General features: G+C 33.4%; 4 protein-coding genes and 1 non-coding gene across 7 annotated transcripts; 4 read left to right on the top strand and 1 right to left on the bottom strand.

Moving 5' to 3' along the window:
- The first annotated feature begins 930 nt into the window (after positions 1-930).
- Positions 931-3,482, top strand: LOC108474831 (short-chain dehydrogenase TIC 32, chloroplastic-like). 2 transcript variants are annotated; one of them, XM_053018174.1, is made up of 6 exons: positions 931-1,115; positions 1,356-1,587; positions 2,017-2,095; positions 2,440-2,524; positions 3,032-3,078; positions 3,172-3,290. In XM_053018174.1, the coding sequence occupies exons 2-6, from the start codon at positions 1,421-1,423 to the stop codon at positions 3,244-3,246; spliced, it is 453 nt and encodes a 150-aa protein (XP_052874134.1). In that variant the 5' UTR covers positions 931-1,115; positions 1,356-1,420; the 3' UTR covers positions 3,247-3,290. The 2 variants fall into 2 exon arrangements, with proteins under 2 accessions (XP_052874134.1, XP_017632344.1); XM_017776855.2 differs by having other exon boundaries at positions 932-1,115; positions 3,165-3,482.
- A 9,427-nt stretch (positions 3,483-12,909) lies between these two features.
- Positions 12,910-15,345, bottom strand: LOC108476297 (BAHD acyltransferase DCR-like). Its single transcript, XM_017778469.2, has 2 exons — positions 14,635-15,345; positions 12,910-14,005 (listed from the first exon to the last, which is right to left on the bottom strand). The coding sequence occupies exons 1-2, from the start codon at positions 15,082-15,084 to the stop codon at positions 13,130-13,132; spliced, it is 1,326 nt and encodes a 441-aa protein (XP_017633958.1). The 5' UTR covers positions 15,085-15,345; the 3' UTR covers positions 12,910-13,129.
- A 13,300-nt stretch (positions 15,346-28,645) lies between these two features.
- Positions 28,646-31,551, top strand: LOC108476162 (rRNA 2'-O-methyltransferase fibrillarin 1-like). Of its 2 annotated transcripts, XM_017778280.2 has the most exons (7): positions 28,646-28,836; positions 28,975-29,279; positions 29,472-29,567; positions 29,689-29,766; positions 29,861-30,037; positions 30,950-31,018; positions 31,110-31,551. In XM_017778280.2, exons 1-7 carry the CDS (start codon positions 28,821-28,823, stop codon positions 31,287-31,289), a joined length of 921 nt encoding a protein of 306 aa, XP_017633769.1. In that variant the 5' UTR covers positions 28,646-28,820; the 3' UTR covers positions 31,290-31,551. The 2 variants fall into 2 exon arrangements, with proteins under 2 accessions (XP_017633769.1, XP_017633770.1); XM_017778281.2 differs by lacking the exon at positions 29,689-29,766 and having other exon boundaries at positions 28,647-28,836.
- Positions 30,312-30,384, top strand: LOC128279875 (small nucleolar RNA snoR60). Its single transcript, XR_008270067.1, has one exon. It is a non-coding gene; the product is annotated as a small nucleolar RNA snoR60 (small nucleolar RNA).
- Positions 31,552-32,809: 1,258 nt separating the features above from the next.
- On the top strand, positions 32,810-36,636 carry LOC108476164 (uncharacterized). Its single transcript, XM_017778282.2, has 4 exons — positions 32,810-33,454; positions 34,606-34,867; positions 35,462-35,529; positions 35,982-36,636. The coding sequence occupies exons 1-4, from the start codon at positions 33,320-33,322 to the stop codon at positions 36,324-36,326; spliced, it is 810 nt and encodes a 269-aa protein (XP_017633771.1). The 5' UTR covers positions 32,810-33,319; the 3' UTR covers positions 36,327-36,636.
- Positions 36,637-72,089: the final 35,453 nt, after the last annotated feature.

Raw genomic sequence — 72,089 nt, forward strand, 5'->3', positions numbered from 1 at the left:
TTTAGTAATTAGGATTATGTCAATTAGATACACCAAGTAAACTATACAATTAAATAATAATATATGGATATATGAGAAAGGATTGTATGAAACAAATATATTATTCATTTCTAATGGTTTAATGGCATATCAGTAGTTTCATTTTGAATTTTAGGATTTTCGTTTGGATTTAATTTTTTTTTAAGATGAAAATGTTAATGTGGCATTAAACTATTGGAAAAGGGATACAGATGACGTGGCGTTAATATTTCATACAATCATTTTCCATGAATATAATATATTAAAAAAGAATGGCATATTAGCTCGAATGAGATTAGCATTATTGCCAGTACAGGAGGATGTGGGTTTGAGTGCGTTAAACCGCATTATCCTTCTATTTATGGATTGAAAAGGACTATGAGTAGTTCTAGGCATTATATTAAAAAATATGATCAGAACCTATAATAAGATTATTAAAAAAAAAGATATGATAAATTTAGCTTTTAATGTTTAAATTTTTGTCAATTTGGTTCTTATTCATTTTTTAGTTAAGTTTGATCGATAACTTAAAAAAATCAAATTGCTTTTATTGAATAGATATGTTAACTAAAACATTAATTTTTTAATAAATTGACATCGCAGCTCTTACGATATAGCCTACATACAATTCATGCTAATATAATACTAATTGTTTTATATGTTATATCACTAAATAAATTAAAATTTGAAAATAAAAGTTCATAAAAGAATTTTTTTAAAAAGGCATTAAGTACATATAAATTATCATGTAAACTGTTATGCTTAAAATTTTAATGTTTTAATCTATATTTATGTTAAAAATCAATTCAAGTTAACGGTTAAATTTGGCACTTTAAAAAAATCACAAAATTTAGCTAAAAATTTAGAGGCAAATTGGAAAAAGAAAAAGTAAATATTAATAGCTAAATTTGATATTATAATAAAAAAAATTGATTGCATTTCCATTTAATCCAACAAAAAAAATAGAGCGTGGGGAGCTGTGTTTAGCAGGAAATGTGGTTGTTTAGCAGGAAAGGGGCGTCTGGGTTTTCAGCTTCTTCTACAGCTGAAGAAGTTACACAAGGGATTGATGGCACTGGTCTAACCCGTCGTCACAGGTCCTTGCTTTTTTTTATTTTGGGTTTAGAAATTTTCGTAAAATCTACTCTCTCTCTCTCTCTCTCTCTCTCTCTCTTTTCTTTTAATTATTGGAAAGAATAATTACTCTTATATCTGCAAATAAATATGTTTGGAGATGTTATGTTTTTGGATATACTTCACTGCGCTTGTTAAAGCTTCACCAACATAAAAATCATTAGTGTGAAATGAGGATAAAATTTGTGATTAAATTGCATCAGGGGCATCAAGTGGTATTGGCACTGAAACTGCACGAGTTCTTGCACTGCGCGGTGTCCATGTAGTTATGGCGGTCAAAAATATGACTGCTGGGAGGGAAGTTAAAGACACAATAGCTAAGAGAAATCCCAATGCCAAAATTGATGCAATGGAATTAGATCTGAGTTCATTGGCATCAGTGAGGAAATTTGCTGCTGATTTCATATCCTCTGGTCTTCCACTCAACATCCTCATGTAAGTGTATTTGCCAGTGTATGCTAATGTTTGTTAGCTTTGAAAATTATTTAAGAGGAATATGTACTTTTTAAAGTAACAATGCATGAATCATGGCTACACCCTTCATGCTTTCAAAAGATGGACAGCTCGCCACAAACCACGTAGGTAAGGTTTCGTGAAAAGAGACATAGTAATGGTTAGATGCCTACTTGATTGTTTGAAATTTCCAAAGCAATGATTTGAAGTATAAACAAGCAAGAAGGAAAGAAAATGACAGAACAGTGCAATGAAGAAAATCTGTTTCCCTTGTTAGGACACTTCCTCCTAACACATCTATTGCTGGAAACCATGAAGAAAACAGCACAAGGAAGAAGGACGGAAGGAAGAATTGTAAATGTCTCGTCCCGCGTTATCCTAATTACCTCTTTGTGAATTGACAATTTATAGGTACAACAGCTTATCTGCATATGGCCAGTCAAAGCTTGCCAATGTCTTGCACGCTAAAGACCTTGCAAGACGTTTAAAGGTGACTTCCATGTCCAAGGTTCCTTATTACATCAGTAACATTACTTTTAACAATTTAGTGGTTTTTTCTGTAGTTATATAATTTAAAATCTTTATATTTTTCTTAGCAAAAATTGAAATTATGGTTGTGCTTATAAAATGGGAAGTATGATATAAAGAGCAAGGGTTGATTTAATTTGGTTTGTTAATTAGTGTTATTTCATCTGCCACCTAGGACTTGTATTCTCGCATATGACTGAATTAGTGCACAAGAATGTCAAACAATGGAACTTATTAGATAAAGTACATGGTAGTCATGACAACCAAAACATGCTGCTATATTTTGGTGGTATGCTCTTTAAACAGGAAGATGAAGTGGCCATAACTGCAAATTCGCTTCACCCAGGTGCCATTGCAACCAACCTTTTTCGTCATTCCAACCTTATCAATGGTATTGATTTACTTCCTCTCTTTCTTTCTTTTTCTTTTTTTTTTTCCTTCTAGGGTTGTGCATATTAAAAACAATATGGTAAAGTGATCATCTTTTTATGCTTCAAAGCTCCCATCATTGCAGTTCATTGTAAAGATGCTAGCTTTAAACCCAACCAGTTCGTGCGTCCACATAGTAAAACACGTGTTGTAAACCAAATATTCTACGATTAGAACATGATGCATTTGACCGTCTCCCTTTCTCATCCCATGTACTATTATGGATGATGAGTCTCAAAATTGGAATCATGAACTCCATATAAGCATATACTCCAAGAGCCTGTTAGCAATTAATATGTCCTGTTTATTATAAGGTTGGTTTCCTCTTACTAGAGTAGCCCCTTTGTATTTTATTGAAACTGAGATGCTTTCAGTTTATATCAGCATGTACCCTTTATTTTGAATAGTTTTTACACTTGTACCAAAGAAAGGAGACGATTATGATTTATTTAATCTGGTTCTGATGTAGGTATTGTTGGTCTTGTTGGTAAATATGTCATTAAAAATGTAGAGCAGGTATAGCCTTTGAAATTTTTAGCCCCATTTTGAAGTTGTGTAGAAAATGTATAACTACATGTTTGGATTGATTGAGGTGGTTTCAGGGCGCAGCAACTATTTGCTATGTGGCATTGCATCCACAAATTACAGGGAAGACTGGCCTCTATTTTGCAGACAGTAATGTAGCTGAAACTAGCTTACAAGCTAATGATAATGCCTTGGCAAGGAAACTCTGGGATTTTACTTTCACGTTGATCAACAACTGTCCTAACAACACTTGATAGGCACCAGCGAAATTTATACTTGTTTTTTTTTTTTTTTTTGGATTTTTTTAATGGTTTTAGTGATTTGGATTAAGGTATTCCAAATTAAATTACGATATAGGAAAATACAATATATTTTCATTTTTCTGTGATTTTAAATCCATTGACCTACAGATAGTATTTAAATAGTGGTTTAGAAACAGACATTAACCGTTAAAGAAGGCATTTCAAGAGTAAAATTAGACAATATCAAATGTATAACTGAACACAAGAAGCCTGGAGCTGGAAAGGGTATTCAACAATCAAAACATCCTTGATTTGTTTCAACAATGGAAATAAATTCATTAAGTTATCAGACGGTATATTACAAGGATGAAGAAAGTAACTAAATGGCATTTAACCTCGAGAAAACCAGTTCCTTTTCAACTAAACAATCATTTGCTTCTTCAACTGCACCTCTTTTATTATATCAGACTTTTAAAGCAAAAAATCTCAAATTTTCATACTTATCCATTAAAAGAAGTCGGATAACTGTTGAGGATGAAGTTGCCTTCTTTTAGGAGCCATATTAAGTGTACCAAATTTCAAAATTTATCAAGCATTAGAAAATCTCCCGATCAATTTCAGTATGAATGCTCAAATGAATTGTTGTCTTTCAATAATACTAAAATAGTTTTTATAATAAAAATCCAACTTTTTCCTATAAAATTGTAGGTTTTTCCTTCTATTAAGGTTTTCAAAATCGGACTGACGGTGGAATTGGTCAAACCAATGATCTAATTGGTCCATCTAGTTCAATTAAATAAATTATTAATTATTTTAATAATAGAAAATTTGGTTCAACTGGTCCATACCAATTTTTGGGTCAATTGATCTAATAATTTTCTCCGAACCAATACCTTAACTGGTTTTTTATCCAACCAATCTGACCAACTAATATGGTCTGATTCAAACATCATTGCCTTTTACTAAAAAACTAAAATTTATTCTGACAAAAAAGATAAAAATAAAATTTACTTTTAAAAAGATAAAACAAGTGAACAAAATAAAAATTTATTAAAGTTGGGTTGTAACCTCCCAAAAATTCCTTTGGTTATAAATAATACGAGATAAAAATATTGGTGAAGTAAGGTATAAAATTAAAGAAAGTTGAATCAAGAAGTATGACATTATGTATTAAATTAAGAAAGGGGTTAAATCATAAAAAATGAAAATTTTTGTGGCCCTAATGTAAATATTTAAAAATTATGAGGATAAAAATAAATACTGAAAAGGTTAAGGGGCCAAAAGTGCAAATTTACCATTTAAAAAATGGGTGAAATTTTAATAAATATTTTTAATGAATCTGAAATGGAGACTTATTGATATATAAAGTTGGAAAACTGAGATATGAACTAAATTGAATAAAGTGAAAATATATGGACTAAAGTGTAATTTTTCCAATTTATGGGTGAAGGACCTAAGTGTATTTTTTTCATTATTAAATGATATTTAGAGAGATAATCATAAGGCGTAAAGAAAAAAAGGGGAAATTTATGGAAATAAAGCTTGAAATGTTGTGAAATTTGATTAGTTGATAGTACAAAGACTAAAATTGAAATGAATAAAAAAAAAAAGTATAGAGATTTCTAGAAGGGAGAAAGATAGGATGGCGGCAACAAGAAAGCAAAAAACGAAATAAAAGGGAGAGAAGAAAAAAAAAGAAATAGATGAAGGAAAGCTTTGGATTAAAAACAGAAATGTTGAATTCAATGGAAAAAAATAGGTAACTACTTTATTGAATTCATGAAAGTTTAGAAGTTATTATAATGAATAAAGTTTAGAAGTTATGTGATTAAATTAAATTATTGTAAGATTCAAGTTTAAATAACAGAAAATCGTGAATGTCAACAGTTACAAGTGAGTAAGTATGATATTTGAATATGATTATTATTATTATTATTGAGTATGGATAATGAAATAAGAAGAATTTACTTAATCAAATCATGGAAAAATAAAATGTTTCACTAAACAGTACATGGACAGTAGTGGTAGTTAAGGGGTGAGCGTTCGATCAAATCGAATGAAAAAATTTCGAGTTAATCGAGTTGACAAATCTTATTTTATCATTCTAGCTCGATTTGAAATTTTATCAAATCGAGTCCATTGAGATTGAATTCGAATCAAATTTGATATCAACTTTCATCTCCTTATAATTTATTTATTAATCTTTTATATACGGGTTAGCTTTTTTGCTCATTTAGTTACTTCAATTATCTTCTTATTTTTGTGACTATGTATTTTGAAATTAAAAAATATATTAAATATAACAAATGTGATTTTTTAATAAAAGTTATTTTAAAGATAAAATGTGAAATTGATACCAATATAAAATTTTAACACAAATAATTTATGGCATCGTCAATAATCAATTTTAATAGAAATCTATAATGATTTAATGGCATTATTAATAATTCAATTTTAAACAATTCAATAATATAAATAGCATTCCAAGGATTTTTTTTTGATATTTTTTATTTGAGGTAAAGAGTGAAAAGTAAAAGTTTAAAAGAAAAATAAAAAATTTTAAAAGTTGGGGAGTAAAATTTTGGAGGGAAAGTAAATGGGAGGAAAATATTCAAAAAAACAATGGGGTGGGGGGGAATGGGTTTGGGGTATACTAGAATTAAGTGACCCAAATCCTTATTTAAATAAAATACAGTAGTAAAATAAAAGAAAAGAAGAATCCATATAGAATTACACTTCTTTTATTTTATTTTAGAATAAGGTTTTTTAAACCTTATTAAATTCTATCTATTTGATATTGATTAGAATAAGGTGTTTCAGTCTTACTAGAAAATGGCTTTACAAGCCTATAAATAGACATAGTCTATTCCTCTTGTAATTATTCGAATTCGACATAGTGAATTTTCTTTTCCTCTACCCGTGGTTTTTTTCCAAAAGGGTTTCCACGTAAAATTTGTGTGTTCTTTATTTTATTTTATTTTATTTTATTTTATTTTCACAAATTGGCATCAGAGCTTTCGAGTTATTCATCTCGATCAAGGTAATGGCGTCTTTGAAGTATGAAATTCTACTGTTGGATCGCAACATCAGATTTGCGTTGTGGCAGATTAAGATATGGAGGATGCCCTGCTAGGGATAGATAAGATGCCTTCGACATTAACAGATGAAGAGAAGAAGCGTAAGGATCGAAAGGCGTTAACACAATTACATCTGCATTTGTCCAACGAAATTTTGCAGGATGTGATGAAAGAGAAGACCGCCACTGCATTATGGAAGAGGCTAGAACAATTATGTATGCCGAAAACTCTAACAAGCAAATTGCATATGAAGCAACGTCTTTATGCTCATCGTTTGGAGGAAGGTGTGTCTGTACACGAACACTTAACAGTATTTAAAGAAATTCTCTCAAGCTTGGAGGCCATGGAGGTTCAGTATGATAAGGAAGATCTAGGGTTAATTCTACTTTGTTCGTTGCCCCCGTCTTATTCCACCTTTAGAGACACGATTTTATATAGCCGCAAGTCTCTCATAGTTGATGAGGTTTATGATTCTTTGACCTCGTATGATAAGAAGAAGCATCTTGTGGTTAAACCCGACTCTCAAGGAGAGGGTCTCATTGTTCGTGGGAGACAAGATCGGAATGTTGATGATGATCGTAGAAGGACATAGGAACGGAATCCTCACGATAAATCTAAGGGTAGATCAAAGTCTTCAAACAGAGGTAAAACTTGCAACTTCTGTAAGAAGAAATGGCACATTAAATCTGAGTGTTACAAGCTACAGAATAAGATTAAAAGGGAGGCTGTGAATCCAAAGGGAAAACAACCAGAAAATTTCGATGAAGCTGATGTTGTAGAAGACTACAGCGATGGTGAACTTTTAGTCGCTTCTGTCAATGATTCTAAAGTAAGCGAGGAGTGGATACTTGATTTCCCAATCGGAATTAGTTTACAACTTACGAAACAGTGTCTGAAGGTGTTGTTTTGATGGGAAATAATGCTTCGTGTAAAATCACAAGTGTTGGAACAATTAAAATTAAGATGTTTGATGGAGTTGTCAGAGCACTTAGTGACGTATGACATGTTCCAGAATTGAAAAGAAATTTAATTTCGTTGAGTACTTTTAATTCAAAAGGGTACAGATACACAGCTGAAAGTGGGGTTTTAAAGATTTCCAAAGGTTCCCTTGTTGTGGTGAAAGGGCAGAGAAAGATTGTCAAGTTATATGTTTTGCAGGGTTCTACTATTACTGGTGATGCAGTTGTCGCTTCCTCTTCTTTGTCAGATGATGATATTACTAAACTTTGGCATATGCGCCTAGGGCATATGAGTGAGAATGGCATGGCAGAATTGAGCAAAAGAGGACTTCTTGATGGGTAAGGAATTTACAAACTGAATTTTTGTGAGCACTGTGTTTTTAGGAAGCAAAAGAGAGTTCGATTCACCAGAGGAATCCATTACACAAAGGGAACGTTGGAGTATATTCATTCTGATCTATGGAGGCCATCCAAAGTGCCTTCGAGAGGTGGAGCTAATTATATGCTAACCTTTATTGATGATTTTTTCAGAAAAGTTTGGGCGTTCTTCCTGAAGTAAAAAAGTGATGTGTTTTTCGTATTTAAGTATTGGAAAATTATGATTGAAAAACAGACTGGAAAACAAATAAAATACTTTCGTACAGACAATGGCTTAGAGTTCTGTGCTAATGAGTTTAATAGATTATGCAAGTCAGAAGGGATTGTGAGACACTTGACAGTTCGCCATACTCCACAGCAAAATGGCGTTGCAGAACGAATAAACAGAACAATCATGAAGAAAGTTCGATGTATGTTGTCAAATGCCAACTTACCAAAGTCGTTTTGGGCAGAAGTAGCCTCTACTGCATGTTTTTTGATCAACTGATCTCCATCCGTTGCCATTGAGAAAAAGACTCCACAAGAGGTATGGTCTGGTAATCCTGCTAATTATTCTGATTTAAAAATTTTTTGGTGTTCTGCGTATGCTCATGTTGATAATGGAAAATTAGAACCGAAATCCATTAAATGCATTTTTCTTGGTTATAAAGCTGGTGTAAAAGAGTATAAGTTATGGTGTCCTGAAAATAGAAAAGTTGTGATTAGCAGAGATATTGTTTTTTATGAAACTGCTATGCTACCTAACTTATCTCTTAAAGACTCTTCCAATAAAGAAAATCAAAAGCAGGTGGAGCATCAGATTAATACAGATTCAACTTCTCAAGCCAGTAAAAAAATTAAGAATAGAGTTGCTTCTTCACTACAATACTCTATCGCCAAAAACAGAACTAGAAGAGAAATTTAAACCTCTAAAGAAGTATGCCGAGGCTGATCTAGTTGCTTATGCTTTAAATGTGGCTGAAGATATAGATTCAAATCAAGAGCCATCTAATTATTCTAAGGCGGTTAGCTGTGAAGACTCAGAAAAATGGATGTTTGCTATGCAAGAGGAGATGGAATCACTCCACAAAAACAAAACATAGGATCTTGTGAAACTTCCTAAAGGTAAGAAGACTGTTCATTGTAAATGGGTGTTTAAAAAGAAAGAAGGGACTCCAAGAGTTGAAGAACCTAGATATAAAGCAAGACTTATTGCAAAGGGTTACAGTCAAATTCCAGGAATGGACTTCACAGATGTGTTCTCCCCAGTTGTGAAGCATAGTTCGATTCGAGCTTTGCTTGGTATTGTGGCCATGCATGATTTGGAGCTTGAGCAGTTAGACGTAAAAACTACATTTTTGCATGGATAACTTGAAGAGGATATTTACATGCAACAACCAGAGGGTTTTACAGTCTCAGAAAAAGAGGACTATGTTTGCTTGCTGAAAAAGTCCCTTTACGGTTTGAAACAGTCACCAAGGCAGTGGTACAAGAGGTTTGATTCCTTTATGACTTCTCATGATTTCAAAAGAAGTAGTTTTGACAGTTGTGTTTATTTTAAGAAAAACAATGATGGTGCTTTTGTGTATCTACTTCTTTATGTTGATGACATGTTGATAGCAGCAAAAGATAAAGGAGAGATAAAAAAGGTCAAAGCCCAACTAAGTGAAGAATTTGAGATGAAAGATTTTGGACCAGCAAAGAAGATACTTGGTATGGAGATTCTCAGAGATAGAAAAGCAAGTAAATTGTACCTAAGTCAAAAGGGGTACATTGAGAAAGTTCTTTGCAGGTTTAATATGCAGAGTGCTAAACCTGTTAGTACTCCTTTAGCAGCCCATTTTAGACTTTTATCGGCTTTGTCTCCACAATCAGATAATGAGATTGAGTACATGTCACATGTTCCATACTCTAGTGCAGTGGGATCTCTCATGTATGCTATGGTTTGTTCACGTCCAGATTTATCATATGCAGTTAGTGCAGTTAGCAGATATATGGCGAATCCCAGTAAAGAACATTAGAAAGCAGTTCAGTGGATTTTAAGATACTTACGAGGTACTACAGATGTTTGCTTACAGTTTGGAAGAACTAGAGATGGATTCATTGGGTATGTTGATGCTGATTTTGCTGGAGACCTTGATAGAAGAAGATCTCTCACAGGTTATGTCTTTACAATCGGAGGTTGTGCAATTAGTTGGAAAGCCACTTTGCAATCTATCGCTTTGTCTACCACAAGTCGAGTACATGGCGACATCGAGGTTTGTAAAGAAGCTATTTGGTTGAAGGGAATCTTTAGTGAACTCAATGAAGACCTTCAAATCAGCACAGTATTTTGTGACAGACAGAGTGTCATCTTTCTTACAAAAGATCAAATGTTTCATGAGAGAACAAAACACATTGATGTTAGGTATCATTTTGTTCGTGATATTATTGCTGGTGGTGATATTGTTGTGAGCAAATTAGTACTTATGAAAATCCTGCAGATATGATGACTAAGTCACTTCCTATAACCAAGTTTGAGCATTGTTTAGACTTGGTTGGTGTTTATTGTTGAAGTTAAACCTTTAAGGGGTTTTATGGAAGAGGTGGAGAACTTGTTCGTTGAGAGTTCGTGATGAAGAACTTGTTTTATTGAGAATTCGTGTCAAGGTGGAGATTGTTAGAATTAAGTGACCCGAATCCTTATTTAAATAAAATACAGTGGTAAAATAAAAGAAAAGAAGAATCCATATAGAATTACACTTCTTTTATTTTATTTGAGAATAAGGTTTTTTAAACCTTATTAAATTCTATCTATTTGATATTGATTAAAATAAGGTGTTTCAGTCTTACTAGAATATGGCTTTACAAGCCTATAAATAGACATAGTCTATTCCTCTTGTAATTATTCGAATTCGACATAGTGAATTTTCTTAAGTGAATTTTCTTTTCCTCTGCCCATGGTTTTTTCCCGAAAGGGTTTCCACGTAAAATTTGTGTGCTCTTTATTTTATTTTATTTTATTTTCATAGGGTAGATTAGGATGGGATGGGAGAGAAGTAAAAATATTGGGAGTAACGTAAAAAAGTTTGGGGGTTTGGGTAAAAATGTAAAATATTATAGTTTGGTATTCGGTTTGTTTGAATTATTTGAGTTATTCAAATCTGAAAAATAAACTTGATTTGAACTCAAAATTTGAAAAAAAAAATTGAGTTGACTTGAATAAGTCAATTTGTTTAACTCAAAATTTGAATTTTTTTATTTTTTCGAGTCGAATTGAGTGAGCAAATGGTAGTACAACTTTGAAAATTTACCAAAAAATGTATAAATCGAGTTAAAGGTTAAATCAAATATGAAATTAAATATTATTGAGTCTAGTTTTGCATAAAAGTAACAATGTAAACAATGCAATTGTAGATTATGAGATATAATAATTTTTATGAGACAATGTCAGTATGATTTTGAGTTCCCTATTATAAATTTGAAAATTCATTATAAATTGTAACAAAAAAAATTATATGTCTAAAAGATTAATAAGTCTATTTTAAGGAAACATACGTAAACATAATATGAGACTTTTAATGAAATATATTTATTTTTTAGTGAATAAGGGTTAGAGCTGTCTAGCAGCAGAATAGTGGAAGACTAGCTTAAGTAGAAATTCTGAAATTTTTATGGTAAAAAGATTATTTAGTCTAGATTCTAAAACAAAAAGTGGGTCTTAATTCGGAACACTATAAAGCAATATATAAATAATTTAGTGACTGTTACATATAAGCATGTCATACTGAAGTTCAAAGATTCTTATATAAATACATATACATATAAGATGTGGAATGAAGATGAGGGAGGAAATAATAGAAGAGTTATAAAATGAATTAATGAAGTCCTAGTTGATAAATTGAAGAATGGAAAACAGGGCAAAAACAGAATTGAGGTCACGACGTCAAAGGCCTCAAAGTCGCGATAAGCACAAGTCAGACAGTCACGTCATGACATGGAGATTCCTGAAATCACGACATTACCCCTAAAATTTTAAAAATTTTACAAATTAGTCCCTACTTGACTCGAAAGTATTGAAATAGCTAACAAAAGCTCAATTAAAGCCTAGAAAATCAATTGAAACTTTATTATAAACACCAATTGATCATGTTAGCTTAAAATCATAAAGGAATTGAACCGAATTTCTTTGAAGTTACTTTGAAAATGAATGTGACATTCCGGTATCTAAACTCGACGATCGGGTCAGATATGAGGGTGCTACATGGGTGACTAAAATGAGTATACAATACATTGAATTAACAGCAAGTGACCAAAAATATAGTTTGCCCTTTTATAATTTGTTACATAATTTTTTTTTCACTCTTATTATGGAGTACCATAATTTAATATTATATTTAAGTATTTGGCTAAATTTGTGTGACAAGTCAACTATAAATCAATTCACTTAGTAAGTGACCAAAAAGTCAGTCTTTTTTTGCAAAATAACAACTATCACTGTGAGTGTTTTTTTTAAATTATAAAAAATTAATTTAAATTCACAATAAATCTAAAAATCACAAATATTTTAGAGATTATGATTTTTAAAATATGCATTTATGATTTAAATCAAAGCTTAATTTAGTTTTTGCATAAATTTTATAAGGTAAAAACCTTTTATGGTTTTTCTTAATTTTGAAATTAAGCAAATTGATCTATCTAAAAAATCGGAGTAATTTAATTACTAACAATTTAGGAAGTGAGTAATTAAGACAATTAATCATGGTGTTAATATCTTTCGTCATTTACATATTTTGATTGGTATAATAACAATTTTAGCTCCCGATGTTTGTATATTTTGTTAATTTGGTAATTATCCTAAAAATTTAACAAATTTAGTCTCAATATTTACACGCTTGCACAAATATTGTAAGCTAAATTTATTAAATCATGACCAAATTGATAGAATATATAAATTATGAGAGCTAAATATGTTATTATACCAATTAAACTTAAGTAAATTGACAGAAAAATATTAGCATTATGATTAATTGTCCTTAGTTGCTCATTTTTAAATTGATAGGATTAAATAACTCTGATTTTTTGAAAGATACCAATTTGCTTAATATTGAAATTGAGAGGACTAGAGAGTTCTTTTACCAATTTATATATATATATATATATATATATATATATATATTCTTGTAAATGTATAACAAAAACTCGGTATTTCTCCATCGAACAAACATGAGCTACGTTTGTATCGTCCTAAACGACAGCGTTACCAACATAAGACATAAGTTCAGTGTTGTTATTGACAGCACAGCATAACCAAAGACAAGCTAGTAGATTTGAAGTAACAAACTAGGGATAGCGTAAGAAATGTTAACAAACAAAACATTTGTTGTGATCAAAACCACAAATGATAACAGAGGTCTTGATTATTGATCTAAACTTCCAACACAAACGCCTTATCTTTCTCCAGCTTCTCCAATGCTCCAGCTTCCAAGGCGATCTCCACGTCAATGCTCCGCCCACCACTCTTCCCTTGATACAAATACACCATCCCATCAAACCTGTTGTTGGATCCGCTCCTCACCCCTTCCGGTTTTCCCCACCCGAAATCCACATCGTATACCTTGAACCTGGGAGAGCTCCCCACCGCCACGCAGTTCACACCAGCATCCTTGTACTCGAATATCTTCGGCGCTGCTTCCCACTCCTTGTTTCGTTCTTCGATGGCCTTCGCGTTGTGCGCTTCTATAGCTTTTTGTACCAACGATGCACCGAATTGCGGTGGATTAGCCAACAATAACCCGGCTGCCGTGACGGTGAAGATGGCATGAATCAGGTTTCCGAAGTAACTTTCTGGCATGGGTGGATCAACCCTTTTACGACAATCTGCGAAGAGAGTGAAAACTGTGTAATCTTGAGGTTTGAGTTCACGTGCTAGGGTTACGTGGTGCCAAACGTGATAAGCTAGAGATTGGAAAGTTGAGAATGGTTTAGAGGAGTCGGATGGTGGGGTAGAGTTGACTTTTGACTTGATCTTGTCGATGGCAGCTTCAGAAAACCTGAAGAGTTTCTCCCTCAGCTGGGGGCCTTGGTTGGCGTCACCGTTGACAGAGTTAGGTGGGAGCGAGAGATCCAGCTTCACGCGGGTGTTTCGGACTTTGGTCCGCTCGAGAAACGGCGAGACTGAGACGGAGTTGGACCCGCTACAGATTTGGGCCCATGAGCTCATGAAATGCCAAGTGGAAGTTCCATCAAGGATGGCGTGGTTGAATGCGCACCCCATTGCCACTCCGTCTTTCAACTTGGTTACCTATCCCACAATATCATTATGAATCTATGCACTTCCTTTTTCTAATATTTATGATTTGATATATTTTATAAAATGGGTTAGTCTCTTTTTTTTAAATATTTTGTCATTATTTTGATTTTTTTTTGTCTAATGGGTCCATTTTATCAAGTGGACTACCACTACTTTGGATCTAGCCCATGAACTTGAGAGGGAAAAAAGGCGAGTGGAGAGGGTTGAAGCTTTTGTTGTATCAAAATGAAATAATTGCAGGTGGGTTGGCATGAGACACTAAATGCTCCAATCACATGAATGAAATTAAGTTACAGGAAAATTTCCTTTTATATCCAACATTATGCTTTTAATGGATATCAACACATATTTGATATGTAATGGAATACGAACCTCTCCTTGACGTATAGATAGAAATAATATATATATATACACACATGATATTTAACAGTATACACGTGAGATTTAATGGTAAAAGTATTATAGAGTTCTCTGTACGAGAAATTTAATGTATAATGATTATAGAAAGAACAAAATGTAGTTATACTCCTAGTGAGCTCCATAATAGTTTTTCTGTGATTTAACCTAACAATTTCATCAATTTAATGGACAAGAAACAGCAAGTTAAAGAAAGTGATTACCTGCACAGACAAGAGAGGTCTGTGAAGGCCCTCCAAGTTCAAAACACCATTGTAGGGTATCAAGTCCTTGAAAGAGGCAGTGCCGTCTTCAGTCGCCAGTTCCTCTATGCCGATCTCCATGGCGGTGGCTTCCACCACCTCTACACCGTCCATATCATCGTCGTATTCCACCCTGAAAACCCCATCCTCATCTTTACCAAGCTTGCCTGCTAGCTGATAAAACTCCTCCAAAACCACTCTCAGCCCATCCTTGAGTTTTTCCACCTTCGCCTCAAACTCCCCACACTTGTAAAACAACAGCTTCTGGTTATAATAGAATGCCAAATATGGGAGATCAAAAGTAACCAATTGACATTCTTTTCTTCCTATCATCTTTCCAGGCTTCACATGACTTGTGCCGATGATTTTCACCTTTGACATCTCTTCCTTCTTCCCTGAATCACCTGCCATATATCCTAATTAATATTTTGTTGTATTTTTAGAAAGAGAATATAGTTCTCAAAGATGCAAAAAGTTGTAGATAGAAAAAGGAGATTAGACAATGGAGATACTTATAGAAGATGAGATAGAAACATAAACACTTGATGATGTAGTTGGGGGTTGCATTAATATGCCTGCCTGTGAGAGCAGTTGTGACCCATTAATATGCCTGCCCTGGCCTCTGCCTCCGTCCCCTCTTCTGGTTTGAAGCTACAAATTTATTAAGTTGTCGATCAAATTATAATTTTACACTTAAAAACACCTTAAAATTAGTTGAAGTATAATTTGTAATATTATATTTATCATAATTTATTCATAAATATGTTTAATATTTTTAAATTATAAATTACAATTATATCAATAATTCTAGTTCATATAATATTTAATGTCTTCTTCTTATCATTGAGCGAATGTCATTTTCTATGATATATTTTTTTCTTAGAAGACTAACACTAGTAAATTAAGGCTAATCCCACAGCTATTAATTCAACTTAAACCTTCCACACATGCCAAATCTTCCGACATTACAATAAGATGTAATATAATAAGTAATATTAAGGTTATGTTTCAATTCAACCAAACTCTAATTATTTAGACATGTTTAGTTCGCAGAGTGTAATTATATTATAATTTTTATATTATGTTTGGTACTACAAATTATAATTATACATAATTACATAATTTATATTTTTTTAAATATTAGTTACTATAAAAAATTATTATTATGATAAAAATAATTTCTAAACAAGTTAAAATTAAACCTTCTTAAAAAGTTGTTGATATTCTATTATTACTAATAAAATAACAAGAAAAAAAAACATTCTATGCAATTTTATTTAATTGTTCTTGTGCATATTTGTTGGGTTACTCCTCTTTAGTATTTAATATGTACTCCTTATTATCATATGTTGATCCTTAATTGAGTTCATCATTATCTGAATTTGAATTTGAATTTACATCATTAAAATTATTAAGATTTTCTTTTTCCATGTACTCTTCAAAGTATGAATCATCTCAACACTACCTATATCTATAATTGAAGTTATGAAATATGCAACATAGTAATATTAAATATAGCTCTTTCAACAATTAGATTCATGTAAATTGGTTGATGGGCCATCCAAAGAATTAATGTGAACTCAACAAACCAGTCCACAATATAAAACTACTCAAATCTAACTTACTTGAATTTACTAATGTTTACCTGACTTAAAATTTTGAAAGTAAATAAATTTAAAATTTATAAAATAACCATTTAATTATTCGATTTTATCTTTTAATTATTTAATTATTCTGCATTTTGAATGTTTTTATTTTTATATTAATTTACTGGTAATAAAAAAGAGAGATAAAATTAAATAATAAATAGATGATTGGTGATGTATATACTCAAAAGTAAATAAAAAAATTTGGTATAGATGAACATAATATAATTAAATGTACCTGTTAAAATTTATATGGCGTAAAATATTAATGTATATAAATATATGACGGATAACATTCCCACAAATCCATTCTATCACTGTGTAAATGTAATGTTGTTATCATTGTTGAAGGACGGAAGGGAAAGGCAGCTCCTGAGGAAACAGAGCCAAAGGGGACCATTGAAATACTATTTACCATGTTTTCACCTAAAAATTAGGTATAATAAATTATTTGTTTTTAACTTTACAAAAAAATTTTATTTTAATTTATTTTGAGATTGTATTATTTATCAATTGATGAAAAATTAATGTTTTCACCTTAAACTTTTTAATATTTTTAATTTAAAAATTAATTAATTTTTATTTAATAAAATTAAAAATAATATTTATTTTTTATAATTAGTAAGAAAATGGCAGTGGTACATCATATTTTATGGTTGTAATTGACAGAGGAAAAGGTGGGAAATAAGAGGCGAAAACTGAAACATTAAATGATTGCATAAAAGAATTGTGATGGACAGTTCATGATGTGTTAAGGTAAAGTGCTGGGAAGCAATAAATGTTGATCACTAGAGCTGATAATTGTAGGTAAATTAAGTCTGGCCAGCATTAAATATTCATCACTATAGCTTAAAAATGTAGGTAAATTATGGCGCCATTGCTTCATTTTCACATGTGGGTAAGAAAGAAATATTGTTGGTGTTGTTCCAATAGGGTCGGAAGCGTGTAATTTATTGTACTAAAAAATTACTCAAAGTTCAATTCCCAGGGAAGGGAGGTGGATCACATGAATCTCTTAAATACCAAGTCTTTCCTTAATTAGAATATCCCTTCTATAGTAATTTAATAGCACAATTAAATACTACTATTATACCCTCAAATATTGAAAGAAAAATAGGACAAAAAGAACACAAGAGTTTTAACGAGGTTCGTAAATTATACCCACGCCCCGGGCACTAACACCGGATGATAACTTTACTATCTCCAAAATATTACAAACAAATAGAATTCCTTAAGAATTCTCAAATGGGAGAAGAGAGAAAACTAAGAGAGAAAGATTGGTTGGGATGATTGAAATGAGAAATGAGAAGGCCTATTTATAGTTGAGGTTCAAGGACCAAACAATAAATAGCCCATTATCTCAATGACCAAAAAAAATTATCCCATGCCACTTTTTCAAATTCAACTTTAGGTTGCTAAACTTGCACCACTTTGTATTGTTTGCCATTAATGTTGTCTCCCATTAATGTTAACAATCTCCACCTTGAAGATTTGATTAGAATAATCACATCTTCACACACTTCCTTCAACTCCCCAAATTCGATAAAGCTATCTTTTGTAGTGCCTACAAATGCGCTCTCGAGCGCCATACACCTAAAGGTGCTCAAATTCTTAGGATGTTAATCAAGTTCAAACAATGATTAAACTTGATTGTTGTTACCACCTTGGTCATCATATCTCGGGATTATCTGCCGTCGGAATCTTCAAGTAGAATTTTTCCTTTTCAAAGACTTCCGCACAAAGTGATATCTTACGTCGATATGCTTGGTTCTTGAATGATAGACTTGATTTTTCGTTAAATGAATAGCGCTCGATCGTCACAATATAGACTAATGTGACTTTGAACAACTCCCAAGTCTTTCAACAATCCATTAAGCCAAATAGCCTCCTTAATGACTTCTCAGAATCGCCATATATTCGCCTCAGTAGTAGACACACCATCAGATCGTAAGGTAGACTTCCAACTCATCGGGCTTTAGCAAGAGTAAACAGATACCCCGTAATTGAACAACGTTTATCGAAATCACCAGCAAATTCGGAATCAACATATCCAACTACAAACTGACCAAGTGTTTCATCCTTCTCAAAAACTAAACCAATGTCTACGGTTTTTCGAAGATACCGTGGAATCTATTTCACAGCTTGCCAATGTCCTTTTCCAAGATCATGCATATACCTGCTCACAACTCCAACAGCTTGTGAAATGTCAGGCCACGTATACACCATCACATACATCAAACTCCCAACTGCATTAGCATATCGGACTTTTGCCATATATTCTCTTTCTTCTTTAGTTTTCGGAGATAATTGAGCACTAAGTTTCAAATGAGAAGCAAGTGGGGTACTTACATGTTTTGTGTTTTCATTTACACCAAAACATTGTAATACCTTTTTTCAGATATTGCTTCTGATTCAAACAAAGCTTGCCTCTCTGTCTATCTCTACTTATCTTATTGACCTTACCTAGATCTTTCATCTCGAACTCTTGATTCAACTGAGCCTTTAGCTTATCTATCTCTTTTTGGCTCTTCGAAGCGATTAACATATCATCAACATACAATAGTAGATAAATGAAAGACCCGTCATATGCAGCTTCTGCAAATACACACAATTGTCATATTTGCTTCTTGTGTACTTCTGCCTTCTCATAAAGCTATCAAATCGCTTGTACCACTGCCTCGGGGATTGCTTCAATCCATATAGCGATTTGTTCACTTACAAACACAATTTCTACCACCAAGATCTGTGTATCCTTGGTGAGTCATATAGATCTCTCTTCTAACTCACCATGCAAGAAAGCAGATAACATCAAGTTGAGCTAGCTCCAAATTCAACTGTGCTACCAAGGCTAACAAAATTCTAATGGAGGAATGCTTCACAACAGGGGAAAATACATCATTGTAGTCAATTCCCTCCTTCTGAGCGTAACCTTTAGCTCAATCTTGCCTTGTAGCGAACATCTTTCTTGCTAGGAGATCCATCTTTCTTTACGAATACCCACTTGCATCCGATTGCCCTTTTACCTTTCGGTAATTGCGCCAATTCCCAAGTATTGTTCTTCTGGAGAGACTGCATTTCTTCATCCATGGCGCTTTTCCATTTGTCACTTTTTAAGCTTTGGATTGCTTCTTGATAAGTGACAGGAATATCATCATCAACAACGGGAAGGGCGTAGGCCACCATATCAATAAATCGAGCAAGTCTACGAATTTCTCTCCGTGACCTTGCAACTGCAACTGGTTTTGGTGTACTTAATGGTTCTTGGGTCAGAACCTCTTCAACCTCTAATTCTTCCATTGTGGTGGAGAATTAGACTTATTAACTGGCAAATCCCCATCCGCTCAAACTCCACTGTTTTGGAGTACACTCCACCTTGTGGAGTATCGCTTGTCTGAATATCTTCATCTCGCTACCTTTTTCAATGTGGTAGATTCATCAAAGGTAACATCTCTCGCTACAGATCATTTTCTTTGTGCTTAAGCACCAAAGACGAAATCCCTTCACCCGTAAGTGATTCTCATAAAGAGAGCTTTCTTTGCCCTCGGATCTAACTTTGACTCCTTCACATGGTAATATGCGGTGGATCCAAACACATGTAAGGAATCATAATCAGAGCCGGTTTTCCGCACCATACCTCCATAGGAGTTTTTCTTTCTAATGCAGATGATGGCAAACGATTAACAAGATGGCCAACAGTATGTCATAGCCTCACCCAAAATTGCTTGCCCAACCCAAAGATTGGACAACATACATCGAACTTTCTCCAAGAATGTTCGATTCATACGCTCTGCCACTCCATTCTCATTGTGGTGTATCCCTAATCGTGAAGTGTCGAACAATACCATACTCTTGGCACACATCGAAGAACGAATCACTTTTATATTCCCTCCATTATCTGTCCTAAGCCGCTTGATTTTCTTGCCAGTCTGGTTTTCGATCATAGTTTTCCATTTAAGAAAAACTCCAAGCACTTCATCCTTAGTTCTCATGGTATACACCCAAACTCTTTTGGTAAAGTCATCAACAAAAGTAACAAAGTAGTGTTTTCCTCCCAACGAAGGTGTTTTGGAAGGCCCCCACACATCTGAGTGAACATATTCCAAAATACCTTTTGTATTATGGATAGCAGTGCCGAATTTCACCCTCTTTTGCTTTCCCAGAACACAATGCTTGCAAAATTTTAATTTGCAAGCCTTTGCACCTTTCAACAATCCTTGCTTTGCCAGAATTTGCAAGAATTTTTCGCTGGCATGTCCCAACTTCATATGCCACAACTGCATTGAGTCTAATTCTTTGTTACCGGAAGCTGCAGCGACTGCTCCAATAACTGTACTACCTTGGTAGTAATACAAGTTATTTTTCCTGATGCCCTTCAATATCACAAGTGCGCTAGATGTCACTTTTAAAACCCCATCTCTCATAGTAACAACTGAACCATTGGATTCCAGAGCTTCCAATAAGATGAGATTTTTCTTCAAATTGGGCACGTACCGAACATCAGTCAGAACTCTGGTTGACCCATCTTGATTCTTTAATTGGATTGAACCTATCCCAACAGTTTTACAGGCATTGTCATTGCCCATATAAACAACTCCTCCATTTAGTTCTACTAAATCAGAGAACCACTCCCGGTTAGGGGACATATGATAGGTACAACCCGAATCCAAAATCCACTCATCTGAATGGAACGACGATGATGATGCAACCAGTGATAGTTTAGAGTCACTAGTATCATGCTTTGCAACACAAGCATCTACAGCAGCTTTTCCCTTATTCTTCAACTTTGGACAATTTTTCTTCAAGTGGCCTTTCTCATGACAAAAGGCACATTCATCTTTCCCAAATCTGGACTTTGACTTTGATCTCCCCTTCTGAGTTTTCTTTCGAGGGTGTACGAACGATCTCGGACTACTAAAGCTTCTGTATCTCTGATTGAGTTTTTCTGTTTGTCCTTCTTTCTCTGTTCATAATTGTATAAGGCCGCACAGACTTCGCTCAGAGATATATCACTCCTGCCATGAAGTAGAGTAGTTTCTAGAACTCAAACTCCTCGTGAAGTGACCCCAACAAAGATCAAAGCCAAATCTTCATCTTTGAATGTCTCATCCATATTTAGCAAATCGGTGACTAACTGATTAAATTTGGTAATGTGATCATTCATTGTGGTGCTGGGGACGTAAGTGAAGCGAAATGCATCTTTTCTTCAAGTGGAGCTTATTTTGACTGTTTTTCTTCAAAAATTTTCTTCAAGTGCCACCCACAACTTATTTGCGAAGTCTCCTTTGAAAAGCATACCGCTTCTCGAGAAAGGCATGATTGAATTGTGCCACATGCCAACCGATTGATCGCCTTCCAATCTTTCTCCTGTACATCATCTAGTTTCTCTTCATCAATGGCAATGTCTAGACCCTGCTGAAAAAGGGCATCTAGAACCTCACTTTGCCACATACCAAAATGGCCTGTGCCATCAAAGATCTCCACGGCCAATCTTGCATTTGCAATTGTCGGTCTTGTCCACATGGACGATGTTGAAGCTCCTAAACTGACTATTTTCTCCATAATCTTTCAATATACCTAAGGAAATCTTTTCTGATGTGGAAGATCAATTTAAACTGCAACCACAGAGCATACTACGATTAACCTCGACTTTGATACCACTTGTTGTTCCAATAGGGTCAGAAGCGTGTAATTTATTGTACTAAAAAATCACACAAAGTTCAATTCCCAGGAAAGAGAGGTGGATCACATGGATCTCTTAAATACCAAGTCTTTCCTTAGTCAGAATATCCCTTCTATAGTAATTTAATAGCACAATTAAATACTACTATTATACCCTCAAATATTGAAAGAAAAATAGGACAAAAAGAACACAAGAGTTTTAACGAGGTTCGTAAATTATACCTACGCCCCTGCACTAACACCGGATGATAACTTTACTATCTCCAAAATATTACAAACAAATAGAATTCTTTAAGAATTCTCAAATGGGAGAAGAGAGAAAATTAAGAGAGAAAGATTGGTTGGGATGATTGAAATGAGAAATGAGAAAGCCTATTTATAGTTGAGGTTCAAGGACCAAACAATAAATAGCCCATTATCTCAATGACCAAAAAAAATTATCTCATGCCACTTTTTCAAAGTCAACTTTAGGTTGCTAAACTTGCACCACTTTGTATTGTTTGCCATTAATGCTGTCTCCTATTAATGTTAACAGTTGGGCATTGTAATGTCAAGTTGATGGAATGGAGATTATTGAAATAGAGGTTGGAATAGGGTGTTTAAATGTAAGTGATGATAATAATAGTGGTTTTAGATTAATAGAATAGAAAAATAAAATGCGTGATTATTTACGTAAATTGACCTTTTTTTTTTTTATGTGAAATTTAGTTTTAACGTCAGGAGAATTTTGGAGTAAAATTTGATAGTAGAAATTAGTGGGGATTAAAATTGAGAAAGGAGAAATTTAAAGGAAAGGGAAAAAAGGATGGTGTGTGTGTGTGTGCGTGTTTATTATTATTTCTTCCCCTACCGTCCCATTTAAATTTGGGTAGTTTGACTATAGTCAACATTGTTCCACCAATACAAAAATTCTCTTCTTCTTCTTAGCTGACTAAAAAATCCAATTTATTGCTGCTCGAATTTTTCCCCTTTCATCCATATTTGCTGTACCAATCCATCCAAATATCAACTGCTTGTCGCCCCTGCTATGCCGCCTTCTCCTTTCCATCTCCTTCCAATAATAATAATAGTTGCTTCTTTTATTTCCTTTTTTCATTAAATGAAATTTAAAATATAATTTGAGTTTTGAAAAATAATTTAAATGGATTGAAATTTGGAATTGAGTTTGAACATTAAAATTTTATGGTATATTTTTTGTTTAAAAAGAACATTAGAGTCAAGTTCACAAGTCTCTGGATATTTTTCAATTGCATGAAATTTGACTTGAAGATATTATTAATTTAGTTTCAAGAAACATTGAAATATGTAATGATCTGACTTTGTTTGGTTTGGTTTTATTTTTAATTTGTATAATGATTTTCTTTATTTCCCATATATATTTGTGCTTCAAAAATAATATTTTTGAGATTTTATTTTTCTAGAATTTTTATATAAATTTTATATTTTAAAAAATAATTTTTAATTTTTTATAATTTTATATAGAATTAAGGTCAAATCAATAAAAGAATATAAAAGTTGAAGACTAAAATTGCTAATATACTAACTATAATTTCAAAAGTTGAGGACTAAAGGGTTGAAGAGGAATTATACATTATTCTAGGCATTATATAAAAATCGATGCTCAATAATCATTGAGCTTGGGAGTTAAGTCGTTGTTGTACAATATTTTTATATTATAAATGACATATTTATAAATTATTCAATCAATTTTAAGATATTTACTTGCCCATTTTAAAAGATTATTATTTTTACATGTTTACTTTTTTTTTACACATAAGGTAAATATTTTTATTTTTAAAGCGGTGGGTATTTGGCACATTGATAATATATATATTTTTATTCTACAAGCAACTTTAAAAATTGACACGTCTAATTTTTAAACTCCACAAGTATGATTAAAGTGTCTCGTAGGAGTCTATTAGAATATTAAAAATAAATATTTAAAAAATGATAATTTTTTAAAGTTGTTTGTGACATAAAAAAAGAGAGTACATAGTCTGTGTACCAAATACTAACTCTATGTATTATATTATATTATTTTGGCTTAAGAGTGTAAAAAGCCCTCAAACTTTTTCAAGAAATGTAATTAAGCCCCTACTTTTTCTTTGCACTCGATTGGGTATTTGAACTTTCAAAATGCAAAAAAAAGTCATCAAACTTTTTCAAAAAAAACAATTAAGCCCTTACTTTTTTTTTCACTCAATTGAGTACTTGAACTTTCAAAATGCATCAAAAAGGTCTTCAAAATTTTTCAAAAAAAAGCAATTAAGCCTCTCTGTAACAACATGTTTTCCAATGGTGCTCGAAATGATGGTTTCGAAACCCCGTTCTCTGATGGTCAAGTCTGTAAATATTATTTATTAATATTTACAAGGTCGTTATAGTATTATATTGAATTATGGTTTATTAATTTTGGTTATTTAGAAAGTTAGTCAAGGTACACGTGTATCGGTTCAAAAGTCAGTGGTTTTAAAAAATGAGGTATCGAGACCTCATTTCTATAAATCGAGCTCATAAATATTTTTACTAAATATTTACGAAGCTGTTTTATAGGTGAATTGAATTTTTATCGAGAGATTTTAATAATTGGATGATTAATTGAAGTACAAGGACTAACTTGTAAAAACTAAATAAATTAATTGCTATCAATCTTTATTAGCTAAATGAGTCAAACAATATTATTGAAGGGTTTTAAATGGAAATTATGTCATATTCTATTATAGTGGACGGTCATAGCATGGTTTTAAGAGGAAATATGTTAATTATAATATTTAATTAATAATAAAATAAGATAAAAACATAAAACAAAAACAAATAAATCTATCATCTTTTCTCATTTTTCTTCTCCCAATTGAATTCACCATGGATGAACTAAGGAAACATTCGACCATCTTCTTCTCCTTGCATGGTAATTAATTCTAAGCTCGTTTTTCATAAATTTTATATTTTTGAGATCATTGTAGCTTAATCTAGCTAACCCGAGTACTAATTTTAAAGTTCTTAAAGTTTTGAAAGGTTTCACTTGATGTTTTTTTTATGTTTTTTCTGTTAAATAGCTTGGTTATAAGTTTAGATTTGATTATGGACTAATTTGTAAAGTGAAATTTATTAAATTTTGAGTATAGGGACTAAAGTGTAAATAATTCAAAATTGGATTTATTTTTCTATAATTATTGAAAATAGAGAGATGTAGATGGATGAATTTGAAATGGGTATAAAAATTGGAGCTCAAATGTGAAAGTTATGCTAGTTTCGATTTTAGGGACTAAATTGAATAAATTGTAAAAGTTTAGAAAACTTTCAAAGTGAAATTAATAGGTAATATGCATGTATTTCAGCTTTTTCAAGTATTTGAATTGATAAATTTAACTTAGTTATCATATAGGTCAAGGATTGAACCAATCGGAGTTTAATCGTAAAAAGAGGAAAAAATTGCAAAATAGTCCTTGGTGTTGCATTTGTTGTTGGGCTAGTTAGGTAATTCATGTGCCCGCATTTAGAAAAGTGGTAAAAACAATGGGCTTGTTGGACTATATCAATGGCTGGGAGTCTCATAGCCCAAGTTCCTCGTTTTGGGGTTTTTTTTTATTTAATTCATAATAAATATTTTAAATTTTAAATTTATAAAATTTATTTATTCTGCAGAAATTTTTTTAATATATTATTTAAAAATAATAGGCTTAATATTGTAAAAAGCTCTCAAAATTTGAAAAAAAAAGGCAATTAAGCCATTGTTCTTTTTTTTTCACTCAATTGTCAAAATGCATCAAAAATGTCTTTTGACCGTAAACTTTAACAGTTGACTGTTGAAGTTAACTGTCCCTAATTTTTTTAGTTAAAGCCACCCTGTGCCACAACCATAGCGTAACATGTGGAAAAAGTTTATAAAAAATAAAAATCAATAAAAGTTATAAAATTACTAAATTTTAATAAAAATATAAAATATATTTAAAATTATTAAAAATTATAAAATGCATAAAAATTCTCTTTAACCATTAACTTTAACTATTAATTGTTAAAGCTAATAACCCTAGTTTTTTTTTCAGTTAATACCATTGCGTGTTGTAACACAACATGACATGTGGCACAAAATGATAAAAATAAAATCAATAAAATTAATAGAAAAATTATAAAATGTTTCTTTTTGGTGTGATAATTTTATATTTTTTTACTTAATTTTATATTTCTTTCATTTTTATAATTTTCTTACGACTTTATAAAATTTTATAATTTTTTCTATATTTATATATTTTTATAAAAAATTACAATTTTTACAATTTTTATGATTTTTATAATATTTTTATAATTTATAATAAAAATTTAAGTATTTTTTATTTTTATTAAAATTTAATAAGTTCTATTAATTTTATTTTTATCATTTTTTGCCACATGTCACGTTGTGTTTGTGACACATGGTGACTTTAACTTAAAAAAAGTCGAAGCGATTAGCTTTAACGACCAATTTTTAAAGTTAACGGTCAATGAGTCTTTTTGATGCATGTTGGCAATTGAGTGTAAAAAAAAAAAGGGCTTAATTGCTTTTTTTGAAAAGTTTGAGGGCCTTTTTAATGCATTTTGAAAGTTCAACTATAAAATTGAGTGCCAAAAAAGAGTAAGGTGTAACATCCCATACCCGGTCCGGTCACCAGACCCAAGCTATAAGGTGCTACAAGAAAATACGAAACATTCGATTACATTTCATAGTCCAAATACCAATTCAATATCACTTTGTTCATATAGTATCAAGTACAACATTCAATTCAATCAATTTGGGGTTTATATTGAGCTTACGAAAGCTTAAAACTAATATGGTATCAATCAGGGATCAAATAAAAACAAGAATAAATAGATAAGAAAATTTTACAAACTGGGGTCCCATAGTCGTGTTCCCTAACAATGTGAAAAACTGAGGTTGTGTAGGTCAAAAGTGCAAATACTCAAAAGATGTCACACGGCCGTGCCGTTAGATCATGTAACAAACTGTGATCGTGTGCACTAAAATCCCTTAAACGTGCAGATCACACCGCCGTGTCATATGCCTGTGTATGGCACACAACCATGTGTTAGGTCGTATATTAGGCTGTGTCTACTTGTAGATATCTTTCAAAACAAGCTTTCTAACCCTAAATCACATACACCACAAGCAACATTTTATACCAAGTTTCAACTAGTTCAAAAGCATTAATATTATACCAAAAATATCACTTATAACAATCAACCTAAGTGTCTAACCAATATGCCACATTTGGCACCTCAATCCAACAAGTCACGTCCAAACATAACATTATATTCAAACAAATCCAATATGTCATCCAAGGCACCTCAAAACAATTAATATAGCCTACATCATTTGACCATTTTAAACACTTTATAATAATGTTTCCATTCAACCATTCAAATATGCACAAACCTTACCAAATCCATTCAAACTTAGCATACACATACCATTCATTTGCTAGCACATTTATAACATATTACTTTATCACCACATAAGCATTATAACATACATACCTATACTATCAACAAGAATTACCCAATACTAAGATTATTACCAACTTATAATTATATACATATTCACATAACGTTCAAATTGTTAAATTCATACAACACATGACATATTCAACCACAAAACTCTCCTAGGTACATACCATGACCAAACCAAAATTATTGCCAACTCTTGAGTCTAGGATTGCCATTGGATGCTGAAGTCGTTATACAGGATCACGTATTTAATCTAACCCATGCATGGAAACAATTGAACGTTGAGTAATCCATACAAATACATCACTATAAACAATATCAATATGATAGGATTTTAAGAGAACTTTAAAGTTTTTATTAAAACATAACATTATACCAAATGTGTTAATTATACCATGATGACATACCATACCCCAATTTCATACCAATCTTTCGAAGTGAAGAATTTACTTCTGACGCTCATCGATACGATTAGCACTCAGTGCCTCATCAGACAAATTAAAGTGATCCAATTATGCCCAGTGCTCATCAATTTAATTGGCACCCAGTGCCTCATCGGGTAAGTGAAACATTACTTGTATATTCACTAAGTAACGAATTTTTCCATAGAATTTTCAATTATATCCCAACAATCAAGATTCATAACTCAATTCAACAACTAGTCTCAAAACATAACATTTTTCAATTCAATACAATTTAGTCCTTCATCAGGAGAATCAACATTTCACAGCAACTTGATTCCATCAATTATTTTCAACTTACTTTTACCTCTGATCATGCTAAACAATGAAAGTATATAGAAATTTAAATGAATTAATTTATGAAATTACAAACCATAAGCCCCAACTATGCATATACATTTAAACTTTGTAATATCATTATATACATATCAATTTCACAATAAAATTCAACATCCACTAATTTCCATTCAACTAAACCGATATACCTTAACCCGAATTATACCAATACAATTTGTACAAATCTAACATATATTATATAATATTCACCCTTTTATAATCCATTCAATTCCATAGTATTTACTTTACACCATTAATCAATTGCTACCTCGTCAATATCTATTTCACATAATGATATTTTATATTTTCGATTTAATCTTTTTATGACAAAAACATCACATAATAACAATTCAACTTTAAAGCAAAACAATATAATACAAATATATCATCAATTAATAAAGTATAAACCCTTCTCTTTTTCGCCCCTTCCCAAAACCCTAGTCATCATTCTATATAACGCAGAACCCCTAGCCCTCACTCCCTTCCCCACTATCATTCCATTTGCTTTGCCTTTAATTCTCCTTGCTATCGAACTCTACCAAGTATGAGACCTCCAAGAGGTAACCATTTTCTTTTCTTTTATATGGTTAAAACAGCTGGGTCTGATAGTCTGGAGCTTATAAGCATCTTAGTCCTCTGTTTTTCTTTAAATGATTTTAGAGTCATGTTCTGTTATTTTAATGTTTGATTATGGGCAGGCCGTGGTGGTGGTGGTGGGTTTAGGGGCAGAGGTGATGGTGGGAGAGGGAGAGGAAGGGGTGGTGGTGGTGGTGGAAGAGGTGGCGATAGGGGAGGCAGTGGCATGAAGCCCCGTGGTGGTGGCCGCGGTGGAGGAAGAGGACGTGGTGGTGGAAGAGGAGGAATGAAAGGTGGGAGCAAGGTTGTAGTTGAGCCCCATAGACACGAGGGAGTTTTTGTTGCCAAGGGTAAAGAAGATGCTCTTGTTACTAAGAATATGGTTCCTGGTGAGGCTGTCTACAATGAAAAGAGGATTGCTGTTCAGGTCATTTTGTCTCTCTAATTACTCAATCCATTTCCATTCTCTTATTTACCACGATAGGATCATTGATACCATGTATTGAATATACTTCGTTTTTGGCTATTTGTTTTTTTTTTCTCTAAAACTTGCTGTCAAGATTATGATAAATTTAGCAATGAAAAATTGAGGGTCTTCATGATTTTTTTCACTTAACAGAATGAAGATGGAACCAAAGTTGAGTACAGGGTTTGGAACCCTTTCCGATCCAAGTTGGCAGCTGCAATTCTTGGTGGTGTTGATAATATATGGATTGTAAGCATTCACATTTCCTTTTTTATGCTTGTTCATATAATGTCATGATGAGTATCTCTTAGGAAGACTTTTAAATACCTGACAACTGTTTAATTCTGTTTCTTTTTGGGGTTTAATCAAGAAACCCGGTGCTAAGGTTCTCTACCTTGGAGCTGCTTCGGGTACCACTGTTTCTCATGTATCCGATGTTGTTGGTCCTGTACGTATAGTATTATTCCCCAAATATCCTATTGTCATTGTGTGTTTATTCCTGGCTGAGTTGCTTATTGTTTGTTCATTTCATTTTCCTTCAGAATGGAGTGGTTTATGCTGTGGAATTTTCTCACAGAAGTGGTAGGGATTTGGTCAACATGGCTAAGAAGCGAACGAATGTTATACCTATCATTGAAGATGCTAGGCATCCTGCTAAATACAGGATGCTAGTTGGCATGGTGGATGTGATATTTTCTGATGTTGCGCAGCCTGATCAGGTTTGCTTTTTATGTATTTTTGCAACTCTATTTTTGATTCAGGAAATATTGGAAAGCAATCAGTTTTATGTGCTTAATTAATTGGTAGTTTGAGATCATGTAGTTTGCATCTCTATGACCTACATACATTTCAAATTTTTTATTCTGAATATGCCTCTACGTGTTTTGATTGGTTTCTTTCTCTTTTGGCTTCTTATGTGATGATTCTTAAATCTTTTGTTTTCAAAATAGTTCTTTTGATCTTCAGACTTTGAAAAAGGCTGTATTTGTTAAAATGCAAATGATGAACTCTACTCGGATTCCCCTTCAGGACTTCATGGATGATGCTAAATCGAGTATCTGATGCAATATTAAATGCAAAATCGAGTATCTGATGCAATATTAAGTCATCAACCTTAAATAATTTGCAAATTTGGTTTCAAGAAAGATTTTCCTCTTTTGAGAAATGTGTTTTGGGTTTTTATATACTATATCAGTATCAAGTATTAAGCCTACAAAGAGTTGAAAATTATAGATACTCTACTTCTTTACCAGGAAGTATGTCTATGAAACTCTTGTATAGCAGCCTAACTTTTTAACAGTCCAACTGTTAAAATTTTCAATATAATTGCATTTGGTATGCATGAAAATTTTCAAATCAATCTGATATTTCTATCCCATTGATGTATATTTTAACAGTTGAAACGTTTTTTAAATGCAACAAAAAGTAAATTTAATTTATTCCAAACTTGACATGTATGATTTAGGAGAATGGAACATGAAATATGATGGTTTTCTCTTAGTTGTTTTTATTTGACTTTATAACCAAGCTATGGTGAAATACTCTGATTGTTAGTCTCCAGCCTGCTGAAATTATCTTTCATATCCTTTGATCCGTGGAGATGAATTTAAGATGATTCTGTTGCTTTGCAGGCAAGAATTCTGGCTTTGAATGCATCGTATTTCCTGAAGGCTGGAGGTCATTTTGTTATTTCAATCAAGGTTAGTGAATTTTAAACGTAGTTGAAGTTGAACAAGAATCCTACAGCTGTGCATTTAGACATCAACTTGATTAGATTTTTAATTTGTTCAGGCAAACTGCATTGACTCAACGGTCCCTGCTGAGGCTGTATTCCAGAGTGAAGTTAAGAAATTGCAACAGGAGCAGTTCAAGCCTTTCGAACAAGTCACTCTCGAACCATTTGAGCGTGACCATGCATGTGTTGTTGGCGGCTACCGCATGCCAAAGAAACAGAAAGCTGGTGCAGCCTAATGTTTGGAGCTAGCCCGGCTTTTTAATCTTATGGTTCATGTTTGATTGATGTTGGGTAGAGTTTGAGAAAATAGTTAATGTAATATCAACTTAGTTGATTTTACGAGTCAATCTAATATCAGCTTCTGTTGGAATATCAACTTATATGGAAAATGACTACAAACATCATTAGAATATTATGATTTATGAGTGTGATTTTGTATTTTAAAGATTTTTTAAAAATATAAAACCAATAGAATCAAACATTGTGAGATTTAAATAATATGATTTTGTTTGCACAACTCATGCACCACGAGCAAGTGCAAATCACTATCACATACACACATCTACCAACGTGAACACGAATAAGCACTCTTAACAAAAAAATGTAAATGATTGTTACATAAAACTTAATAAAATTAAATATCAAGATTCGAATTGACTCCAATATACCCACATCAATGAACATCGATAATCAACTATGTGGGAAACAAAAATGGCGTAACGTGAAGACGCGGAGGCAACTCAACTCATTTCCAATTTGGAGTTGCGATTTGTTCACATAACTCAGTGCGTGAAATTGTAAAAGAAAAGTTTAAATATTTCAAATTAAAATTTACTTCTTAGACTTTAATTTTGATACATTGAATCCTTGTAATTTTTTTATTTAAAATTTTGATCTCTCCATTTAATTTTTCAGGTAAAATAACTTTTTAACCCTCAACATTATTGTTTTTTATTAATTTGGTCATTACCCTTTAAGATTACATAAAAAATTTAAAAGTAATTTTTTATATATTAAAAATTAAATTAAAAATATATAATTTTTTTGAAATAAAAATTATGAAAAAATTTAAAAATTAAAATAAAAATAAAAATAAAAAACAAAAACCTTTTTATTTTTTTTTGAATTTTAAAGAGTTTTATCTTGTAAAAATCATAATTATTTAAATTTTATTTTTAAAAAATAAAAAATATTTTTAAAATTATGTACTTTTAAATGGTATAAACCAAATTGACATAAATTTGTAAATTTGTAAATGTTGAAGGCAATAAAAATTTAAAAATTTTAAAAACCAGCTGGCCGTAAATCGGTATGGATTGATTGAACTGGACTAAAAAAATTAGTCGAATTGGTAATTGAACTGGTTTTTATAACTTTTTTAAATATTTTTATTTTTAATAAATTATATACTTTGAACTGGTCGGATTGCTAATTCTAAGAACCAATTGGTCATATTAGTTTGAAATTGGTTAAATTTTTGGTTTAATAATTTTTTTTTAACTTGGTTCAACTAGTTTGTATTGTTTTGTGGGTCAATTGATATTTTACCTCTCATCAGACTGATACCCCAACTACTTCTCGATTCGACTGGTCAATCCAATCCGATTTAGATAATATTGAATTTTAGAATTTTTGTTTACTTTTGACATTGTTAATTTTAAGATGGAGCAAGAATTTTAAATAAAAAAAATACAGAAATTCAAGGACGAAATTTTAAAATTTGAAGGAGTAGAGGTAGCTTTGAGAAATTTGAACTTAAAAGAAACGAAGTGCGTGGCATAACTAACCATCTGCCCGTTTCCGCAATTTTCTTCATCTTCTTTCAAATTGCAGTCAAAATCAAAATGTCCTCTCTCTCTCTCTCTCACAACTGAATCAACAACAGTTCCATAACTTGGATTTCATTTTATGAACAAGAATTTTCCCTCATTCTCTCTTTTATCTAAATCTTAAGATTTGACCTAATCTTGAGAATCATAATTAGAATTAGAATTAGTTTTAGAGAGAGATTCTAAGATTTCAGCATTTTCGTGGCAGAAAAAAAAAAACTACGTAAGAAAATTGTATATTAAAAATCCCTATACAGAGGGGAAAAAAAAAAAAAGAAGCAAAGTGCGAAAGAGTGAGGCGTTTTTGTTTTTAAATAGAATGAATTGTTGGATTTCGAAGCTTAAGGACAGAAAAAGAAAGAGAGAGTAGGGATTAGGGTTTTCTGGTGCGCCGAAAGTTTCCAATCGACGGAGGTGTTAGGGTTTTGTAGGTGAAGATGGCAGAGGTGATATTACATATATACGATGTGACCAACAGCGGATCGGATAAAACGAACAACACCATTGTTCATATCAACAAGATCTTCAAGGATAGGATAGGCCTCGGCGGTATCTTCCACAGCGCCATTCAGGTCTCTTCTTTCTTACTCTCTTTGTGAATTTTGCATTTTTATTACATTCTTTGCTATTGTGCTAAACGAGACCTAGGTTTTACGGTTTGGAAAATTCTCTTGGAATTTCTAGGGGTTAACTTGTTCAATTACGTAATGCAAATATTTTGATGTTGATTTTGGATAACATGTATTCTGCTTGTTGCATTTAAACTATTGCAAATATTTATTAAAGAAAAGGGCGCTTTAAATATTTATTTTGCTTAAAAGGAATAGTTTCAACTTTCAAGGTAGATCGGAAAGGAAAGGAGAATGCCACAAAGAAACAATTTATGGTTACCCGTTACCCTGCAGAGGAAATGTTAACATTTTTATGTCATCCTAATTTATCGAATTTGATGCGATTGGAAATTTGGATTTCACAAATAGTGAACATGTGCGATAAAACATATATTAATGTGATATTCATGATTATTTTTCAAATTGTAGATTTGTTGGAAACCAATATAGTGGTGTATTTTGAATTTATGTTTTTATAGCTTTCAAATAGACAATCATTTTGAACTTTTAACTAATTTATACATAATGTATTCATTTAATTCTCAAATTTATATGACAAATGAAATTCAAATCCAAATCCTCAATTCATGTTTCCAAACATAGCACTAAAGAACTTTCAATGAGACGAGTTGCTAGGCTTTGGCCAAAGTTTTTACATAGTAGAGGGCTTCTGCATCTTTTTTGCTACTAGATGTGAGGTTGTTGTCAATTCTTTTTATCTTTTTCTAGTTTTATTTGAAAGAACTTATAGAACCTTTCCACTATTCTACTTTATCTTGGGGAATCATGCATCTAAATTATGTTAACTGGGGATAGATATAGAGAACAGTATCTCTTCTGGTTTCTTGTAGTTCTAAGTAGTTAAATTTTCATTGTTGTTTTCTATGGTCTACTTTCTTTTATCTGAATGTTTCTTTATGGATATATCACATGTTAGTTCTCCAAAGTGAACATTTTCAAAAAGTATTTAAGTGGTCAAACTTTGGCATACTAGAATGGATATAAAAATTTTGGTGGTCAACTTTACAGTACCCTCTTTTTTTTTTAATCATAAATTTGTTATTGATGCCTTTCTTTGTCAAGCTCAATAACTTTATTTGCCTTATTGACAGGTATATGGAGATGATGAATGGTCTTTTGGATTCTGTGAGCAAGGGTCTGGTGTTTTTTGTTGTCCTTCTAGAAAAAATCCATTGTATACATATCGTGAGTTCATGGTCCTTGGAAGAACTAACTCTTCAATATTCAAGGTAAACCAGATCTTGCATGAACTTAGTAGAGAATGGCCTGGAACTTCCTACGACTCGTTATCCAAAAATTGCAACCACTTCTGTGACGAGTTATGCGAAAGGCTGGGTGTCCAAAAGCTTCCAGGTAAACTTAAGATTTGTTGAACTTGAATTCTTTTTGATGGATTGAACAGCTGTAGGAAACCTTAATGATTACTGCTTTACTTATCCCTGTAACTTTGTAGCCCACTGGCAGATGGCCAAGTTCTTTAATATAGGTTTTAGTTGACTTGTCGAGGAGAGGTATCTTTTTCTTTGATGAGCATTATTCCATTATTGGATGCAGTTGTTCATCGGATAGCAAGTATGATATCAAAACGTTATTATATGCCTCTCCTCATGTAACTCATGTCTGGTCTCTTGCTTGAAGTAAAGTGGTGAAGAATGTTGTGGTTAATGGTACCTATTAGCTTGTGAGCGGTAAATATGAGTTGGGGCTGTACCGCTCCTGTTCTATCATCCATGTATTTCAGTGATGAGCCTGAATATCTGAGGAAAACTGTTTGTATTAGGGTGTGAAGCTAGGGGCAATCATATACTTTCATTTCACTTGGCAGGCAGGTCAATCGCTGGCTTTATTTGAGAGATAAGATGTGACCACTAAGAGTGAATAGGGCACGTTTTTTATCAGTGCACTTCCAATTTAGGTGGCTTGCTTGTTCTTACAATTTTTGAACAGGTTGGGTCAATCGTTTTGCCAACACTGGTGATGCTGCTATAGAAATGGCAGAAAATACTGCCTTACGGGTAAGAGTCCCTTCATTAGTTCACAATTGTAATAATCTGCCAAAAGTCACTACATTTCCATGACTAGACAGGCAATGCTTGTCAAGATAACTCGTATGACTATTACATAAATATATATCATATATATTTGCACTTTGCATGTAGATGATTTTGTACATGTAATCATGTGCTTCCTGACATAGCTTGGTCTCTTTTTCTGTACATCGCTTGAGTTTATTATGATATTTAATTGATGAATTCGTTATGAGGATTCTTTGTCCTTTTCAAAGGCGTCTTTATGGAGGTGTTTGCCTTGGAAATTTATGAAAATAGAAAAAAAAATAAAAATAACGATGGTTATAAGTTAAAACTTGAATCTAAATTCTATGCATGTTGTGAATGGTCCTACAGCTTTAAGTTTAAATCCTCACTATGGTTGGTGTTTGAAATTGCTGTCGTGGTAATTATTGCAGTTTAAACAAGCCAAGACTGAGATAGTATCAGCCAGCAAAGTGGCATACCGTTTCCTTGTGGGCGTAACATCTGGATCTACCGGTGGTGATAATCCCCATCCCCCTCGCAATTCAAACAGTGGAAGCCCAAGATTCCAATCAGCTTGCTTTAAAAACCTCATCACTGCAGGTGCTAAACCATCTAACAGTTCTGAAATTGAGACTCAGGAGGGCGATGTCGTTCTTCAGCATCAACGGCAACACAATTCTGCACACACATTGCAACAAACTTGTCACAATTCCGAAAGACCATTGCGACAAAGTTCACATCAATTGGAGAAAACATTGCGACACAATTCACTCTAATTGAAACAACCAATGCATCAGAGTTGATTGCTTGATATGTGACAAATGATTTTGTGGAAGCGTCCTTTGTTGGTTTACTACTAAAAAACTATGCATATGGTCAGTTAGTGTGTATGTATGAAACCAAATTACTTACTAGGATGAAACCCAAGAAGTGTGGGCCGGTAGTCAGCGATATAATAATAGGATATTCTAACTATAAGATGTGTGGTTGATGCTCACTTTATTCCTTAATCATATGATTAGGGGTTAGTTCTTTGTTCATGGGAATGAAACACGTTTCATAGTTAGTTATTTATCTCTTTGGAAAGTACTTGCAATGAGAGGATTAATCATTTTGGTTGTGGTGTTACGACAAAAAGATAATAGGGTACTATTTTTTTTTCTTATTACATTAATAATAACAAAGCTAGGAAATTTACCCCTATTGATATAGATTATGGTGGTTGATATTGAATTCAAACATATAAATGTAGTTGAACTGATACAAAGTTGAAGCTAAATTGTAGCAAGTATGGAATTAGAAATTTGTACACCCATGTTGTAGTAGGTCGAAAAATATTGTACAACTGATTATTTTAGGCAATGCTTTAAGTTGTAGTTATTAATTGTTTTTTTTTTTCAAAAATGAATTCTTAAATATTTTTGATTTATAATTATCATACAAATTAAGTATTTTAAATTAATTTTGTTTTAATTAATTGCGAACATTTGTTGAAATCAAGGTTTTGGAATTGAACTAGTGGTTGAATTGGTCAAATCATTGGTTCCTGATTTGATTGGTTTGATTGGTTAAATCAATTTGTCTAGTTTAAATTAAAGAAATTATTTAAAGTTATAAAATTTGATTCAAACACCAATCATTCAATTTTCTTCTCGATTTAATTAATTTGTACTGTTTCACAAGTCAATCAATTTTGTTAGCTCGATTAATCAACCGAAATAGTCAAGAGGGGTGAATTGGCCTTTTAAAAATTCGTGGAAGTAAAAGAAAAATTATGAAACAATGAACATAAAAATTTATAGTGGTTCTATCTTGATTGCCTACTCCACTACCTTAGCTTTCCATAACTAAGGATTTTCTCAAATTCACTAATTTGATGAATCTTTGAGGAGAAGGTTTAACCTTACAACTATATTAAGATTTCTATCCAAATCTTAAGATACAAACCTTTTCAAAAGAGCAAACAAAGAAACAATCTTTACAAGATTTGTTTGCCAATTAAGCACTAAGATAAAGAAAACACTTGAGTTGATAGAAAAAATTAAATGCTCACAAGTGTAGCCGAATCTTAAGAAAAAAAAAAGAAGTTAAAAGCTTTTGGAATTTTGACACTTTGGAAGCTTAATTTAAGGTTAGTTTGTGTTTGGTTTTTTTATAATTTTTACGTTTTTGAGATCGTTGCTTCTAGTACTATCCGACCCATGCATAAATTTCTGATTTTGATGCATATTTTGAGTTATGCTATTGATGAATATTTTTTTTTGTGATGTTTGATGATGAAATATTAAAAATATGTTTTAGATTAACATGTTTTGTATTTGAGTTTTTGAAGATTTTGAGTAATTAGGACTAAATTGAAAAAATAATAAATTAAAGGACTAAAATGTGAAATAGATGAAATATATGGACTAGTATGGTTATATGGAAAATTCGTCCCAACTACATTGTTGTGAGATTTTCTGTATTTTGTGCTTTGTGCAATTAGGACTAATTTGTAAAAGTATGTAATATTAGGGGTAAAATGATAATTTTCCCATTTATGTGTTGTTGGATTAAATTGAATGAAATTGTGTTTAAATGAGGTTAATTTGAAATTATATAATAGATCAAGAACAAAAGAAATCAGACTTGGATCGGGGAAAAACGAAAATAGTCGAATAGCAGATTTGAAACGTCCGTCGATATCCGAGGTAAGTCTTTAAGTTATTAGACATCATTTATCTTCATTGTAACTTAGTTTAATATGTTGTTATGGAATCTTTAAATTCATAAAGAGCTAGCCGAATGTGTTTGTGTATAGAAATTGAAATACTGTATTTGAATTTAATTTGACAAGGTTACATCGTTTAAAAGTTCGTATGATTTATGAGGAATATATGGAATTTTTGTTACATGAATTGTGTATGAGACAACATTATAATAGTGATATTCGTGCTTTGAGCCTAGCAAGCTTTATGCTGGTGAATGTAATCGGGCTTTATGCCTAGCAGGCTTATTGCCGGTGAAAAATCTCAGACTTTGAGTCTAGCAGGCCTTGTGCTGGTGTATGATTCAGGCTTATGCCTAGCAGATTTTATGCCGGTGATTTATTTCAAGTCTATGTCTATAAGACTTCACATTGATGTGGAAAGTGAGCAAGTAAGTATATGTGAGGTTATTTTGAACTTGTATATTCGGCTGCATGTGAGGTTATATTGAACTTGTGTATTCGATTACATTTGAGCTTATATTGAACTTGTATATTCGGTTACATGTGAGATTATATTGAATTTGTATATTCGGCCATATGAGATGTTTTATTGAACTTGAACATTAGGTTACATGTGATGATCTATTGAACTTATATATTCTGCCATATGAAATAATATAATGAACCTTGTGTATTTGGCCATATAGGTAAGTTTTTATGAGATGATATATTGGATTTTATATATATTCGGTTATATAGGTAAGTATTTATGTGGTGTTATAATTGACCTTGAATGTTCAGCCAAGTTAACTTATTTGAGTTAAAGTATACCTCTAATGGTACAATTTGGCTTGTATGAAATGATTTGATTATTTATTTGAGTTGTTTAATTTGCTTAAGGCTTACTAAGCTAAGCTAGCTTACTCTGTGTGTTTTTGTTACTTTGTTTTATAGATTTTGGTTGTAAGTTACGAGCTTGGGGATCGTTATCGAAGTCATCCACACTATCATCAACTTTTGGTATTTTTTAAAAGTTTATTCTTGAACATATGGCATGTATAGGCTCTATTGCTATAAATTTTGATTATGTTTGAAGTTTTTTTATATTTTATGCCACGCGAAAATGGCTAAATATTGATATATAAGTAATTGTCGTATTGATCATGGTAATTGTGCTTAGTCTTGGTTTTGTGTGGGTTTCGTTATTAAGTTTAATGAGCTATGCATAAATGTGGTAAAAATTTATTTCAGTTAAAGTGCTAAGTACTATGGATGGATGATGTATTTGGTATGTGTTTCAAGCATTGAATATGGCTTTATTATTAGGCTTAAATTCGGTATTGGTTGGATTATAGTTAAAGTTTATTTGGTTATCATGTTGTATATCATGGATGAATATAATTTCTACTATATGAAAGTTTTGAAGATTGGATGTTGATTTTTGAATGCAGCATAAAGAAATTGGTTATGTTATATACTAAGACAATGATCTATGATAGTCGAATGGACTAAAAACTAGAATGGAATTGTTTTTTCTTTTTTAAATGGAAGCTTATTATATTTGGTGTTAATATGCAAAATATACATGTTTCATATAGATCAAAATGTCGGTGTCATATATATATATTTAAAGTAAGTTGACAATGCATATGTTATTTCAAATGGTTTATAATTTATGTATGTGCGGGACTTTTATAAATATAGGTTTAGTATTTAATAATAAAATTATTGATGTGTTATACGTTACGTATATGTATAAATGATGAGATATGTGTAATTTATATCATGCCATGAATGGCATATATTATGAGTTTCATAAATGGATTTAGTTATAATAATTGATGTGATTTAAAGTTTTGAACTATATTATGTTATGTATATCTGTATGAATTGTAATCTATTCGGTAATGCCTCATAACCTTAATCTGGCGACAGATACGGGTTAGGGGTGTTACATTTTATTGGTATCAAAGCTATAGTTTAGTCAGTTCTAGGACTAACGTAGCGTGTGTGAGTTTAGCTATACTTGCAATAATTTATACTGCGATAGTGTGATGACTTCTGACTTTTGAAAATGTACTTTTATATAGTAAATGGATCCCGATAGAGCTGTAGCTGATGATGTTGAGAGCGTAGCGCCTGCTCCTGTGCATGGGACAGCGCCAGTTGAATCTCGACCTATCTCGAGTAGCCATGAGGGGGAGGCTAAGCAAGCCTTTTATCAAATGATGAACGAATGATTTACTCAGTATATTTGGACTAATCTGACTGTACAACAACCTCCACCCCCGAATAATCCATCTCTGATACCTTTCATACCTCCGATGATTGATTCGATGAGATTTAACAGGACTCTTGTAGATAAAATCAGAAAATATGAGGCCGAAGAGTTTAAAGCTAATGATGATGATGATGCTGAGCAGGCTGAGTTGTGGCTCGATAATACCATTCGTGTGTTTGACGAGCTATCGTGTACTCCGGAAGAATGTTTAAAGTGTGCTATATCCTTATTGCAAGACACTGCATATCACTGGTGGAATACACTAGTATCAGTGGTTCCAAAAGAGATAGTGACTTGGGAATTCTTTCAGACTGAGTTCCGTAAGAAATACATCAGCTAGAGATTTATCAACCAGAAACGCAAAGAATTTCTGGAATTGAAACAGGGTCGTATGACTGTAACTGAGTACTAGCGAAAATTTGTGAGACTTAGTCGATATGCTCGTGAATGTGTTTCAACCGAAGCTATCATGTGTAAAAGATTCGAAGACGGTTTAAATGAAGACATTAAATTGCTGGTTGGTATACTTGAAATTAAAGAGTTCGTGGTACTTGTTCAGCGAGCTTGCAAAGCCAAAGAGCTCAGGAAAGAGAAAAGAAAAGCTAATTTTGAAGCCAGAGATTCTCGTAAAAGATCATCGAGTAAGACTTTTCACTCAGCATTAAAGAAGTTTAGAGATGGTTCTAGTCAATTTAAAGCTACTTCAGACTTTTCTAGACGAGATCGAGATCGACCTCCTGTGAGTTCACGAGCCACTTCGATTGCTAGTGTTGGCAATGATCGACAGAACAGACTCAAGTGTAAGCATTGTGGTAAATGGCATTCTGGAAATTGTAGATTGCATGATCAGACTTGTTTTAAATGTTGATCGATGGATCATTTTATCTGAGATTGTCCGATGTTAGCCAAGCAAAACACCGTTCAAAACGCGAGACCAAGTAATATGTCAGTGCGAGGCAGACCACCCAGAGATTTGAGTAATGTAGGTGGCAGTCAGAGAGGGACAAAAGATACAGCGGTTCAATTTGAGGCTCGGGCACCTGCTAGAGCATACGCTATACGCGCTCTTGAGGATGCTTCTTCCCTAGATGTTATTACTGGTACTTTCACTCTTTATGATACTAGTGTTATTGCATTGATTGATCCTGGTTCGACTCATTCATATGTGTGTGAAACATTAGTATCCAGTAAGACTTTGCCTGTTGAGTCTACTGAGTTTGTGATTCGAGTATCAAACCCCCTGGGTCAGTGTGTTCTGGTTGACAAAGTGTGTAAGAACTGCCCATTGATGATTCGAGATTCATGCTTTTCGGCCGATTTGATGTTGTTACCTTTCGATGAGTTTGATATAATTTTGGGTATGGATTGGCTGACTTTACACGATGCTGTTGTTAATTGCAAAATAAAGACCATTGATTTGAGATGTTAGAACAACGAGATTATTCGGATTGAATCTAATGATCTGAATGGTTTACCAGTAGTAAAATCTTCGATGTTAGCTCGTAAATATGTGAGAAAAGGTTGTGAAGCTTACCTTTCTTATGTGCTTGATAGTAAAGTAACTGAAAAGAAGATTGAATTTGTACCAGTTGTGTGCGAGTATCCGGATGTGTTTCGTGAAGAATTGTCGGGTTTGCCACCTATCCGAGAGGTAGAGTTTGGTATTGAGTTAGTAGCAGGGACGACTCCAATTTCGATAGCTCCATATTGGATGGCACCTACTGAATTAAAAGAGTTGAAAGCGCAGTTGGAAGAGTTAACAGATAGAGGTTTTGTACGACCAAGTTTCTCTCCCTGGGGTGCACCAGTTCTATTTGTGAAAAAGAAAGATGGAACTATGAGAATTTGTATTGATTATTGCTAGCTAAATAAAGTGACTATAAAGAATAAATACCCGTTTCTATGGATTGATGACTTGTTTGATCAGTTAAAAGGGCTTCAGTGTTTTCGAAGATAGACTTGAGATCGGGTTATTATCAGTTGTGAGTCAGAGACTCCGATGTGCCAAAAATTACTTTTTGAACGGGGTACGAACATTCTGAGTTTCTAGTTATGTCGTTCGGACTTACTAATGCACCTGCTGTTTTTATGGATTTGATGAATCGGATCTTCAGGCAGTATTTAGATCAGTTTGTAGTTGTGTTCATTGATGATATACTGATTGTAACAGTCCAGTTTTGACCCTAGTCAGAATAGTGGTTTCGGGACCAAAAATTCGAGTCTGAAAAATATTTTAATATTATTTTCTGTGTTTGAGATATGTGAATTTATATCTGTGAAATTTCTGTGATTTAATTTATCTATTTCTGTGCTTAATTACGAAAAAGGATTAAATCGCGTAAAGTGTAAAAATTAAGTGCTAAATGTTAAAGCACCTATTTGGCTTGGCCTTTAAAATAAAGGTCCTTGCATGTCAAATTGACCATTTATCTTAGTGGTGGACAAACATGGACAAGGGTTGGTAAAAATTTAATGATAATTGCCATAGGCAAATTGGTAATCTATGAAATAAATAGATTAAACTAAAGAATATGAAAAAGAAAGGCATGCAAAAACATTTGGTTCAGTCAAAAATTAAGAGAAAGGAGAAGCCACTGAAGCTACAAAGTATTCAGCCATTGCATAAGTGAATAGGTTAGTCCATTTTGCTCGGTTTTTAATAATTTTTACGTTTCTGTGATCGTTGCTTCATGTTCTTCAGAACCCATGTTTGAATTTTTATTTTTGCTGAAGATTAAGAAATGTGACATTGGTGATTATATGAGCTTTGTGATGTTTTTATATAGATTATGAAAGATATGTGTGAGATTATCAAGCTTTGTCTTTGAATTTTGATGAAATAGAGCTAATTGAGCTAAATTGTGAAAATGAGGTTTTGAAGGACTAACTTGTGAATTAAACATGTTGTATGGACTTGTATGAGAGTCATGAAAATTTGGCTAAGCTTGTGTACAAGAAAACTTTATGTAATTGTGATTTTGTGGAAAATGGACTAAATTGTCAAAGTATGAAAATGTAAGGGCTAAAATGCAAAATGCCCTAAATATATGTATATGGATTAAATTAAATGAAATGAATGAAATGAATGATTGAATGGTTGAATTTGTATTGTATTAGATCAAGAACAAAGAAAATCGGACTTATATCAGAGGAAGTCCAAAATAGTTGAATAGTCGACTCATTTTATCCGAAATCCGTACGAGGTAAGTCAAATTACAATTACGTGTTAAATTGACTAAATTCTGCGCATATTAACTATAATCTGTATTGGACGACCTTAAGAGCCTGATAAATGAACTCTAAGTAGATTCTGATAATATGTTAGTATCTGAAAAGTATTGGTATGCTTCCAAAGGAAAGTTGACTTCGATTTTAAATATCGTGTAAGACCGTGTTTGGGACACAGGCTTCGATTTGAGATTTATATGTAAGACCATGTCTGGGACATCGGCATCGTATCTGATTTCGTGTAAGACCCTGTTTGGGACAGAAGAATCGATATTGAATTACATGTAAGACCACGACTGGGATGTTGGCATTGTACTTGGTTATGAACATCTGTATCATTTCCGAACCGTCTGATGATAGCGTACGAAATATGAGTATATGAAATGTATAACCTATGCAGGTACGTTTGTATCATACTAAATTTTTGAATATGAAAAATTCTGTCTCTGTGAAATATGTATGGAATTGGAAATGAAGCATGATATATATGCAATAAAGGAGCATGGTTAAGCTTATGATTTATTCTATGAAATGGTTATGAATCTTTATGGTTAAATTGTACTTGTATGCTTTAGTAATTAGACCAATTTTAATTGGCTTACTAAGCTCTTTATAGTTTACACTGTGTGATTGCTGTCTGTTTTACAGTTATCGTAGCTACCGAAGGCTCGGGGACAGTCGAGGATCGTCACCACACTATCGATCTCATTTTGGTACTTTTGAAAGTGTAAATACTTTTAAGTATGGCATGTATAGGCTAGAATATCCATGTATTAAGTTTTGAATTGTATATATGTTAAGCCATGAGAGTTGGCTAGAAAATGGTATGTGTGTGTTAAGATTTGGTATGGTTTTGAATGGGTTGTTGAATGATGATGATATAATTGTAATGAAAATGTTTTGACCATGGAATTGGTTGGAAATTTTGGTAAATGTTGTATATTATTGCTTGTGGGATTGGACCCAAAAAGAGTGGCAAATTTGGCTTAAACCAAGCCTGCTTGGTGCCACACGGTCAAGGGACACGGGCATACCTTTGTGGCCGTGTAAGAAAAGTAGTATTTTCCTAAGAACCACATGGTATTGACACACGGGCATGTCATATGGCCGTGGGCTAAAGTCAGTAGCTAGCTAAGTATCACACAGCCATAGTACATGGGCATGCCTATTGGCCGTGTGAAAAAGTCAGTATAGGACCTATTTTTAGCACGGCTGGTTCAAATGGGCGTGTCTAGTGCCCGTGTGTGACACACGGCCTAGTTACATGGGCTGTGACTTTAACAGTTTGAAAGAATTGGTTGAGTTTTGAAACTTCTGAATGGGTTCGGTTTAGTTCCAACCTTTCCTTAAATGTATGTTTTAGGTCTAGTAGACTATGTTTAGAGATGATTGCTTATAAAATGATGTTAAATAATATCTGTGATTCTGTATTGGTCTGAAATGTTCTGTCTGTCTGGTAATGTCTCCTAACCCTAATTCAATTTTGGTTACAGTTAGGGGTGTTATATTTTATTGGTATCAAAGATATGGTTTAGTCGGTTCTAGGACTACCATAGCATATGTGTGTCTAGCTATACATGCCATATATCTAAATCTGTGATAGTGTGATGACTCTTGACTTTGAAATGTGCTTTTATATAGCAAATGGATCCCGATAGAGCTGTAGCTGACGATGTTGAAAGTAATGCACCTGCTCCCACGCAAAGGATGGTGCAAGATGATTCACGATCGGCTATGAGTAGCTGTGATAGCGAGGCTAAGCAAGCCTTCTATCAAATGATGAATGATTGGTTCACTCGGTATATTAGAACCAATCCGACTATACAACAACCTCCACCCCCAGTTAGTCCTTCTCAAATTCCTGTTATACCCTCAGTGAGTCCGGTTCAGTTGAGTAGACCACCGGTTGATAAGATTAGAATGTATGGGGCTGAAGAGTTTCGAGCTACAACGAATGATGATGCTGAAAGAGCCGAATTCTGGTTAGAGAATACAATAAAAGTGTTTGATGAATTGTCTCTGAGTCCAGAGGAATGTGTTAAATGTGCCATTTCACTTCCGAGAGATACGGCGTATCATTGGTGGAAAACTTTAATATCTGTAGTTCCGAGTGAACGGGTTACTTGGGATTTCTTCCAATCAGAATTTCAAAAGAAATATATCAGTCAGAGATTTATTGATCAGAAACGTAAAGAGTTTCTCGAGCTTAAATAGGGTCGTATATCTGTTACTGAATACGAACGTGAATTTGTGAGATTGAGCTAGTATGCTCGGGAATGTGTATCGAATGAAGTAATAATGTGCAAAAGGTTTGAAGAATAACTAAACGAAGATATCCGTCTATTAGTTGGAATTCTAGAAATTAAAGAAATGGTTGTGCTCGTTGAGCGAGCTTGTAAAGCTGAAGAATTAAGTAAAGAGCAAAGAAAAGCTGGTTCTGAATCCAGAGATGTTAGAAAAAGATTTTTGAGTAGATCATTTCAGTCTGTGCCAAAGAAATTTCGATATGATCAAAGTCGTTCAAATGCTAATGTGGGACATTCAAACTGAGATCAAGCTAGATCCCGTTTAAACTTCAGAGTCCCTGCTACTTTTGTGCTACTTCTGAGAGACCTGAATGTAAACACTATGGTAAAAGACATCCGGGAAATTGTAATTGAATGACCGAGCCTGTTTTCAATGTGGATCTCTGGATCATTTTGTAAGAGATTGTTCTTGTAACACCACAAACCTGGCCCAGACGTTACGGCCGAATCCGGTGTGTCACATTGAAGCGTTACTGTATAGGTCATGTCTTATCTAAAATCTTTCTTAGTGATTTAAGGGTATTTTCATTATAGATTAAAGTGAATGGAAGCTGTGCTCCAAGTAGGATGCCGAAAAAAGAGGAGGTGAGTCTATTAGACTGCTTAAGTACCAAGCTTTCCACGGATCCACTCTTAGACATGTATACAACCATTGCCACACTTTAACTGAATGATTGTTCAGGAAAAACCATTTCATTTTAAGCCTTTGAAAACACTTATTAATTTTTGAAAATGCTTTCATTTCAGAAGCTTTGTCTTGTTTCATGATATTTTGAAATTAGGTAATCTTTTTTAAAAACGCGCCCTAGAGCTATTCAATTTCAAACATTTAAATCCATATCATGCCTAAGCTAATAATCATACTAAAGCAAATTAAAAATAATTAAAGCGGCCTTATTACAACTTAAAACCCAAAGCAATTAAAGTAAATGAAACTAATCCAGTCATAAGAAGGAAATTGAGCTTGCAAAACATGTGGCCACTCCGAATCCCTCTCAGCTCCAAGTCTGCTATGGTTGGGGGTTACCTGCACGAATAAAATTAAGGGGTGAGTTTGGAAAACTCAGTGTGTAAAATAACCCAACCATAGTCTAGATTAGTTCAAACCACAGAAACAGATTAAGTTGGGCCTTAGACCTACACAGAATTCAGAATGAAGCTCATAGGCCCATAACAGAAACAGAACAAATATATCTTGTATGCAGAAAACCTAACCCATATCCATCCGTATACACCCCCGTGCCAACCTTACACCATTTAGGGAGACTACTCGACCCACCCATCCACTACACGTCACAAAATTTGCAATATGGCTGCCAGAACAGATATTGTGACAGAGTCACCAGATACAGATATTGTGGCAGAGCCACCAGAAACAGATATTTGTGGCAGAGCCACCAGATCATATATTTGTGGCAGAGCCACCAGAACGCTTCCTCCATCAATATAACCCATATCCCATGCAACAGATATACATGTCATGGCATACAACAAACAGAATCAGAATATCATGCATTTCAGTCAAAATTAACCCTAGGGGTATAATGGTAATTTTCATACTTAGGGGTATTTTAGTAAATTTAACTATTTTAGGGTTTACACTCATATTACAACCATTAACACATTAACAGAAACACTTACCGAGTGTTTTTACCAAATTGGGCCCGTTGGCCCATTAACCTGATTTTGGCCCATTAAGCCCAAATATACCGAAGTGCACGAAATTGCGCACTTTAAAATCATACTGCTTGTGATTACCAAAATTATCAACCAAACCATCTCACGAGCGCTCGCACGCTCGCAAGTTCATAGAATGCCCGCTTTTCGGCATTTTGGCTTTTCGGCTTTTGCTGATCTAGTCTATGAGTGGGTGTCGTTTACACACCTGATTTCTGACAACTGCTACTGAAATCTCCCATGTTATCCTATAATCATCACTAGACATATCAGATCCAAAATAAAATGGCAACCATCATAAACTTACTTACCATAATCGGCCATCAATATCTATGGCCCTTGAGATCCTACCTTTGCCAAAACTAGAGACTAGATCTAGATCTAGTCGTTCCACTTGTCCAAGCCTTCGATCAACAGCCTTTGGATCACACTAAAACCAAAACAAATCAATTGTTACAACCCTTAGAGCCTTAAGCTCCAATCGATAGCCTCCCTATGCCTTTAGGGATTTCGGCTTTTCTAAAACCCGAAATAAAGAATAGATTTGAGTACCTGCCTCAGGTTCTTTCAACCAAAACAATTCCACTTCAGTTTCTACTCAGATCTGATGCAGATCCAACCCTTAAACACTAGCAAAAATCGAATATTAGAGATCTAAAGATTTGGCCATACGTCCCTAAAAACTATGGTGTTTTCGGCTTTTGGAACTGTGAAGAGGAAGATGATTTGGTATAGTGGTTTTTGCAGTGGTATTATCGACAGGGGTTGAGGTTTAGAGGATGTGAAAATCAGCCAAAAGAGATGAAGAAAATAAGAGGATTTTGACTAGAAGAAATCGGCACAAGAAACAACTTTCGGGATTTCGGCTTTTATGGCAATCGGCTATAGAGGTTTAGAAAAGAATGGGAATGAAAGAGGAGAAGAGTAGAATGGTAGGAATGTTTCAGCCAGAGAAGAAAAGAAGGGGAAAAAGAAAATAGAAGAAGAGAGGAGAAGAGAAGGAAGAATTCGGTACTCAGGAGATCTAACTTTAAGTTTTTCGGCTTTTTGCGACGCTGAGAAGAGAATAGAATGAAAGTGAAGGCTTTAGGTGGCTAACCCTAATTCAGAAAAACAAAAAGAAAATAAAGCTTGCCATAATGGCTGTTCAGACCCACGGCCCAACCTTCCTAAAGCCCTAGCCAAATTTCCACTTAAGCTCTATCACATGCTCGGCATATGCACACAAAAATAAAAGTAACAACACGCTTACCTTGTGACTTGAACTCTGGCTCCCCCTAATCATCCACACGTCACTCCCCAAACACTTAGGTGGCGCCACATGCCACTTTACCACAAATCTTTTTGTGTCCTATTTTACCACCTCAATTTTAAAAGCCCATATCGCCAGAACCCTCTCTCTCCAAAATTAAAATTCAGGAATTGCCTCGAATTAAATTTACTCTTGGGCCTTTTAAAGGCCCACCAACATACTCAGACCCACACCAGACAGTCGAAACACAGTATTTCTAAAATTCATTGAAATTTATAGAAATCTCAAAAATCTCAAAAATTGGGGCATTACAGTTCTGAACCTGTTGAGCAAGAAAATGTACAAAATTTTAGATCGAGTAACACCTTAGCTAGAGGTAGACCTTCCAGAAATGCAAGAAATGCAAGTAGTGGTCAAAGAGCTACTGGAGATGCTATTGTTAGATCTGAGGCCAGAGCACCTGCCAGAGCCTATGCAATCCGAGCTCGTGAGGAAGCCTCGTCTCCAGATGTGATTACTAGTATTTTTACTCTCTATGATACTTCTGTGATTGCATTGATAGATCCTGGATCAATGCATTCTTATATTTATATGAATTTAGTGCACAGTAAGACTTTGCCTATAGAGGCTACTGAATTCGTAATTATAGTATCGAACCCCTTAGGCAAAAGTTTTTTGTTGATAAAGTCTGCAAGAATTTCCCTTTATTGATTCGAGATATCTGTTTTCCTGCAGATCTGATGGTTTTACCTTTCGATGAATTTGATATAATTCTGGGATTGGACTAGTTGACTTTGCACGATGCTATTGTGAATTGCAAATGAAAAGTCATTGTTTTAAGGTGTAACAATGATGAGATAATTTGAATTGAGTCTAGTGATCTGAATAGATTGCCAGCCGTGATATCTACAATGAAAGCACAGAGATATGTGAAGAAAGGTTGTGAAGCCTACTTAGCTTATGTGTTAGATTCGAAAGTGAATGATAAGAAAGTTAAATCAGTGCATGTTGTTTGTGACTTCTCTGATGTGTTTCCTGAAGAACTACCTGGTTTGCCTTCGATTCGAGAAGTCGAGTTTGGCATTGAATTAGTACCTGGTACTACTCTGATTTCAATAGCTCCGTATAGAATGGCTCTGACCAATTTAAAGGAATTAAAATCTCAGTTGCAAGAATTGACTGATCAAGGATTTGCTAGACCGAGTTTTTCATCATGGGGTGCTCCTGTTCTATTTGTGAAAAAGAAAGATGGCACAATGAGAATGTGTATTGATTACCGTCAGCTTAATAAAGTGACTGTAAAGAACAAATGGCTAGTTTCAGTTATATCATTCATAAGCCAACATTGACTAATCAATTAATATATATCAGCCATATCTCTATAATTTAAATATATTTTCATAACAACTTATCTTGATTTCATACTATTTCATATTTCAGCTTAAACAACCAAAGTATTTGAAATATCATCTTTATTCAAATAGTACACATGAGATACATAATTCCATAATTATGAATGAACAGATTTATCAAACATATTCCATATTCATATATCAATGTCTCATGTCTCCATATATCAATATCTGTTATTTTTATGAATTTCGAGTTCAATTTCATAAATTATTTGTCTCGTGTTCAGTTTATTCCATGTTGAAACTTTATTCATTAAATCATTTGAAATATCAATACATATGGATAGTACACTCAAGATGAACAATTATATAATCACAAATGAATTCATTCATCAACCAAGTTTTATACTCATGTCATATCAACTCGTACTTCCTTATATCACATAGTTCCATGTAACACTTACTTACCAAACTTTGTCAAATTAGTGAACGTCTTACGAAATTGAGTACTTCGTTTTCTCAATGCCATAGTTCAACTATGGTCTTACACATCTTTACATAATGATGCCATAGCCCAGCTATGGTCTTACACATATTCACATATGGATGCCTATGGTCTTACACATAAATCACATGTCACATATTGATGCCATAGCCCAGCTATGGTCTTACACGGATCACATATCACATATCGATGCCATAGCCGAACTATGGTCTTACATGAATCACATATCTCACTGATGCCATATCCCAAATATGGTTTTATACAGTAGCACATAATCACATCTTTCCAATGCCATAGCCCAGCTATGGTTGTAACACCCCGAATTTGGGCCTAGAAGTATTGGGCCTTGAGTGTGGGTCCGTAAGGAGGTTTTATATAGGTATTTAATTGTGCAATAAAATGACACAATTAAATGTTTGCTTTAGTGGTTAATGGCTTTGAGAAGTGTTAGAGAAATCTTGGGTTCAAACTTGGGCTTTATCAAAAATTTTGGTATTAAGTGAAAAAAACCTGGATGCTTGGATGAGGGTCAAGCCTGGGTTGTGGCGTCATTAAGGTTGTATGGGAGCCTGGGTTCAAGCCTTGGCTCTTGCAATTTATTTTGGGTTTTTTAAAGGGAACCTGGACTTTGGCCTTTAGACCTTATAATTAATTGGGGATAAAATATGACACAAAAAGCCTTGTGGCTTAGTGGTAAGTAGCGTGTGGAGCATTTAAGGGGAGGCATAGGTTCGAATCCCATGGCAAGCAAAGAGCATTTATTTTGCTAACAGGGGGTGGCAAGAGTTGGTGTTGAATTTAAACTCTAATGTTGGAGGGATCCCACATCAGGAAGCTAATATAAGAGTGGTTGTGAAGTGGCTTTAAATAGAGGAACCATGAGGAGAGTAAATGTACCTTTCTTGGTGATCCCTTTCATTGTATGGCATGCTCGTTTGGGTTGGGCGTCGGCTAAGAGTGCTCGAGTGTGGATTAACTCAGGTCTCCTATCGTGTGTATTTCTTACTACTCTACCGTAGGATGGCTACTTCAGACGCGATGGGTCGAAAGGGGTCATGTGGGCCTAATGGGCCTCAGCCCAATTGGATAAGTTGTTTGATTGTGTAGTAAATATTGGGCTAGGCTAGGTGAATCTAATATTTGTGGCTAGATTTGGGCTAAAAGGGCCACACGAGCGTATGGGCCCATTTAATGAGAATGGGCTTTAGAGCCATTAGTATTGTTATCCATGTTTAGAATACTTTAGTTTACCAATTATTGAAATACCCTCGACTTGTAAAATTACCAAAGTACCTCGATTTACATAATTATCGTTTTACCCTCGACTTACGAATTACTGCTTTTACCTCGATTTACGTATACCGTTTTACCCTTAATTTATAGAATTCTTGTTTTACCCTTGATTTCTGAAATTCTTTGTTTTACCTCGATTTACAAAATTACTAAAATACCCTAGTCGTAAAATTACCAAATTACCTTTGGTTTGTGAAATTAGAAATACCTCAATTTGTAAAATTACCAAAATACCCCGATTTACAAAGTTACGAAATACCCTTGACTTTCTAAAAATTATAGAAATACCATTGGTTTACAAAATTCTTGAAATACCTTTGGTTTGTAGATTTACCAAAACACCCTTGTAGGATGAAATGACTAAAATACCCCTATTAGGTAAAAAGACCGTAAAGCCCTCAGAGGGTAAAGTGATCGTAATACCTCGTATGGTAAAATGACGAATATGCCCTTATGTTTCGTATGGTGATGTGCTTAGGATTTACATATATTGATATTGGATTAGTTAAGTTTGAGTGATAGGTGGTGGTTATCGAGGCGATTGATTTTGGAAACGTTTCAACTTCAACCCGTAATGTGTGTACTAACCCTCGTAATAGCTTAGATTAATATTTCTTTGAAAAGCGAAAGCTTCATATTTTAGTGATTCGAGAATTAATATTTAGATCTATTTTCACGCGCGTTTAAGTTGGATTCACAACGGATATGGGGTAGGAAGGTATTTGGAAAGTTCTTCAACGAGTAGATCTCTTGGTAAGTATTGAACCTTCTTTCCATTTGTATCTTGTGGTTTAAGAAAAGTGAAAACCCTCCGTCGACTAAGGCTAAAAGGGTTTTTGGTGTTATTTGGTTTGTTGGTGCTAGTGAGGATTAAAGGCTACCGATCGGAGTGTGTGAAAAGCTTGGATCATCGGAGTGACTAAATCTAGTCATCAACTTCGCAAAGGTATGAACCCAAGGGCCATTGTGGATGGTGGCCGAATGTGTAAGTGATGATAATAGGTAGTTTTCGATTTGGTTTAATAATAACATGGTCTAATCTATAAGTGGTTGATTATAGGAGAAATCGCATAGGAGATCTCATCAAGGAATATCGCAAATCAGGTGTGTAACAAACCCTTTTTCATAGCTTAAAGTGATAAATGCCAAAAAGCCGAAATGCCGAAATTCTGGCATTTCGAGGACTTGTGAGCAAGCGAATGCTCACTAGTTAGTTAGAATCGATGAGATGATGATCGGGAACAATGGAAACGGTAAGGACGTGTTTTTGGTGTTCACGGTAAGTTGGGCCTCGAGGGGCTGAAATAGGGCCCAATAGGCTTTCGAGCCCATTTGGGTAAAATTGGTAGAAAACGAAAATCTGTTAAATTGCCTGTTAAGACTATTAATACTATTATGGATATAGGTTAAATGGGCCTAGATGACAAAATCGGCTAAGTAGGGCCCATTAGGGGTTTTAGGCCCAATAACTCGGTTTCGTTAAAAGTGGGCTAGAAACACGGTTTAAACAAATGAATAGTTAGTAACTGATGATGAACATGGAAAAATCCCTAATTTTCGGTAAAATTACAGAATTACCCTTATAATATGAAAATGATCGTGTTGCCCCTAGGTAAAAATGACCATTATACCCCTAGGGTTTATAAATGAACGTAATGCATGGGATTTTGATAAATATGATATGTATGATATGCACATGATATGTATGATATGCACATGAGATGTTCATAAATGCATTGGGTTGGGTTTTTATATGGATGGAGGAAGTGCAAAAGGGCTTATGCCCCAGTTATTAAAGGGCTTATGCCCCAGTTATGATAAAGGGCTTATGCCCCAGTTATAAAAAGGGCTTTTGCCCCAGTTATCAAAAGAGGCTAGGCCTCCAGTTATATGATAAAGACTAAGGCGCTAGTGGAGAGTTATGGCGGGGTGGGTTGAGTTAATCCCACATGGTGTGTTGGTTGGTACGGTGGAGAGTAGCGGATTGTGGGTTGAGTAGTCTCCCAAATGGGCTTGCATTCTTTCATTGACATTATATGTGATATTGAAATGGGCCTATGGGCCATATCGTTTCTGATAAAGGCTTGCCCGAGAATATGAAATTTGAAAAGGCTTGCCCGGTGTTATGAAATATGAAATATGACAAGGGCTATGGCCCAATACATGTTTGAGATTGGATTTGGGCTTAGACCCAATAGGTCATTATTGTTTTGGGCTCGAAAGGGCTTGTTGCTGTGAGTTTCCAAACTCACCCTTTTCCTTAACCTTGCGGTGAGCTTAGATGTGGGGACTTGGTAGAAGGGATTGAGTAGCCACGGTGATCGTCTTTGGGCTTTTAAACAAGCGTTGGTTTTCATTAAATTTCCTTTAATTATTATTTATTTTTGGGTTGTAATAAGGCCATTTTAACTTTTCTTTTATTTCTTTTCGGGATTAGTTTATTTTTAATAACTTTAAACCTGGTTGATAATTATTCAAATGGGCTAAACTTAGGACGTGTTTGCAAAATGATACTTGTTTTCAAAATATCTCAACACTGCGATTAATCGATTTATCAAAGTCGTCCACTTAAACAAATTTAAACTCGATATAACAAAGTGTGGTTATGGTTGTGGGCATGTCTAGGATTGGATCCAATCAAAGAGCTTGGTACTTAAGTAGCCTTCATGGCTCACCTCCTCTGTCTCGGATACCTACCTGGTGCCCAGCTTCCATACACTTTGTTAACTCAACAAAATATATGGTTTTTAAAACACTAAAACGGAATGTGGGTTTTCAACTCCAATATGGCACGTCAGATTCGGCCATAACGTCTGGGCCGGGTTTGGGGTGTTACAATGGTCTTATACGAAAATCACATATCACATGTTGCCATGATCCAACCATGCTTTTTTTCCGTCAATTCATTTTAGCCACTAAACGAAAGTACTCAACCTTGCGTTTCACTCAATTTGAACATTTAGTTCAATTTTCATACTTTTTCAATATTTACAACTTAATAATGAACATATGAAATAAAACATTATATCATTACTAATTCAACGTTTATTGTTTATAATAGGGCATGTAATCAATTTATACACAAGTCATTCATATATTTTTCCTCCTCCTCCTCTCCATCCACATCCTTGGTATAAATAACATACTTGTAAGTAACCTTATCCATAATTTTCACTAATTACTTATGTGAATATTCAAGCTATCCACCCGTGTCATAGTCACTAAATTATTTATATCTAGAGCTACGGAACTCAAAATTAAGATCCACTAATTTTCCCTGAAATTAGACTCACATATCTTCTTACCATAAAATTTTCAAAATTTTTTGGTTTATCCAATAAGTACATTTTATTCTTTAAATTCACCCCTATTCTGTTGTCTAACAGTTCTGACCCTTCTTCACTATAAAATGATTATCTCTTCATACAGGATTTTAATAATGTTTTTGTTTATTTCTATTAAAAAAAGACTCATTCAGGATTCTAGACATATAAATTTAAGCCCATAATTATTTTTCTTCAATTTTTTATGATTTTTCAAATTCAGAACAGGGGAAACCCAATTCATTCTGACCTTGTCTCACAAAATTCATTATATCTCATGATTTACAAATCCATTGCTTACACTGTTTCTTTTATGAGAAACTAGTCTCAATAAGATTTAATTTCATATTTTTTTCATCTTCTAATTCTATTTCTAAAATTTATAGTAATTTTTCAAAGTTAGTCTACTACTCCTGTCCAAAATTGTTTTACTACAAGCTGTTTATTACCATTTTTCCCTTAAGCTTTTAACAAATAACAATTTCGTCCCTACTCAATTAACCTCTCAATTGAGCTAATTTCTCTCAATTAAAACTTTATTCTATCACTTTAAATTACTTTACAACCTTTGGAAATCATAATTTTAGCACTAGACTTTAATTCCAAACATTTTCATAATAAGGTCCTAAAATCAATTTCCATCAATTTTACTTGATAAAATTATCATATATCAAAATTAAAGCTTCAATTCTATGTTTATTCATCATATGCTTCTAGCACTCATCCATAAAAACTTTAAAAATTAGCCATGAAATCAAAAACTAATGAAATAGTAAGTTGGACCCAATTGTAAAGGTCCAAAAACATAGAAATTTCAAGGAAAAAGCAAGAATTAAACTTACATGAAGATAGAGTATGAAAACCAGCTTGAACTCTCTTCCATGGCTGTTTTTTAGCTAATGAAAATGAAGAGAATTGAAGAGAATTCTACCCATTTGGTCCTATTTTTATTTAGTTAATTTTGGCAATTTTCCAATTTTACCCTTAATTCACCCATTTCCTGATTTTTCTCAGCTATTGCTGCCCAAAATATCTCCTATGGGCTTATTTTCACTTTAGGTCCTTCTTCATTTGACAATTGAGCTATTTAATCCTTTTACCAACTTTTACACCTTTTTTAATTTAGTCCTTTTTATTTAATTAACAACCCAAACGTTAAAATTTTCTGACAAAATTTTAATACTACCTTATTGATACTCCGTAAATATTTATAAAAATACTTACGACTCGATTTATAAAATCAAGATCTCGATACCTGTTTTCCTCAATTTCTTGACCTAATAAATCTTTATAAAACACAAATTACTAATTTAAAAATCTCTCAAAAATCACATTTGGCTCATAATTATTAAATAAATAAATTTACGAGCTTATTTGTCAAATTTAGTGGTCTCAAACCACTATTCTCGACATCATTGAAAGTCGACTATTACATTCGGCACTTTGGAAGCTTATTTTAAGGTTAGTTTGTGTTGGATTTTTGATAATTTTTACATTTTTGAGATCGTTGCTTCGAGTACTATCCGACCCATGCTTAAATTTCTATTTTTGATGCATATTTTAAGTTATGCTATTGATGAATATTTGTGCTTTGTGATGTTTGATAATGAAATATTAAAAATATATTTTAGATTAACATGTTTTGTATTTGAATTTTTGAAGATTTTAAGTAATTAGGACTAAATTGCAAAAATAATAAATTAAGGGACTAAAATGTGAAATAGATGAAATATATGGACTAGTATGGTTATATGGAAAATTCGGCCCAACTACATTGTTGTGAGATTTTGTGTATTTTGTGCTTTGTGCAATTAAGACTAATTTGTAAAAGTATGAAATATTAGGGGTAAAATGGTAATTTACCCATTTATGTGTTGTTGGATTAAATTGAATGAAATTGTGTTTAAATGAGGTTAATTTGAAATTATATAGATCAAGAAAAAAAGAAATCAGACTTGGATCGGGAAAAAACAAAAATAGTTGAATAGCCGATTTGTAACGTCAGTCGATATCTGAGGTAAGTCTTTAAGCAATTAGGCATCATTTATCTTGACTGTAACTTAGTTTAATATGTTGTTATGGAATCTTTAAATTCATAAAGAGCTAGCTGAATGTGTTTGTGTATAGAAATTGAAATGCTGTATTTGAATTTAATTTGACAAGGTTATATCATTTAAAAGTTCGCATGATTTATGAGGAATATATGGAATTTTTGTTACATGAATTGTGTATGAGACAACATTATAATAGTGATATTCGGGCTTTGAGCTTAGCAAGCTTTATGCTGGTGAATGTAATCGGGCTTTATGCCTAGCAGGCTTATTGTAGATGAAAATATCGACTTTGAGTCTAGCGGGCCTTGTCTTGGGTGTGTGATTCAGGCTTATGCCTAGCAGGTTTTATGCCGGTGATTTATTTCAAGTCTATGTCTATAAGACTTCACATTGATATGGAAAGTGAGCAAGTAAGTTGATCTAAATGACTTCTATATTTGGCTACATAAGTAAGTATATGTGAGGTTATATTGAACTTGTATATTCGGCTGCATGTGAGGTTATATTGAACTTGTGAATTCGATTACATGTAAGCTTATATTGAACTTGTATATTTGGTTACATGTGAGATTATATTGAATTTGTATATTAGGCCATATGAGATGTTTTATTGAACTTGAACTTTAGGTTACACGTGATGATATATTGAACTTCTATATTCGACTATATGAAATAATATAATGAACTTTGTGTATTTGGCCATATAGGTAAGTTTTTATGAGATGATATATTGGATTTTATATATATTCGGTTATATAGGTAACTATTTATGTGGTGCTATAATTGACCTTGAATATTCGGCCAAGTTAACTTATTTGAGTTAAAGTATATCTTTAATGGTACAATTTGGCTTGTATGAAATGATTTTATAATTTATTTGAGTTATTTAATTTGCTTAAGGCTTACTAAGCTAAGTTAGCTTACTCTGTGTGTTTTTGTTACTTTGTTTTATAGATTTTGGTTGTAAGTTACAAGCTCGGGGATCGTTATCGAAGTCATCCACACTATCGTCAACTTTTGGTATTTTTTAAAAGTTTATTCTAGAACCTATGGCATGTATAGGCTATATTGCTATAAATTTCGGTTATGTTTGAAGTGTTTTTATATTTTATGCCATGCGAAAATGGCTAAATATTGATATATAAGTAATTGTCGTATTGATCATGGTAATTGTGCTTAGTCTTGGTTTTGTGTGGGTTTCGTTATTAAGTTTAATGAGCTATGCATAAATGTGGTAAAAACTTATTTCACTTAAAGTGCTAAGTATTATGGATGGATGATGTATTTGGTATGTGTTTCAAGCATTGAATATGGCTTTATTATTAGGCTTAAATTCGATATTGGTTGGATTATAGTTAAAGTTTATTTGGTTATTATGTTGTATATCATGGATGAATATAATTTCTGCTATATGAAAGTTTTGAAGATTGGATGTTGATTTTTGAATGCAGCATAAAGATATTGCTTATGTTATATACTAAGACAATGATATATGATAGCCTAATGGACTAAAAACTAATGGAATTGTTTTTTTAAATGGAAGCTTATTATATTTGGTGTTAATATGCAAAATATACATGTTTCATATAGATCAAAATGTCGATGTCATATATATATATATATATATATATATATATATATATATATATATTTCAAGTAATTTGACAATGTATATTTTATTTCAAATGGCTTATAATTTATGTATGTGCAGGACTTTTATAAATATAGGTTTAGTATTTAATAATAAAATTATTGATATGTTATACGTTCGCATATGTATAAATGATGAGATATGTGTAATTTATATCATGCTATGATTGGCATATATTATGAGTTTCGTAAATGGATTTAGTTATAATAATTGATGTGATTTAAAGTTTTGAACTATATTATGTTCTGTATATCTGTATGAATTGTAATATGTTCGATAATGCCTCATAACCTTAATCCAACGACGGATATGGGTTAGGGGTATTACACAACATGTGATGCATCGCTGTAGACAGTGAATTCCTTCCCAGACTCTGGCTGTATTAAGACAGGGGCCTCAGTCAAAACTTTCTTAAGTTTCTCAAAACTTTCATGTTGCTTATCAGTCCAGTTAAATAGTACCCCTTTACGCAACAACTTAGTCAGAGGTGCAGCAATCAACGAAAACCCTTCCACAAAACATATATAGTACCCTGCCAGGCCTAGAAAACTTCGAATCTCAGATACTGACTTAGGCTGCTTCCAATCCAGAACAGCTTCAATTTTTTGAGGATCAACCCTAATCCCCTGAGCAGATACCACATGTCCCAAAAATGTTACCTCTCGTAACCAAAATTCACACTTGCTGAACTTAACGTACAATTGTTTCTCCCTCAAAATCTACAAAACAACTCGGAGATGTGCATCATGTTCATCTTCAGTTTTCGAATACACCAGAATATCATCTATAAACACCATTACGAACTGATCCAGATAGGGCTGGAACACTCGGTTCATCAAATCCATAAAAGCCACTGGTGCATTTGTCAGTTCAAACGGCATCACTAGGAACTCGTAATGACTATAACGAGTCCTAAATGCGATCTTGTAAACATCAGTCTCCTTGGCCCTCAGTTGATGGTACCCCTATCGGAGATCAATCTTAGAGAAGACTGAAGCTCCTCGAAACTGGTCGAATAGATCATCTATCCTTGGTAGGGGGTACTTATTCTTAATATTCAATTTGTTCAGTTGTCGGTAATCGATGCACATACGCATGGTTGCATTCTTCTTTTTCACAAATAAAACCGGTGCTCCCCACGGAGACACACTAAGGCGTATGAACCCTTGGTCCAGTAACTCTTGAATCTGAGCTTTAAGCTTTACAAGCTCCTTCGGTGCAATTCTATAAGGGGCGATAGACACCGGAGCTGTACCAGGCAACAGCTCTATCCCAAACTCAACTTCACAGTTAGGAGGCAACCTAGGCAGTTCATCGGGAAAAACATCAAAAAAATCCTTAACCGTTTTGATATCTTTAACAGAAGGAACCTTAGAATCGAAAACTCCAATGTAGGCTAAATATGCCTTACACCCCTGATATGAGCACGCCCCGCGAACTTTATCGAAGAAGTCTATCAAGCCGAGCATTGACATGTTGGCAAGCTAATCCCAGCTCGTTTCCAGCTCCACGAGCTCCGTCCAGCTCAAACCCAGCTTATTCGAGCTCAATCTAACTTGCCTGAGCTAAACCGAGCTCACTCATAGCTTATATTCAGCTCACGAGCTAAACCTTAGCTCAACTTCAGCTTAGGAGTATAATCTCAGCTCAACTTTAGCTTAAGGGCTAAAGCTTAGCTCATTTTAGCTCAAACCCGGTTTTAGACTTTAATGCATTAAATAAAATCTGAACATAATTATTTAAGCATCAAATTTGACTTATATTAATATTTGTTTTAATATGTCATAGTTATTACATATTTTAATTATGTTCACATTTTAGCCGATTTAATGCATGACATTAATGTGTTCACATGATGTCTCATAATTTGATTTTTTTTAGATACAATGATCAAGGACGGCACAATGTATGGATGAAGAAACATCTCTTTTGGGCATTCCACACTCATTAATAAAGAAGTATTAAATGCTGATGCATGTACGACTAGATGCAAGGTTTTTACAAATTCATGCATGTGTCGAATGCATGTATGGACATTAAAGGCTAGTCCATGAATGGATCAAATGCATGGGATGATAGAATGCATGAATGGCTTAAGTGCATAGCTCCTTGAACATGTTCACACTTTGAATTGACCTATAAGCTACTACACATGCATGGATGGGTTCAAGAATGTCCAAAGGAAGGAATTAACTCAATAATTCAACACATTGATTGAATTAAGTGCATTCACAAAGGGGAGAACGAATTTACTAGGTTCATGCTGCCATTTATGAACCTACATGTCATTAAAGTGTTTAATTATGAAGATACATGTTCCATACAAGTGCATGAACGCCCCAAGGAGATGAATGCAACCTTTGGTGCACATACAAGTCACTTGAAGTCTTTCTTTATGACTAAGCATTCATGCACACACTTAGGGGGAAGAAAGTGTCCATTCAACTAGTGCATGAATCTGCCGAATTTATGAACTATTTTAATACATTAGTGTGAACGTTTTTATTATTGTGTGAACATCTAGATGCCGAATTTGAATGGTCATCTATGTGCCTATAAATATTTGTTTTCTTTCATTTTTATAGAGGTTTTTTTGAACTTTGTTTTATTGTTTCTTTGTTAATGAAACTATTTGGAGAGGATCTTTCTCCCATATTTCGTTAAAGACTTGTTGGCCTATCTAGTTCTTAGTTGGTGTCAACCTTGTTCTTCTTTTGAACTTATCACTCAACCGAGTGTGCCGTTCACCCTTATACCGAGGTTCCTACTTTGCTAAGTAGCGGGTCGAGGTTTATCACTTTCATCCTCCACCTTGATAGCCTATAAGAATTTGGGTCGATATTTTCTAATATTGGTTCATGCTTGCTTTTAAGAACCCTTTCTTCCATATCCATCATTAAACCATTATACATAGCTTCCGTCCTATTTTCCTATCAACTTCATTCCAAAAGTGAATTGAACGATACTTTCTCGTGGACGATCGGGCAACTCAGCATATGACTCGACTCTCCCCGAGGCAGTTCGTATCAACCCCTTATGAACCAACTTCTTAGCTCTGAGTGCAGAAATCACATTTGACAGATAATTCTGACGCTTCCCAATCACAACCACCTTGCCACCATCCGCAGTTTTCAATATCATCCGCTTAGCAGCACAACCCAAACTCACTTAATACTTAACCAGTCAATCCATACCTAGTATTAAGTGGAATTCTCCAAAAGGGAGTTCCATTAAATCTGCCAAAAAGATCACTCCTTGAACCTCCAAGGGTACATCTTTAAACAGTTTATTCACTCTCACTAACTGCCCTAATGGACTTAACACAGTAACCTCACTCGTAGTGTTTTGAACCACCACACCCAAAGTCTCAGATACAGTGCATGCTATATAAGAGTGTGTTGATCCAACATCAATCAATGTAGTATAAGGTACATTATGGATAAAGAATGTACCCCTAATAAAATCTGGAGCATCTATATCCTCTCAGCGATGTGCAGCATAAACCAGTGCCGGCTGCCTTACCTCAGTATGACCAGCACCTTTGCCCAGTGCTCCACGACCACGGCCCATACCATTTCCACCTTTGGTTTGACCACGGCCTCTCGGTGGCTGCTGAACACCTTTCAGTGGCTGAACAGTACCTATACCAGTAGCTTGCATCTGATCAGGCCTCCGTGGACAATCTTTGATATTGTGCTCCATAGATTCGAACCTCAAACATGCCCCTAACCTTTTCCAGCACTCGCCCTAATGGCGTTTCTCATAATCAACGTAAGGTTGTGGTCTAGTAGCAGCAACAGGGGCCCCAACTCTAACCAGCCCATCAAACTTGGCCTTCTTCTTAGGCCCTACAACTGAACTTGAGGGCTCCAAAACCCTCTTGTTCCTTCCCTTTTCCTTCTCACGATTCTGGCGCTTAGCGCGCTTCACATCCTCGGCGATCTTCGCCTTTTCCACTAACACAGCAAAATCTCACTCCCTTTGTGGAGCTATTAGAACTCGTAGATTATCTCTGAGGCCACCCTTGAAATGAATACAACGCTCATATTAAGTTGCCACCATCCCATTTGCATAGTGACTAAGTCGCAAAAATTTCGCCTCTTACTCAGCCACAGTGTAATAGCCCAAAATTGGGTCTAGTTGGAACAGAGGTTTCGGGACCACAAAATTCGAGATATAAATAATTATTTTATTATTATTTTGAGGTCTATGATATGATTGCATGATTGTGTGAAAATTTCGTGAAGAAATTCTATGCATAAAGTGCTTAATTTGAAGTTAGGGACTAAATTGAATAAGTTGCAAAACTTGCATTCTAGAAGTTTCTAGTATGAAATTGCTTTGAAATATTAATTAGGAGGTCTTAAATATAAATTTGACCAATTTCTAAGTGATGGACAAAAATTGGACATTGATGGAATTTTTGAAAGTTTAGTAAGGAAGGGCATTTTGGTCATTTGGTAATTAAAAGAAATAAGAAAGGGAAAATAAAGCCAAAATTGACTCATCTTTCTCATGGAGGCAGAAATTAGCATGGGGTAAGCCATGGCTAGGGTTTTCAAGCTTTCCAAGCTCAATAGTAAGTCCGTTCTAACCCCGTTTTTCAAGTTCTTTACTTTTTTAGAATCTCGGTAATTTGATTAAGCTTATTCTAGCAATAAGTTAAGCTAGGGTTCATATTTGGAAAAATACCCATGGGTGAAATGTGTTTATTTTGGTGTTTTATGATAGAATATGAGGTTTTAAATTATGTTAGACAACTTGTGCTACTCGGTTTTGAGTGACAACGAGTAAAAGGGCTTAATCGGTAAAAATACCTAATAGTCATAAGTATATGTTAGAGTGAGAATTTGATGTTTCCATATAACGGAAAAGTGATCAGCATGTAATAAAACATAAGAATAAGGGATGAAGTTTAATTTCCGAGCCTAGGGGCAAAAGTGTAAATATGCAAAAGTTTAGGGGCAAAATTGTAATTTTTCCAAAGTTTGAGTTAATGACTGTTTTGAATAGTAAATTAATTAAATAAGTAAAATATGATGTTTTAGATCCCGAAAAACGAGATTTGAACCTAGAATGAGAGAAAAATCGAAAATTGGGAAAGTTGGTAAAATGGCCGTTTTAGTATCGAGGTAAGTTCATATGTATAATAAGCATTAATTTATGCATGTTTCAATGTAAAATTGATATATTCATTATGATTTTCGAGGTGTTGAAAGTATGTAAGTTGGTATGATAATAATCTGATAATAATCTTGTAATTTATATTTGAAAGTTAAATTTAGTGAATTAATTGAATTATATTAAATTAAATGATTATGGTGCCAAGTTTATGAATTGATTTAAAAATATGTCTATGGTACATGAAGTGTATTGAATTATCATACATAAATGTGATTTCTATGATTATGGATATTATGGGAAATTGTAAGTTCATATGATTTTTAATAAGGCAATGTGTAATTTAATGTTATTGCCTTGATATTAAATGAGATGTAAGTTTATATGTAAGTAATACATCAATATTACTTGTATTATGATATTTTATAATAATATTGGAAATATGTTTGTGGATAATTACTTGATTGGTGAAATTGTTAGAAAAGAGAGAAATCCGGTTGAACCTTGGAAAGATTGGATGATCTGAGATAGTATGTATCTAGGTCACATGTATGGTCTGAGTGCACATCATGTGTACAAGAGAGCTACAAGACATTATGATGTAGCTAGGTGCATGGGTGATACTATGTGTACACCATGTAGACAAGAGAGCTACGGAATATATGTAGCTAGGTCGCATGCGTGGTTCAGTGAAGGAAACCATGTAGACAAGAGAGCTACGAGATAAATTGGCTAGGTCACATGGGTGGTACTGAGTGTTCACCATGTGTACAAGAGAGCCGAACTATATGATGGGTGGAGCTATGTGCTGAAACCACCAAGTATCGAGGATTGATCCGAAGTGTTCAACGGAGACTCTCTATGTATTGCTTTATGAGTTTTGTGATGAATAATTGCAGGAACTTGGTTATGTGAATGATGTGTACATTAAGTGACCGGATGTGGTAAGGTTATAAACAAGTAAGTTATACATGAGGATGATTTTATGGTGACCTTGTGATCATGGGCCTATAGTTGTGATGTATGAAATGTGGTGAAAATGATTTGTGATATGTATGTTAAAATGAGGTTAATACAAAGAAAGTGTGAAAGAGTGAATTAGCAATAAAACTGTTTTGGACAGTAGTAGTGACGTGATTTTAAAAAATCACCAAAAATAGTAGAAATTGAATCAGTGACTGAATGCAGTATAAAATTAAAGCTTAATGAGTCTATTTTCATATAAAAGAAACAGAGCAAGAAAAGGAGTCCTATATTTTGAGATATTTATGTTTTTTTGAGACTGGTTCAGAATGATTATGTGATCCCCTGTTCTGACTTTAGAAAATCACAAAATTTTGGATAAAAATAATTAGAGGCTTAAACTTATATTTTTAAAATCCCTAATGAGTCTATTTTTAATATAAATCAACAAGAACATTATCCGAGTTCTGTACTGTGAGATAATTAATTTTTAGTGAAGAGAGGTCAGAACTGTAAGAAAGTGAAACAGGGGAAATTTTAATGAATAAACTGTACTAATTGGCTAAATCAAAAATTATGAAAATTTTATAACGGAAAGATATGTGAGTCTAGTTTTAGGGAAAATTTACAAATCTTAATTTGGAGCTCTGTAGCTCAAATTATAAATAAGTAAGTGACTATGACTCGTGTGGATAGTTTGATGTGAGCATTTATTAGTAAATTGTGAAATCGTACTTACAAGAATGCTATATACATTAAGGATGTGGAATGAAGAGGAGGAGGAGGAAAATAAATATATGTGGAATACATGGAAACTATGGTATATGAAATATTGATATAATGAAATAAATGATATGTGTTTATAAGAAAACAGAAAGAGAATGATATGTATCATGACATGTATATATATATGACTAGTCTCAATGTAATGCTTGTTGGGTATGGAGTTGAATTGAAATGTTTCAGGCAAACATGTTATTTTGTGCATCTAAATTGTGGTATTTTATAAAGATATTATCTAGTTTTAAATATGAATGCTTGATGATTAAGCTGAAGATATTTGGTAAGATGATAATCTTGGTATAAATGTATAAGTGGTACTATAATAAACAAGGTAAAATGAGTATGAGAGACACATGTATGATGACATACAAATGCTATGTTTGTGGTTTAATTGAGAATATTTAATCATTAAATGAATACCATGTTATATGCTTTTGATTTTGTATAAGTGTGTAAGAGATTAAGGTTGACCAAAACTTGGAAAATAGCCTAGGTATATTCCATACAGGCAGAGACACGACCACGTGTCTCAGCCGTGTATGGAATACGACTTTGGGACACAGGCGTGTGGAGCCTTAAAGCATGAAATTTTCAAGATTTTCATACGTTCTCGGTTTAGTCCCGAACCCTTTCTAAAGTATGTTTTGGGCTTCGTAGACTCAAATAAGGGACTATGTGTAAGTGAATGAATGTTTTGAAATATGAATGAAATTTTATGGCCTGTATTTTAGTTTAATGTTTGTATGTTTTTCCAGTAACGCCTCGTACCTTATCCCGGCCTCAAGTATGGGTAAGGGGTGTTACATTTAGTGGTATCAGAGCAGGTTTAGTCGATTCTCGGACTAACATAGCAAGTGTGAGAGTTTAGTTATACATGCCACAAATATGTAGATAATGAAAAAATTGTGTCATATAGATATATGTCAGAATCGAGTTAGAGACTGTACGACCTCACCCCCTTACCGATGAGGTGTATATAACAGAAATTCATGAGAATCATGTTGACTAAGTTCCTAAGGGTGGAATTAAAGAGTTCAGTGATAAAATAATTATAGATATGACCAGAGACTGAGAATGGTTGACAAGTGAAGGACAGAGTTAGAGAAATATCAGAGTTGACTGAGTTATCTTGGGATTCAAATTGATGACCGAGTGCTTCTGAAAGTATCGTCCTGAAAACAATTTGTTAGTAATGCTGGAAATTATGAGAAAGATACTAAACTTCACTCCGGTAAGATTTTCGAGGACGAAAATCTCTAAAGGGGGGAGAGTTGTAATAGCCCAAAATTGGGTCTAGTTGGAACAGAGGTGTCGGGACCACAAAATTCGAGATATAAATAATTATTTTATGATTATTTTGAGGTCTATGATATGATTGCATGATTGTGTGAAAATTTCATGAAGAAATTCTATGCATAAAGTGCTCAATTTGAAGTTAGGGACTAAATTGAATAAGATGCAAAAATTGCATTCTAGAATTTCTAGTATGAAATTGCTTTGAAATATTAATTAGGAGGTCTTAAATAGAAATTTGACCAATTTATAAGTGATGGAAAAAAATTGGACATAGATGGAATTTTTGAAAGTTTAGTAAGGAAGGGCATTTTGGTCATTTGGTAATTAAAATAAATAAGAAAGGGAAAATAAAGCCAAATTTGACTCATCTTTCTCATGGACGCCGAAATTAGCATGGGGGAAGCCATGGCTAGGGTTTTCAAGCTTTCCAAGCTCAATAGTAAGTCCGTTCTAACCCCGTTTTTCAAGTTCTTTACATTTTTAGAATCTCGGTAATTTGATTAAGCTTATTCTAGCAATAATTTAAGCTAGGGTTCATATTTGAAAAAATACCCATGGGTGAAATGTGTTTATTTTGGTTGTTTTATGATAGAATATGAGGTTTTAAATTATGTTAGACAACTTGTGCTACTCGGTTTTGAGTGAAAACGAGTAAAAGGGCTTAATCGGTAAAAATACCTAATAGTCATAAGTATATGTTAGAGTGAGAATTTGATGTTTCCATAGAAGGGAAAAGTGATCAGCATGTCGTAAAACATAAGAATAAGGGATGAAGTTTAATTCCCGAGCCTAGGGGAAAAAGTGTAAATATGCAAAAGTTTAAGGGCAAAATTTTAATTTTTCCAAAGTTTGAGTTAATGACTGTTTTGAATATTAAATTAATTAAATAAGTAAAATATGATGTTTTAAATCCTGAAAAATGAGATTTGAACCTAAAATGAGAGAAAAATAAAAAAATTTGGAAAGTTGGTAAAATGGCTATTTTAGTATCGAGGTAAGTTCATATGTATAATAAGCATTAATTTATGCATGTTTCAATGTAAAATTGATATATTCATTATGATTTCGAGGTGTTGAAAGTATGTAAGTTGGTATGATAATAATACTGATAATAATCTTGTAATTTATATTTGAAAGTTAAATTTAGTGAATTAATTAAATTATATTAAATTAAATGATTATGGTGCCAAGTTTATGAATTGATTTAAAAATATGTCTATGGTACATGAAGTGCATTGAATTATCATACATAAATATGATTTCTATTATTATGGATATTATGGGAAATTGTAAGTTCATATGATTTTTAATAAGGCAATGTGTAATTTAATGTTATTGCCTTGATATTAAATGAGATGTAAGTTTATATATAAGTAATACATCAATATTACTTGTATTATGATATCTTATAATAATATTGGAAATATGTTTGTGGATAATTACTTGATTGGTGAAATTGTTGGAAAAGAGAGAGAAATCCCACTTGAACCTTCGGAAAGATTGGATGATACAGATAGTATGTAGCTAGGTCACATGTATGGTGCTGAGTGCACATCATGTGTACAAGAGAGCTACAAGACATTATGACGTAGCTAGGTCGCATGGGTGATACTATGTGTACACCATGTAGAGAAGAGAGCTACGGAATATATGTAGCTAGGTCGAATGCGTGGTTCCAGGTGAAGGAAACCATGTAGACAGGAGCGCTACGAGATAAATTGGCTAGGTCACATGGGTGGTACTGTGTGTTCACCATGTGTACAAGAGAGTCGAACTATATGATGGGTGGAGCTATGTGCTGAAACCACCAAGTATTGAGGATTGATCCGAAGTGTTCAACGGGAGACTCTCTATGTATTGCTTTGTGAGTTTTGTGATGAATAAGTGCAGGAGCTTGGTTATGTGAATGATGTGTACATTAAGTGGCCGGGATGTGGTAAGGTTATAAACAAGTAAGTTATACATGAGGATGATTTTATGGTGACCTTGTGATCATGGGCCTATATTTGTGATGTATGAAATGTGGTGAAAATGATTTGTGATATGTATGTTAAATTGAGGTTAATACAAAGAAAATGTGAAAGAGTGAATTAGCAATAAAACTGTTTTGGACAGTAGCAGTGACGTGAATTTCAAAAATCACCAAAAATAGTAGATATTGAATCAGAGACTTAATGTGATATAAAATTAAAGCTTAATGAGTCTATTTTCATATAAAAGAAACAGAGCCAAAAAAGGAGTTCTATATTTTGAGATATTTATGTTTTTTTGAGACTGGTTCAGAATGATTACGTGATCCCCTGTTCTGACTTTAGAAAATCACAAAATTTTGGATAAAAATAATTATAGGCGTAACTTATATTTTTAAAATCCCTAATGAGTCTATTTTCAGGATAAATCAAAAAGAACATTATCTGAGTTCTGTACTGTGAAATAATTAATTTTTAGTGAAGAGAGGTCAGATATGTCAGAAAGTGAAACAGGGGAAATTTTAATGAATAAACTGTACTAATTGGCTAAACCAAAAATTATGAAAATTTTATGGTGGAAAGATATGTGAGTCTAGGTTCAGGGGAAATTTACAGATCTTAATTTGGAGCTCTGTAGCTTGAATTATAAATAAGTAAGTGACTATGACTCGTGTGGACAGTTTGATGTGAGCATTTTTTAGTAAATTGTGAAATCGTACTTACAAGAATGCTATATACATTAAGGATGTGGAATGGAGAGGAGGAGAAGGAAAATAAATATATGTGGAATACATGGAAACTATGGTATATGAAATATTGATATAATGAAATAAATGATATGTGTTTATAAGAAAACAGAAAGAGAATGATATGTATCATGACATGTATATATATATGACTAGTCTCAATGTAATGCTTGTTGGGTATGGAGTTGAATTGAAATGTTTCAGGCAAACATGTTATTTTGTGCATCTGAATTGTGGTATTTTATAAAGATATGATCTAGTTTTAAATATGAATACTTGATGATTAAGCTGAAGATATTTGGTAAGATGATAATCTTGGTATAAATGTATAAGTGGTACTATAATAAACAAGGTAAAATGAGTATGAGAGACACATGTATGATGACATACAAATGCTATGTTTGTGGTTTAATTGAGAATATTTAATCATTAAATGAATACCATGTTATATGCTTTTGATTTTGTATAAGTGTGTAAGAGATTAAGGTTGACCAAAACTTGGAAAATAGCCTAGGTATATTCCATACAGGCAGAGACACGACCATGTGTCTCAGCCGTGTATGGAATACAACTTTGGGACACGGGCGTGTGGAGCCTTAAAGCATGAAATTTTCAAGATTTTCGTACGCTCTCGGTTTAGTCCCGAACCCTTTCTAAAGTATGTTTTGGGCTTTGTAGACTCAAATAAGGGACTATGTGTAAGTGAATGAATGTTTTGAAATATGAACGAAATTTTATGGCCCGTATTTTAGTTTAATATTTGTATGTTTGTCCGGTAACGCCTCGTACCTTATCCCGGCCTCAGGTACGGGTAAGGGGTGTTACATTTAGTGGTATCAGAGCTGGTTTAGTCAATTTTCGGACTAACATAGCAAGTGTGAGAGTTTAGTTATACATGCCACAAATATGTGGGTAATGAAAAAAATGTGTCATATAGATATATGTCAGAATCGAGTTAGAGACTGTACGACCTCACCCCCTTATCGATGAGGTGTATATAACGGAAATTCATGAGAATCATGTTGACTAAGTTCCTAAGTATGGAATCAAAGAGTTCAGTGATTAAATAATTATAGATATGACCAGAGACTGAGAATGGTTGACAAGTGAAGGACAGAGTTAGAGAAATATCAGAGTTGACTGAGTTATCTTGGGATTCAAATTGATGACAGAGTGTTTCTGAAAGTATTGTCTTGAAAACAATTTGTTAGTAATGCTGGAAATTATGAGAAAGATACTAAACTTCACTCCAGTAAGATTTTTGAGGACGAAAATCTCTAAAGGGGGGGAGAGTTGTAATAGCCCAAAATTGGGTCTAGTTGGAACAGAGGTGTCGGGACCACAAAATTCGAGATATAAATAATTATTTTATGATTATTTTGAGGCCTATGATATGATTGCATGATTGTGTGAAAATTTCGTGAAGAAATTCTATGCATAAAGTGCTCAATTTGAAGTTAGGGACTAAATTGAATAAGTTGCAAAACTTGCATTCTAGAAGTTTCTAGTATGAAATTGCTTTGAAATATTAATTAGGAGGTCTTAAATAGAAATTTGACCAATTTATAAGTGATGAAAAAAATTGGACATAGATGGAATTTTTGAAAGTTTAGTAAGGAAGGGCATTTTGGTAATTTGGTAATTAAAATAAATAAAAAAGGGAAAATAAAGCCAAATTTGACTCATCTTTCTCATGGACACCGAAGTTAGCATGGGGGAAGCCATGGATAGGGTTTTCAAGCTTTCCAAGCTCAATAGTAAGTCCGTTCTAACCCCGTTTTTCAAGTTCTTTACGTTTTTAGAATCTCGGTAATTTGATTAAGCTTATTCTAGCAATAATTTAAGCTAGGGTTCATATTTGGAAAAATACCCATGGGTGAAATGTGTTTATTTTGGTGTTTTATGATAAAATATGAGGTTTTAAATTATGTTAGACAACTTGTGCTACTCGGTTTTGAGTGAAAACGAGTAAAAAGGCTTAATCGGTAAAAATACCTAATAGTCATAAGTATATGTTAGAGTGAGAATTTGATGTTGCCATAGAAGGTA

Source organism: Gossypium arboreum, chromosome 8 (assembly GCF_025698485.1).
Source record: "Gossypium arboreum isolate Shixiya-1 chromosome 8, ASM2569848v2, whole genome shotgun sequence".
Classification (NCBI taxonomy): domain Eukaryota; kingdom Viridiplantae; phylum Streptophyta; class Magnoliopsida; order Malvales; family Malvaceae; genus Gossypium; species Gossypium arboreum.

Excerpts from the sequence above, each read along its gene's own strand:
- LOC108474831 (XM_017776855.2), top strand. The coding sequence starts at position 1,421 with ATGGCGGTCAAAAATATGACTGCTGGGAGGGAAGTTAAAGACACAATA. Across the intron at positions 1,588-2,016 it reads CTTCCACTCAACATCCTCAT|GTACAACAGCTTATCTGCAT; the intron begins GTAAGTGTATTT and ends GACAATTTATAG. Across the intron at positions 2,096-2,439 it reads ACCTTGCAAGACGTTTAAAG|GAAGATGAAGTGGCCATAAC; the intron begins GTGACTTCCATG and ends CTCTTTAAACAG.
- LOC108476297 (XM_017778469.2), bottom strand. The coding sequence starts at position 15,084 with ATGGCAGGTGATTCAGGGAAGAAGGAAGAGATGTCAAAGGTGAAAATC. Across the intron at positions 14,006-14,634 it reads GACCTCTCTTGTCTGTGCAG|GTAACCAAGTTGAAAGACGG; the intron begins GTAATCACTTTC and ends ATTGTGGGATAG.
- LOC108476162 (XM_017778280.2), top strand. Across the intron at positions 29,280-29,471 it reads AAAAGAGGATTGCTGTTCAG|AATGAAGATGGAACCAAAGT; the intron begins GTCATTTTGTCT and ends TTCACTTAACAG. Across the intron at positions 29,767-29,860 it reads TATCCGATGTTGTTGGTCCT|AATGGAGTGGTTTATGCTGT; the intron begins GTACGTATAGTA and ends ATTTTCCTTCAG.
- LOC108476164 (XM_017778282.2), top strand. The coding sequence starts at position 33,320 with ATGGCAGAGGTGATATTACATATATACGATGTGACCAACAGCGGATCG. Across the intron at positions 33,455-34,605 it reads TCTTCCACAGCGCCATTCAG|GTATATGGAGATGATGAATG; the intron begins GTCTCTTCTTTC and ends CCTTATTGACAG. Across the intron at positions 34,868-35,461 it reads GGGTGTCCAAAAGCTTCCAG|GTTGGGTCAATCGTTTTGCC; the intron begins GTAAACTTAAGA and ends ATTTTTGAACAG.